This window comes from Adiantum capillus-veneris, chromosome 10 (genome assembly GCF_014529385.1).
Source record: "Adiantum capillus-veneris isolate H3 chromosome 10, ASM1452938v2, whole genome shotgun sequence".
Lineage (NCBI taxonomy): Eukaryota > Viridiplantae > Streptophyta > Polypodiopsida > Polypodiales > Pteridaceae > Adiantum > Adiantum capillus-veneris.
In genome coordinates, this window is record NC_140940.1 from 65,178,257 (window position 1) to 65,250,345 (window position 72,089).

Below are 72,089 nucleotides of genomic sequence, written 5' to 3' on the forward strand. Positions count from 1 at the left end.
CATACAGAACCCTAACCTAAATATTTGCACTCCCCCTAGAGAGTCAAGGGAACAGGATATTGTAAAGACTGGGAGGTAACCCTAAGGTTAAACCCCTATACTCACCATCGTGGAGAAAAACGAAGTCATCATCCGTGAGACTATGCGTGCCATCCGTGTAATCATGTAAATCTTCTTCATCATTAGAGGCACCAATGTTTACTAAAAAGATCACTAGACGTCTATAGTCATATTGGTCAAAAGGGTAGGCTTGTGCAATGGGAGAGACGCTCTCTACTAAGTATAGATCAGTCGTGGTCAAGAGACATATCAGCCATTCCACTCTTTGAAATTCCTCTCACATGCTAGTGTACCTACCAAATCTCATTCATAGGCAAGCACCAAATCTCATTCACAAGCAAGCACCAGAAAGACTCTGTGAAACACTTGTGAAAAATAAGAAAGGTAGCTCTCACCCAAGGTAGGAGTGGATGACTCTAGCATACTAGCCATATCTATACACACAGATAGATGATGGTTGAAAATATTATAAGGGTCGTGTCAAAAGGTTGTGTTATTGTGCATAATGTGTATTTATGATTTTGTATCATATATAGAACTTGTAAGTTTCCAGATTATTGTTTGGTGGCTCTTGCTTTTTTACTTTTTCATCTTGTTTTTGTGAGTATAAGGCTTTATATATACATTCCCTAAGATTGGGGGATTGGGAGGTAAGGGAGGAAGGTTAAGAGAGGAGCAAGTGAATGATGGATGTCAGCAAACACTCCCCCCTTCCTTGGGCAGATCATTCCTTTTGGAATGATGTCGTCACCTTTTGAAACCAATTGGTCCAAGTTGTCATGGGTGAAGACTTTGACCAATAATTGTTAACCGCCCTAGGCATTTCATCTAGTTGCAAGGGTGGTATTTTACTCTCCCATGATTTTATTTGCCACATTGTTGTAGGTGGTGAACTTAATACGGGAGGTGCAAAATCTTTCTTGTTTGTATGGATATGTACAATGGTAGGTGGAGGTTGTGTCGAAGCTTCTATTTTTGTATATGAACCACATGAAGAGCAAGAAGCTTCATTCATTTTTTCTATGGTTGAGTTGAGCGAAACAAGCCTTTCTCGCTTGGGAACCCATACTAGCTCTGTATCCGGTGTATAGTGTTCTGTGATATTTTCTTTCCCACGATCTTCAATTGGCTTTATCGTCACAGGATTTGACTCACATGGGTCAGGTGACAAGTAAGAACACAATTTATCTTTTGGCACTCAGATTTGATCATTTCCTTGATAGCAGCCTTGGGCTTCCAATAGTCATTTAGGAATCCATTTTTACATTTTTGGGAGCGAGTGGGACGTTTCTTACGAGGCTCCTATTTTTTAGCATCAGCCATGGTCGTTAAAGAAGCTTTAGGGACCCACTTGTATGTGTTCTTAGTTATATTGCGATGGGTCTTGTGTGTCTCAATCTTTGTTTCAACTACACAAGTTGAAGCTCTCGGGAGTTGGGCTATAGGAAAATATGGTTTAACCTCCTGGACATGCACTGTTTTGGATTTTATATCCTCGAGAGGTAATAGCTCAGGGACTATGGCTTGAGCGGCAAGGCTATGAGTTAGTTTCTATGTTGTGACACTCCCAGTTCCCCAATCAATAGTGCATTTGGTCGTTATCATCCACGTGCATCCTAGGTTTATATTGCCTTCCATAGTTCCAACAGGCATGACCAAAAATTTTTGAGCTACAACCCCTTTGTCATAGCTGGCAGAAGTGTGCCAGATTCCAAAAACCACAGTAAAACCATAGTTTTTTTTCTTGTTGACACTCTTGACTTGGATAGTACTTGTGCGCGTATGTCACACGTGTCAATGCAAGGAACTTGCCGATACACCGTGTGCGAGCCACAAATGGCTCCAAGCACACAACAAGCCTAAACTAGTAAGCTCAAAGATGGCGATGGTGTGCCACTCACCGCTCTACACTTGCTTCGTGGAGGATTCCTCGCCACGAAGAAGAGGGAGATGCCGCTACGCCGCGCTCAACCGCTTCGCCACCGCCGTCATGCCTTCGTAATGCTCGATCGCCCACACACTCCTTCTCTCTCCCTCTCTCACTCTCTCTCTCTCTCACACACACACAAAGAGATGAAGAAGAAGAAGAAGGAGATGGAGCAAGAGCACTCTTCAATTGCACAAATGAGAGAATGAGTGAATTTTAGGTTTAGTTGACTTTTATATGAGCTCACCCCATTCACACTTGGGTGCTCATGCTTAGCTAACTAATCCCTTGAATGTTCCAGTTAGAGTGCGCCTCTCATCGGCGATCACTCTTACCCTTTTCCTATTGGACCGACAAGCCCGGTACGTGACTCTACCAAATAAATAATACAATGTCCGCCGTAGGTTACAACGTCCGTCGTAGGTGATAGGGTGTCCGTGAGCCGTGAGGGTTAACATGCCCCCCTTCCTGATGTAGATTCCGTCCTTGGAAGCTACTGGTTTGAAGCTCGTTCGTCGAGGTGGAAGAGCATTTGAGATGAATGTCCTTAGCCTTCTTCAGTCACTGCAAAATCAAACAACATTGGGACAGTAATTGCATTCTTATAAGTGATTAAAAAGCATATGCAGTTTCAGGCAGACAAATTGATTGGTAACAGAATTTTAAACAATTTGTCAGCACAATAAACATTAAATTTCAATATAATCAAATGCATAAACAGATGTAAAGGTAAAAAATTAAACAAGTTTGGGGTCGCTAATTTAACGATCGAAAGGCACTAGAGATCGACTATTAATACCATGGGTAAGCTTCTTAATTTTCTCTGGTCAATTAAGTTGTTTAATCGCGAGAGCCAAGTATTTCATGTTCGAGGGCTGACTAGAGGCTACTGACTAGAGGCTATACCTAGAAGACCTTGTAGTTAAGCTACAATAAAAGTAATTTCTCATGAAATCATCGCCTGATTGATTACCTTTCTTTGACCCCCCAAAGTCTTTTCACAGTGATTCAATTTTGATGTGTGTGCTTATTTTGTAAGCCTTGGGTTTTTTGCTTTTCAAGGAAAAGCGCCCACACTGGGAACCTCTAGGGCTCTAGTAGCATAGGCGATACATGTGAGTGAAGTACCAAATCAAGCTGAGATTTCTCTTCCAGCTTAAGATTTTACAATGTGGCACTTTGATTTTTTGTTTGTTCATTTTCAGCATTTTAATTTTGTAACTTTGGGGGGTCATATAACACTGATACACCTCCCCAGGCTCATCACACAAGTAAACTCCCTTTATAATACTTAAGCTAAAGGTCAATAGGGTCAAGCCCACTAGAAATCCCTAGTACATTTCACACAATGCTGCCTAAATCAGATTAAGAACCTAAGGAACCATTAATTATTAGGAAGGCATTCCCCATGGTATTAAGAGAAGACCTATAACACCTAGCTTGGTCAAACTAGCTTAGTCGGACTGCTTAATTTTTAAACCTAGACAAGTGATTATGAAAAAATTACATTGAATTTAATGTTTGATACTAAGCAAAAATGCACTGAATATTATGCTACCAATCAATTAAAGCAGGCAAACATAGATGCAAAAAAGATAAGGGGAAATGCTAATGGACAAGAAACACCTGTTTGTGTTGATGATCACGCTTGATTTGAAAAGTGGATGAGAGAAAGATTCTATGAAGGTCCAAATCCTAACCATAGCAACACGTTCTTGTACACACAAGGAAACACAAAGAATACCTCTAGGAGGCACATCAGTGGGAAGAAAGAACTTTGCTAATCACTCAACTCTAAAACAGAAACACTCCTATTGTACTAATCCTACCTATCCTCCATCACTCGAGTGATGAGGATCAAAGGTGTTTTATGGCATAGGTTTCTGTTTCAGTGTACCGGATGCGAATGTGTAGGTCCGGGTCAATTTTTTGACTTTTATTGTGCATACTCGTTTGCTAATTGCTCTCGCTCTTTATTATTTTTGTTTTTTGTGAGTATAAGGCTTTATATATACATTCCCTAAGATTGGAGATTAAGAGGTCAGGGAGGAAGGTTGAGAGGGGAGTGAGTGAATGATGACTGTCAGCAAACACTCCCCCCTTCCTTGGGTAGATCATATCATTTGAAATGAGCTTGTCACCCTTTGAAACCAATTGTTCCAGTTGGTAATAGGTAAGGATTTTTTCCAGTAGTTTTCTATTACCCTAGGTGCCTCGTCGAGTTGCAAGGGTGGTAAGGTACTCTCCCAGGATCGGACTTGAAGTGGTTCATCAGGTGATTCTTGAACACTGGGAGGTGTGGATTCCTTTGTAGCTTTATGGAGGTCCACTATTGTAGGTGGAGGCTGTGGAGAAGCTTTTACCTCTATAAATTCATTACATGAGGAGCTCGAAGCTTTATTCGTTTTTTCTATGGTTGAGTTGAGCAAAACAAGCCTTTCTCGCTTGGGAACCCATACTAGCTCCAGATCCGGTGTATAGTGTTCTGTGATTTTCCCTTTCCCACGATCTTTCATCGGCTTTGTCGTTCACAGGGTTTGACTCACATGGGTCAGGTGACAGGTAAGAACACAATCTACGTTTTGGCACCCAAATTTGATCATTTCCTTGATAGTAGCCTTGGGCTTCCAATAGTCGTTTAGGAATCCAACACAACGTTTCTTTACATTTCTTGGAGCGAGTGGGACGTTTCTTACAAGGCTTTTGTTTTTTAGCACTAGCTATGGTTGCTAAAGAAGCTTTAGGAACCAACTTGTATGTTTTCTTCGTTACATTAGGATGAGTCTTGTCAGAAGCTATATGATTGCTTGTAGCATATTTAAGGGTACGGGCATTTCATCCCCCTCGGGTGTTACCCAGGTCATCCCCTGTTTCCCCAAGTGTCTATGGTTGCTGCTAGGTGGACCCAATCCACATTTTCCGACTCAGTCATCCCAGGTAGTACATCCATATAAGGAGAACCTTCCCCAACATCAGTGTCGTAACAATACTGCAATGGGGCCGAGTGAATTGTGGTGTCAGATCTATGATCAATTATAAACATGTTTCCTAGAGGATGTGCTCAACCCGTCACAAGATCCACTCGAATGACAGAATCTTGGAACTGCAAGTAGACATGGTTTTTAGACCAGTCATGCACCATCTTTGCTTCCCTCATGAAAGGACGTCCTAAGATCATCTCAGATGCCATAGTGTGTTTGGAGAAATCCATAACAATGAAGGTAATCCTTATTTTATGTCCAAAGACTTGATCTTGAGATCTTCTAGCATCCCAATAGGTTTAACAATAGACCCATTGGCCATCTTCACTACTATGGTTGTGGTCGCAAGGTGAGGTCTTCCCATAGTTTCCCAGCAATTTTTAGTCACAATGCTAACCCCAGCGCCACCATCAAGGATTCCCTTCACAGTTAATCCCTTAGTAGTGATTGATATGGTCGCATTGGATTCATCACCCTCAAAGTATTGTCCCAACTTGTTAGCAGGTATTTCTATAACAAGGTTCTCATCTAGGTTGGGTTGTGGATCTAAGTGTTCCTCCTCTGTTGGCATCTCCCCAGCTCCATCCATCTTCGCAAATTGTGGTAGCCAAAACTTTAGTTCTCCATTGAAGAAGGCTCGAAGAGCTGAGACTAGCTCAGGGTCTTTATATAGTTTGGACATGATGGTGGTTCTAACTTCTGAAGACATGAAATCCATCAATTTCGCAATGTTTAACGGCACCTTTTGGACTTCAGTCCCTTGACATGGGGAAGATGGGATCTCCATTTCTTCGATAGGATCAGGTAGTCCCTCTGTAAACATTCTTTCCATCAAGAAGTGAGTACGCCCACTTTCCCATGACTTTAAGTCACTTTCTTCTTGGATGACACTAGGTATGTCTAAGGGTCTATGGTCTTGGTGAGGTTGTTGTTGCGTAGGGAACACGGTGTCTGTAATCTCTGTAGGGTTTGGATAAGTTCCTATCTTCTTCTTGGATCCTGGCCATTGTGGCTCATGAAGATCTTCCTTGTTGGTTTCTATCTTAGTGGTCTTTTTGGTCTCCATGGTTTCACCTGAATCAAAATCTTCTTCAGTGTCGTTCATATATACGGGGTCGTCACCAGTCCCTATGTTGGTCTTTGAATTGGGGTCTGACTTCGTTGCTTTGTGCGATCTCTTTCTTCGTGTTTTTTTCTTTTTCTGAGATTGGGCAATTGATGCCGTGTCTCTTGTCTCAAGAATATAATTTCTTTTTTGGAGCATCGATCGTGTGAGTACGTTTACTGGTACCACGGGTGTACTTGGTGATGGCTCCTTGGTAACTTCAATCAAATTTAATGGCGTGATCTTCGGTGCATTTGGATTATTTGGACATTGGGCGATCAAATGATCTATGCCACATCGATTACACATGAGTATTGGCATTGTAGACGTGCTCGCTTGATTGGTTTGCATTAGTGTGGCGTTCTTTTGTAACCTAATAGGACACTAGGCTACACGATGTGGACCTCCACACTCATAGCATTGAAGAGGTGGTCTCTTAGCAGTGTAATTGATATTTTGGCCTCTTGCAGCATGAGCAGCTACTTGATATACATGTTTGACTTGTCCCCAATAGTCCTCCATGTAGTATTGTGGACTTTCTTCAAGTACATCCAGACCATATGCAATATTAGGATCTATATCTTCCTCACAACCTTCCAAACAAGAAATAGATGACTCACAACCCACTTGATTCATAGAAGTGATTCTCGGATGTGGTGGTTGCGGTCCTAGCACTGGAGGTGGTAAGGATGTTGTTTGAACAACATTTTGGGCCCTAGGGACCATGTGTTGTGTTGTTTGTTCAAGAGGTGGGGCCGGCATCAATGCAGGCACTCGAGGTGTGTCTGTCCATGCTAAGGTTGGTCTATTGGCCATCGCGCGCTTAAATACTATGCAATCCTTAGCTTGATGACCATACCTTCCACATGCATTGCAATTCCCATTGAATTTTACTTTAAAAGTAGGGCATTCACTGGTACTATGCGGTCCATAGCATATTGAGCACCATTGTTGCTCCCTTCTTGGATACATATGATTTTTCTGTGGAGCACGATTGTCTCTAAGACTCTCTTGAATAGCCTTGGTGAGATCTGCTAAAGTCATCTCAGATATCTTTGGCTCCTTAGCAATAGGCTTTAGGGTCATTGGCTGATGCCTCGATGCTTGTGAGCTAATAGATTTAGACTCAACAGACACTCTTTCTCCTTGAATCATTAAATTATCCTCCAATTGGATCGCATTGGTGGTGACTGCTTCCCAAGTGGCCATACCTCTAATGACTAGGCCATTGTAGATATCCTCATGTCGTAATTTCCTAATGAATCTATCAAGCAATTGGTTATTGTTGAAGCACACATTTGGATTACAACGAGAATTCAAATGCTTTAAGCGACTTATAAAGTCTCTCACCGACTCTCCTTCCTCGCGTTGGGCTTTCTGGAGCTTAGAGGCTACACCCCAAAGCACTCCCTCTCGTATGTTATTTTTTAAGAACAGCCTCCTAAGAGTAGGGTAAATCGTTTTTTCTTCCCCCCTTAGGGTTCTATACCAATCCCCTGCCTTCCCACTTAAGGTTAGGCTTAAAGCATTACTCTTATGTAGGTCATTGTGTTCTCCTAGAGAATCGATATTTGTTCAAACACTTCGATATGCTTTCTCACATCCCCGTCTCCACTAAATTTTTGTGTGAGCTTGGCTATTTGCAATGCCTTACTTCTAGGTTCTCGATCAAATGTGTTATACATATTCTCAGCAATAGATCGACCGATAGCTTGAGCAAATGTTGCCAAGTCACCTAAGTGAGCAGGCACCGTGGGTGAAGGCGCTCCAGAGACTACATGTGGAGTAGGTATTGGCATCGGGCTTGGCGCATAGGAAGCCCTTGGGTTCCACGTTGGGTATGATGTTGTGCCATGTGGTGTTCCATAGTTCATATGGGTGGCCCTAGGCATAGCAGACGTCGGATATGACATGCTAATGCTAGCCGGTATAGTTCCATGGAAATAAGAACTTGTGTATTGTAGTTGTGGAGCATAGGTAGTTGAAACAATGGGAGGGGTAGGGAGTACATGAGTACGAGGAACCATGGGTGTATACGATTGGTACACACTTGTAGGTACTGTTTGCAGGCATTGAGCTACCATGTATCGGTGCTTTACTAAACAAATGAGGTCCATGGCATGTTTCTCGGCATGCCCATCATTGGGGTAGGCATGGTAGCCGTGGTGTCATCAAGGGAAAGATGAGCTAGACTTGGAAAGGTGAAGCTATCACTTGTGGGCTCAGATTTCACTGAGACCCCTGGAGAAACAACATATGGAGGATCCATCGGACTTACCGAGGGAGTCTCCATTTGCGATAAGGTCGGTTGTTTAGCCTTTTCTGTATCTAAGAGTCTCATGAGACCTGTTGAAGGCATGTTGATCCTCTTGTTCTGTCTCTCTAACTCAATGACCCTATGGATGACCTCACAAACTCTTTGTTGTTGATCTTCCACACTAGTAGCACCCATTGTGGATTGTAGGACATTTAACCAACCCACGTGATAGGTGTGACCTGTGTATAGGTCGGTCAGAGTCTCTATTTGTAATTCGTACTCCCAGTTCTCATTTAAGAGCACTCCATCTAGGATTGAGGTGCTAGGGGTGTCCTTTGAGCTAGATGCAATGTTGCTTTCTAGAGGTTTCCCTTTAGCAGTTGCTAAGTCAGGAGCACTCGATTTCTCTCTTAGCAAGGATATTGACATAGGGGCTTTCACTTTTAACTCTCTTCGTTGCTTCACCTTGAGTAAGCTCTCGACTTCCGTTTCCCTCGCTGCAAGGATATATCGCTCAACCTCTTGCACTTCGGCAAGGCTTCTACCATCAGGTAATATGACCTCGGAGGGAAATAACTCTGAAGAGTCAAGAGGTGCAATGAATGAAGTATTCACGTGCACATTCGCTAACGGTATAGGGTCTGCGTTGGTCACGAATGGAGAATTTACTTCCCCAACCCCCTCATTTACATCATTAGCTCCATGTTCGGAGCGAGTGGCTCTACTGAAGGTTTCCTTTAGGCGGCTAAGCAGGCTCGGCCCGGACCGAGGACCCATGGCATGCATGTCTTGGCTCGAGCTATCGGGATTAGGCATTGGGAAACCCTCCATGACGTCGTAGTCAGAGGAAGAGTCACTAGCCGCTATGTTCGGGTCTTGGTTTGTACTACCTTGGATCCCCGCCGAGGGTCCAAAACCTAAAGTAGGTGGATATTGAGAACTCACGTAAGTCAAAATTATCTCTAGTTGCTCCGTGTCTAGCACACGACCAGAGCGCAGATGCATGTGCCTTTGGCACCCTACAAGCGTCGACGAATAACCTCGAAGGTTAACCGCTTACCTTTTTTAAGCGTTCGTTTTCACTCGTGTTTTTTACGTTTTTAATGTTTGATTTTTTTTATTTTTTTAAAAGGATAAGGTCGCCGCGGCCTGCGCGAGAGCACACACACACACTCTATCTACCTACTTCTAATTAGTACACCTATTGTTACACACTAACACACTCTATTAACTCTCACAGATCTACTTCCTACTTACTGTACACAAAAAACTAACTACCTTAATACACAGAGAATAAACACAGTACCTTTGAAACCTCCATTAACAAAGAAAACTAACAACCTTAATACACAGAGAATAAACACAGTACCTTTGAAAACTCCATTAACAAAAAAAACACACAGTATAACACCAAATCCCTCTTCTCAACACACACACCCTCCTTCCTTACCTTTCCTACAATAGAAATTGCACCACGGAGAAGCACAGAGTGCTACTCAAGCTTAGTGTATGGCATTCCCCAGCAGCGGCACCAAAAATGTGCACGTATGTCGCACGTGTCAATGCAAGGAACTTGCCGATACACCGTGTGCGAGCCACAAATGGCTCCAAGCACACAACAAGCCTAAACTAGTAAGCTCAAAGATGGCGATGGTGTGCCACTCACCGCTCTACGCTTGCTTCGTGGAGGATTCCTCACCGCGAAGAAGAGGGAGACGCCACTACGCTGCGCTCAACCGCTTTACCGTCGTCGTGCCTTCGTAATGCTCAATCACCCACACACTCCCTCTCTCTCCCTCTCTCGCTCTCTCTCTCTCTCACACACACACACAAAGAGATGAAGAAAAAGAAGAAGGAGATGGAGCAAGAGCACTCTTCAATTGCACAAATGAGAGAATGAGTGACTTTTAGGTTTAGTTGACTTTTATATGAGCTCACCCCATTCACACTTGGGCGCCCATGCTTAGCCAACTAATCCCTTGAATGTTCCAGTTAGAGTGCGCCTCTCATCGACGATCACTCTTACCCTTTTCCTATTGGACCAACAAGCCCGGTACCTGACTCTACCAAATAAATAATACAATGTCCACCGTAGGTTACAACGTCCGTCGTAGGTGATAGGGTGTCCGTGAGCCGTGAGGGTTAACAGTACTCTCAGATAGAGATGGATTTCCTAACTGACACCACACTCCATATGACAACAAATTATATTTAGCAGTTGTGTCTAACAAGGCATTGTATAGCACTTTCCCATAAGAGCTATTTAGTTTAGTAGTGTATCATAGAGGTGTATCAGAGTCCAACCAATCATCCTCTGTTTCAACATGAAGTGCATGTGTGACTCCAAGGTTGGCATCTTATTGGCACCTTATACCTTGTTGTCGCTCCCTAGACTCAGTTTGAACTTGTATCTTTTTTAATTCTGCTTGTGCCTTGGCTGCCTTTTTTTTTTGGATGGCACGTAGCTCCTCCTGGCTTAAAGGATCATAGTATCTTTTAAATTTGATCCCATTGAGGAATCCAATGGTTTCAACTCCATCAAGAGTCTCCACACGAATGGTACCTTGTGGGGTGATTTCGCATACTCTATATGGTCCTTTTCCCGCATATTTCAACTTTTTCTTCTCGTTTCGCACTCATACATAAGGACTTTATCACCAACATTGATATCTTTGTTCTTTAGATGACGGTCAGCCCGTTTCTTCCTCCTATCTTTCTCTACAAGTGCATTTTGCACAGCCAATTGTCTTTCTTCATCTAACCTCTCAAGGATATATAAGCACTCAATTAAAGAGTTACCATCCCAATCTTTTTGTGAAGCTACATGCAGACTAGAAATTACAAACTCCCATGGCTTCTTGTCCATATACCATTTTGAATGGTGTACAATTAATAGCCACTTTGTAAGAAGTACAGTAAGCCCATAGAGCTGATGTCAGCTTCAAATCCCAATCTGTGCGATGAGCTTCCATTGTTTTGGTCAAGATAGAAATTAAGGTTTTGTTAGTGCTCTTAGCTTGGCCATTTTCTTGTGGGTAATACGGTGTAGAATTATGGTGAGCTATCATGAAGTTTGTTGTAAGTTTCTTTATTACTCCATTTATAAAATGAGTACCATTTTCACTCACAATTTCAAAGGGACAACCAAATCTTGTAATAATGTTCTCAAAGAGAAACTTGGCAGTTGAACTTCCATCAGCCTTACGTTGGTAGTTGACCTTGCATCAGCCTTACGTGTTGCCATGGCTTCCACCCACTTTGTCACATAGTCAGTGGCAACGATAATATATCGAGATTGAGTGTTACAAGCTGTCGGACTAATTGAGCCTACAAAGTCCAAACCCCATTTTTCAAATGGTTGAGTCACTTTAATAGAATGTAAGGGCATCTTATCCTTTCATTGTGTGATCTTGTAACTTTGGCATTCATCACGTGTGTAACAATAGTGCAATGGGGCCGAGTGAACTGTGGTGTCAGATCTATGATCAATTATTAATCTATTTCCTAGAGGATGTGCTCGACCAGTTACAAGATCCACTCGAATGACCGAGTCTTGGAACTGCAAGTAGACATGGTTTTTAAACTAGTCATGCACCATTTTTGCTTCCCTCATGAAAGGACGTCCTGAGATCATCTCAAATAACATAGTGTGCTTGGAAAAATCCATAACAATGAAGGTATTCCTTATTTTGTGTCCAAAGACCTTGATCTTGAGATCTTCTAGCATCCTAATAGGCTTAACAATAGCCCCATTGGCCATCTTTACCACTATGTTTGTGGTCCCAAGGTGAGGTCTTCCCATAGTTTCCCAGCAATTTTTAGTCACAATGCTCACCCCAACGCCACCATCAAGGATTCCCTTCACAGTTAATCCCTTAGTAGTGGTTGGTATGGTCGCATTGGATTCATCGCCTTCAAAGTGTTGTCCCAACTTTTTAACAGGTATTTCAACAACAAAGTTTTCATATAGGTTGGGTTGTGGATCTAAGTGTTCCTCCTCTATTGGCATCTCCCCAGCTCCATCCATCTGTGAAAATTATGGTAGCCCGACTTTCAGTTCTCCATTGAGGAAAGCTCGAAGAGCTAAGAATAGATCGGGGTCTCCATATAGTTTGGACATGATGGTGGGTCTAGCTTTTGAAGCCATAAAATCCATCAATTTGGCAATATTTAATGACACCTTTTGGGCTTCAATCCCTTGACGTGGGGAAGATGGGATCTCCATTTCTTGATAGGGTCAGGTAGTCCCTCTGTAAACATTCTCTCCAACAAGAAAGTGTGTACGCCCACTTTCCCATGACTTAAGTCACTTTCTTCTTGAATGACACTAGGTATGGCTACGGGTCTATGGACTTTGTGAGATTGTTGTTGCGTATGGAACACTCTGTCTGTAATCTGGATCCGCCTATGTGTTGGCTCTAGATCCCTCTGGGACTCTTCTACCAACTTCCTTAACTGATTGACTCTCTCAATCTCCTCTGTAGGGTTTGGGTAAGTTCCTATCTTCTTCTTGGGTTCTGGCCATTGTGGTTCATGATGATCTTCCTCATTGGTTTCTTTCCTAGTGGTCATTTTTGTCTCTATGGTTTCACCTAAATCAAAATCCTCTTCAGTGTCATTCATATATATGAGGTCATCACCAGGTCCCTATGTTGGTCTTTGAACCGGGGTATGATTTCGCTACTTTTTACAATCTCTTCCTTCATGTTTTCTTCTTCTTTTGAGATTGGGCAATTGATGCCATGTCTCTTTCTTCAAGAATATAATTTTGTTTTTGGAGCATGGATCATGTGAGTACATTTTCTGGTGCCACACGTGTACTTGTGATGGCTCAATCAAGTTTAATGGCATGATCTTTGAGGAATTTGGATTATTTGGACATTGGGCAATTCAATGGTCTATGCCACATCAATTACACATGAGTATCGGCATTGTAGACATGTTCACTTAATTGGTTTGCATTAGTGTAGCATTCTTTTGTAGCCTAATAGGATATTCGGCTACATGATGTGGACCCCCATACTCATAGCATTGAAGACGTGGTCTCTTGGTAGTGTAACTGATATTTTGGCCTCTTTCTCCAAGAGCAGCTACTTGATAGACAGGTTTGACTTGTCCCCAATAGTCCTTTATGTAATATTGTGGACTTTCTTCAAGTGCATCAATCCCATAGGAAATATTAGGGTCTATATCTTCCTCACAGCCTTCCAAACAAGCAATAGATGACTCAAAACCCACTTGATTTACAGAAGTGATTCTCGGATGTGGTGGTTGTTGTCCTAGCACTGCAGGTGATAAGGGTGTTGTTTAAAAAACATTTTGGGCCCTAGGGACCAGGTGTTGTGACATTTGTTCGAGAGGTGGGGCCGGCATCAGTGCAGGCACTCGAGGTGTGTCTGCCTATGCTAAGGTTTGCTAGCCATTTAACGCTTAAATACTATGCAATCCTTGGCTTGATGACCATGCATTTCAATTCCCATTAAATTTTATTCGAAAAGTAGGGCATTCACTGGTGCTATGCGAACCATAGCAAATTGAGCACCATTGTTCCTCCCTTCTTGGGTACATATGATTGTTTTGTGGAGCACGATTGTCTCTAAGACTCTCTTTAATGACCTTGGTGAGATCTGCTAAAGTCATCTCAGATATCAGTTGATGCCCCGATGCTTGCAAGCTAGTAGATTTAGGCTCAACGGACACTCTTTCTCCTTGAATTATTAAATTATCCTCCAATTGGATCGCATTGGTGGTGACTGCTTCCCAAGTGGTGATAGGCTATTGTAGATATCCTCACCTTGTAATCCCTTGATGAATATATCAAGAAATTGGTTATTATTGATGCACTCATTTGGATTACAAAATGAGAGTTCAAATGCTTGAAGTGACTAATAAAGTCTCTCACGGACTCTCCTTTCTTCCTTTGTTTCCTCTCTTCCCTTTTGAAGTGATGAGGAGAAGGACTGTGGGTTGCTTGTTTCCTCGTGGGAGGGGTTGGAAATCGTCTAGACCGTCGTCTTTGTGGAGCCACATCTTTAGAGGAACTTAAAGATTCATTGCTTTCTTGCTCTTTGGATTCCTCCTCTTGTTTGAGAGAAAGTCTTCTTTTGGGGGTCTCTTCAAGAGGCCTCCTAAGCTCTCTCTCCTCTTGGAGAGGAAGGGAAATCCCATAAGCGCAAAGTCATTGAGTAACTTTGGCTTGCAAAGCACGATTTTCCATAGCTTATTGCAACCTAGTAACAAGATAATTGACAAACATGGGGGCATCATCATTAGCACCTTCATGTCCAAAATCAAAGTTATCAATTTTCATTCTACTCTCTTGGTTATTATCAACCATGTTAATTAAACTTATGTGTTTACTTAGCGTATTATTTGGCACTTCAAAACCTTAGTCGCTACTCCTCTTCGCCTTTGAAAATCAGCACTTAAATATCTACACCCACGGCTCGAATCAGCACTTAAGTATCTACACTCACGGCTCGAATCAGCACTTAAGTATCTACACTCACGGCTCGAATTAGTTAATTATAGAGAGTAGTGGAGTGGGTCTAATATTGCAAAGCTGCCAAGGGATAGATCCTTTCAGACTTCTTATGGCTCAATAATGGTAAAGCCGTAGGCAAGTCTAAAAAGACTCCATTATAAAGACCAAAGCTCCTGAGGTGTGCACCATATCTCACATAGTGGGCTCAACAAAATTGATAATAGATCCCAGTCCCACTTACCCAGCTAATATAATTAACAGAATCAACCATTAATAGTCTTAGTCTACTTAAGGACGTCTCTTCTTTAACAAGAAAAGAGAAACCAAATCTGATACCAATGTAATAGAAATGGCCTATGTACTTTGAGAGTAGCGGAATTAGGAAACTTCGAAAAACCATTTTTGTGAGATTACTTTGAGAGCATAGAGGGTGAACTTAATTTATGGTAGCAACATAAACATAGTACCTAATTAACTTGGCACGAACAATACTTTTTCAATAGAGAGAGTTTAGAGAACATGACAATAGCTGAGGACCGGATTTATGTGGAGCCGGTCTCCCTCCAATAGGCATTTGTATTAAGAGAGACTTGGTACAATACAATCTTTGTGTTCCTTGTGACCTAGGTGATGCAATGAATATGGAAAGCTTCATGCATCACGAGCATAACATAAACTTTGTAGAAAGCATTAACTATCCCAAGCCTCAGTCCCAAGGCCCCAAACACCTTTGAAGGTGGAGATAGCTAGCAAGGAATGAGGGTACGGAAGAGGAAGAAGGAACATTACATAGGAGAAAGAAGTAGTTCCTCACTTACCATCGCTCTTCTTGCTAGCATACATAATAGCATAGTTATGAAGATGGAGAAGATGGCAAGCTTAAGCATTGAAGCATGACTCTTGGTTGGATTTGCATTCCATAGCCAAGAGTGTTGGTGTAGGCTATTAACTTCTCTACTAGCTTGGAGAAGGAGATGGAGCTCTTGCACTTTGCACTTCACACAATTAGAGTGTGTGTGAGTGCATGTGTGAGAGTATATCCCCCAAGAAGACCCCCTTCTTGCTTTGATCGACCCCCCCCCCCCCCCCCCCCCCCTTGTAGCTCATGCTTGAAGTTCATTGGACCCCTTCAAGCCTGGCCAATCACATGCAGATGCATAACAAGCAACAAGGGTAGTCTTGGGACAAGTGTCCCCCTTTGAGAGAGAGGACTTGATAAATGCAAAAACAATTAATTAAATTAACTAATTTATCATTGGGCCCCTGGGAGGCCAACCAATGGACTTTAGGCAGACCATGAGAGCAACATGAGGAGGAGCTTGACAAGTGTTCTATTTTCTTTCTTTGTACCAAGCTTGCCTTGTGTGAGGGTGTGTGTGTTCTCTCTCTAGCCCCTTCTTGTATGGCTCGCCCCCTCCTTGTAGGGATCTTTGTTGACTTTTGTGGAACACCTTACCCTCAAGCACCTTAGTCCGCAAGCATGACAAAAGCACCTCAAGCTTGGGTAGTGTTCCCACAAGCATATCAAGCTCCCTAGTCGGCAAGCACTACAAGCACCTCAAGCACCTTAGTCATCAAGCACGACAAGCACCTTAGTCAGCAAGCACGACAAACACCTCAAGCTTGGGCTGGGTTCCCACCTCAAGCTCAACCCTAGCTTACCTAAGGTCAAAGGAATTTTAACACTAACCTTTGGAGGTCTTTAATGAAGCTAATCCTAAGGTCTTTAAGCTCCATTAGCTAACCTTGCTCTTTGATAGAACATCTCTCATTTGTGCCCCTTTACCATTGGCCCCATGTCGAGATAGACCCAAAAAGCACATGTCTATATTCTAACCCTTGTTCCTGCCTATTCTTCCACATTAAATAATCAGTTTCATATGAGAAAATCATTGGGTTGGTTAGATATGAGATTTTTATGACACGATTTGATATGTAATGTAAAGAATTACAAATATACTTGATGAGTTTAAATGTAAACAATGATAAGTAAGACTATTAAAGGTGTCTACATGCATGCAACACATTCTTCACAAAAAGAGAAGGAGGGGAAATTCAATCTACAATTTTTCCAAACTCAAGAGAAAGCACAAGCATGGGAAATTTTGGAGAAACATAAAGGGCAAGTGTGTTGAGAGTTTTGAGGACTTGCCTCTTATAGACATGTAAATGCATTGCAACAATATATATGAGTAACCAAACGTAGGAAAGATGTCCTCCGATTGTTCTCTTTAATGTATGCCTACCTTCTTTATCATAGAAGATGTATGTAGAAGGTGTAAGAAAGTAGCCACTCATAAAGCAAGAGATCTTCAAGGTATCAAGCTTGGAATATTGAAATGGATAAGCGAGGAAATGCATTGTTAGATACGTGATATGTTTAACCTTGCACTTTAGCATGGCATGCTACATGATTGGAGTACAAATTGGATCAGATCTTTGCATAAAGGGGGAGATGTGAACATGTAAACAAATACTGATGGTCGGTTCTCTCATGGTGAAATTATTTTGATGTGTTATGGAATGAAGATAAGTGAGTGGGTTGAAAAGAATGGAAAATGTTTATATGGACAAAGCGGGTTTCCAAAAACATCATAGCACTATTGATCACCTTGTCACTATTTGAGTTCTCATGGAGAAAAACTGATTCAGAGGTAAAAGATTGCGGTGTTGCTTTGTGGACTTCAAGAAATCCTTTGATGTAGTTTTCTGAGAAAATATTTGGAAACATATGGAGAAACTCGAAGTGCCAAGTGAATATATATATATATATATATATATATATATATATATATATATATATATATATATATATATATATATATATGCATGCAATTTCTTGTATTTACAAAAAAGGTGATATATCGAGTGCATATGGGAGGGGGAATTTCAAAAATTTCACAAATCTATAGGTGTCAACCAAGCGTGCCCACTTTTATCATGCTTTTGTTATATGTGGATGATGTAGTTCTTTTGGCCCATACTTTAGTATTTGCACAAAAGCTTATGGTTGTCTTGGAAAACACTTACTTGCATAGTGGATTGATAATGAATGGCTCCAAAACTAAGGTCATGATTGTGAAAACTCTCAACAAGGAGAAGACATGCATTATATACAGGAAATAGCCCCTCAAAGGGGTAGAGAGCTTCAAGTATCTTGGCCTACAAGGTCCGACCAATCATAGATGAAAAGATTGCACTACATGATGCTTGGAAGTTGAGAAAAGGGCCTACTATGAATTTGAGAATATGTGCCATGCGGAAGACATTAAGTTTTGAGTTCTCAAGAAGTACCTCTTTGACATCGTGGTGACACTTGTTCTTTTTTATGGGGTGATAGCATCTCCAAGTCTACTTGAGAAGAGTTTGATAATGTCCAAACATGCTTCCTTATGAACTTTCTCCAAGTCAACACACACGCACACACGCACACACACACCATACATGCTCTCACATCTTGAGTCTCTATCACTTCCCATTGAGATTATGGCTATGGAGAGAGTCATGGAGTACATGGTTAAGATGTGGCAAAATGTTTCACATCGACTTCCAAGAATTGCATGGGAAGCAAGTAAAAAGGTCCAAAAGACATACAAAAGCAAAATCTTAAGTTCTAGGTGGATGCAAGACATCAAGACATTCTTTGGAAGATGGGATGCATTATACTTGCTTCATGATGCCTCAATAGACTTCAAAGTGAATGAGGCTTTTTAACAACGCCAATGTATCACGACTTGGGAGAAATCTGAGGGTTCATGCTTCATACATTATATAAGATATGTTGCCTCTAACTACAAAACCATCCTCTTCTTTGAATGAGGGAGACACACCCACCCTTACATACTTGAGCCCATTCCCTTGAGTGTCTTTTGCACTATTGCCTCCATCTGGTTTAGCTCTCAAGCTCAACAATGTAATATCTTTGTATTTAGCTATAGGAGGTTGAGGTGTAACCATAGGACCAACTTGCGTAGCCACTACATCTATTGTCCTAACACTCTTTGCATCATTGTTGATCTCTCTCTTATCATAGATTTCATAGTTATCACCCAAATCAATGGCATTTAGTATGCAAGATTCAATTGTTGTGTGCTTCATGTATCAAGTTTGCATGGATTTCTTATACAAAAGTCTTTCCAAAAAGAATGATATTAAACTTTCTTCCTTTAGCTTTTCTCGCTCAGGAAATCTTGTGATATACGGCCTCATCCGCCGGCAAGCACACTCTCTAACCATCTCACCTTGTCTTTGTTCAAAACTATAGATTTTTCCTATAGTATTGTGCTTGATTCTAGTCTTCAAGAAGGCAACAACAAATCTTCTAATGAGGTCAGATCCTATCCTCAAGGGTCATTTCAAAACCTTTGTATTGCAAGTGGAAATCATAGACTTTCTCAACCTGCAATGATTAGTTAAGACTCGCCAAATCATCCTAAGGTACTTTGCACCCATTATATTTTCTTTATCCACTTTGGAAATCCTCTAGTCTTACTCTCCTTGAGTCTACTCTTGCTCTTCTAGGAATTGAAGGCCTTGGTCCCATTAGTCCCATTGGTCTCAAGTCTTGAAATAATTTATTATTCCATTGTGACTCCTTACCCTGGTTGAAAAACACTTCATCTTGACTATATGCATGCAAGACCGTGCTCCAATATTTCTCATGTTGGGATTCATTCTTTGTGACTCTTATGAACACCCCTTGTGCTAAGGGTTCTTTAAAGCTTTTCTTAAATGCACAAAACACAGTACGATCAAACACAATCTCTACATCTAGGTTTCCAAACCTAGATCTCCAATAATTTTCCACTACATCCACTTGCTTAAGAATCTTCTTAGGATGGACTCCAGTATCCTACTCTTTGGTAACAACCAGTTTTGGTCTACAATTGCTTCCTTTGATTGGTGTAGTGCCAAAAACTTCATGCTTCCTTCCTGCAATTGTATATCCGGTGGATCCACCTTGTTGTGATCAGTGAGAATGAGACCCATGATTTCAAGAGAGTTGTCACTATCGTTCGTTGTCGTAGATTCCTCCTCTAATGTTGTACTAGATTTTCTAGAGAGTGCACTAGTCTCTAGGTCCATCCCTTGTTTCTTATTGGCCTTCATTTTGTATGGGATCTTGTTGCCCTTTCTAGCTTGCAAATTGAGAATTCATGTGTCCAATTGATTTTCTCTCATGGCCATGAGCCATGATTTCTCTAAGATAATTGGGTAGCGCCCTCATGGCATGCACTACTACTCTTTGTTGACTAAAGGTCTTTGCAAAACCCTCCTCCATGGGGGCACCAAATGGTAGTCGAAAGTGCAAAACAGACCCAATGGCCTCTACACCAAGATTATACACACAATAGGGGCACCACCTAGCTTGGAATGCGGCTAGGACGCATGGTAGGGGGGTTGGCACATAGCACAAGGAAGATGTGAGAGAAGGAGGGAGAGGTAGAGGAAGAGATCATTAGAGCTTCATTTATATAGGCTTCATAGACACCATACAGACATTTACGAGAGGAATTGCGCATAATCAACATCTCACAAACTCATGTGTGCATGGTAACTCAAACCTCTGGTCATTAAGAAACCAGCACGAATAACCATTGCCAATACTATGCCATAGTAGAACTTTGTGTGCGTAGAGGTGCATACATAAGGATGTACATATGAGCATGAGTGTTAGAGCTTGATTGTGTGTGTGTGTCAAAGCTTGATCATGTCAAAGCTTTGACCCCCCCGTTTACAAAAGAGAAGGCCTCGTTTTATAGGCCAAGAGAGTGATTAGGGAAGAGATTATAAGCAAGAGGATTTATTACAAAGTAATCTCAATTAGAGGCATTCCCCCAGTGAGAGAGATCCATGTCTCCTGCTTATTGACCAACTTCCTCCTAATCGCCTTCATCATGGCAAGCTTTGTCTCCATGCCTCCTTCCATAGCTTGAGTCCAAGAGGTTCCTTATAATATTTGAGAGAGTGTTGATAAAATAAGAGAAAATCAAGCAATAATGGAGAGAAACCTATAAGAAATTATGTGTATGGAGTTGGATAACCATGACTTCTTCCCATGTGAACAAATAGGCTCCACCATTTCAGCCATATCTCCCAAACCGTAGCTCCAAAAATTATTTAAAAAATAGGGGCAAAAAGATCAGCTCTACGCCTACAACTTTTTTTGTTGAAAACTTTTTCCAATTTGGAATGGAAAAAATAAAGAAAAATCTCACAAAAATATGTGTCCGTCTTTTCCCTTTGAATAGTCTTCCACGCGGTCCCCTCTTGACTCCATGTGCAAGCCTTGTGTCCACAAGTAAATTATGATTGAATTTGATAATATTTTGTTGACTCTAACTCCATAATGAATAAGATTCTCCTCCCTTTCACTATTGATTCTTATTCTTCACCTATAGCAACCCTCAGGTAGTGACCATCAGGTAGAATCAGCATCCATTGATTTTTTTTGTTTTCATAGGGTTTGTTCTTACCTCTCCTTATTTTTGAGATCCAAATGTGTCAAAACCATAGCTATGTACAAAATAAATACATAGAGTAGCCTTGCAGCCTTGAAGCCTTGCCATCAAGTACATATGAAGAGAGAGGCAGTCCAAAGTTTGAAAAGCGGCCCTCACGGTATATGAGAGTTGGCACATAGAGTATAGGGAAGTGCCATTCCTTGACGACAGGATCAGTCCACAAAGGGGAGTAAGCCCAAAGCTTTGAAAAAGCTTTGAACTTCTCATGAGACGATGCCTTTGTGAAAAGGTCTGCAAGGTTGTCCTGTGTTGTCCCATAAGCCAAGCTGATCTCTCCTACTAAAAGCCTCTCCTTGAAATAGTGGTAATGCACCTCAATGTGCTCTGTGCAAGCATAAAAAATTGGGTTCCTTGCAATTGTCAATGCACTTTGACTAACAGTGTAAATAGTGTTGGCAGTGTCTAGTCCAACACCCAAATCAGTCATAAGGCATCTGAGCCATACACACTCAACCGCAGTTGTAAAGACAGCCCTGTACTTAGCCAAAAAAATGGAAGTGGCCACATTAGGTTGCTTCTTGCTTAACCATGATATGCATAAAGTGTCGAGCATGAAACATAAACCACTCATAGACACTCATGTGTCAAAACAAACATCCCAATTTGAGTCTAAAAAAGCATGTAACTCTGGTGGCAATCATCGCCCTTGGGATAAAACAACCCAAGATATAAAGTGCCACTTAAGTAGCGAAATATCCGCTTGATAGCCTGCCAATGCTTAGACCCTGGGCTATGCATAAATTTGTTGACTTATGAGATTGCAAACTGAATATTTGGCCTTGTGTTGCATACATAAATAAGGCAACCAACAATTTTTTGGTAAGGAGTGACATCAAAAGGATCACAAACATCATGAAGAATCAATTTCAAACCTGTTTCCGTAGGAGTGGCAATAGGTTTGCAATCCTCAAGTCCAAACTTACATAGCAATGTCTCTATGTAACTTGTGTGACACAAGGCACTACCACCATCACACTGCTTAAAAAATATACTCAAGTAATGATGCAACAATCCCAAATCTTTCATCTTGAAAGTAGCATTCAAATCATCCTTGAATTCCGCAATATGTCTCTCATTCATCAAATCATCCACATAGAGAACCACAATGAGAAGTACATCACCCTCATGCTTTACATGAAATGTGCTTTTTGTTGGATTGTTACAAAAGCCTCGTTTGACCAAATGAGTGTCAGCCTTCTCATACCAAGCACAGGAGATTGCTTCAACCCATATAAAGCTTTGTTACATTTGCACACTTTATCCTCTTGTCCTTTCTTAACAAAATCACGAGGTTGTGTTACATAAACTTCCTCAAATATGTCACCATTCAAGAAAGCAGTTAACAGTGTTTGACTGATGTACATCCCAACCAAAATGAGCTGTGAATGCACATAGAAAACGCACAGGAGTCATACAACAAGTGGGAGCAAAAGTCTCTTCATAATCTATTCCTTTTTTTTGTGCATAACCCTTTGCAAAAAGTTGAGCCTTATAGCGATCAATCTCACCATCCGACTTGCATTTCAACTTGTAAACCCACTTTGTACCAATGGCCTTTTTGCTAGGAGGCAAATCACATAAAGTCTATGTGTCATTTTCTATAAGTGCATCGTATTCTGATTGCATGGCAATCATCCATTTTTTTGTATTTTGTGCTTCATCAAAAGATAGGGGTTCCTCAACATCACATAAGCTAGACACATCCAAAGCATAACACTCTAATGCATAAGATGCATGGCGAGAACCTGAACAAGTACGACTAGATAAAGGTGCATCCAATTAACTGTCACGAAAAGTATGCACCATCCATTTTGGCATACCTCTAGTTTGCTCATTCTCAGCCCTTTCCTCATCAAGTACATCATGTACATCTACATTAGTAATAGACTGATCCGTAACATTTTCACAAACCCCATAGATTGTACATTTGCCTCATTGGAATTAACATTTGAACTTCCACCACTGAAAAGAGGCAACAAAGTGTCATAAATGTGTTGTGAGCTTGCATTATTGTCTCTAGTACATGATAGCAAGGGCTGAACAACATCTTCCACAAACACGACATCCCGTGAGACCAACATACGCTTTGTTTGTAGATGATACAAACTGTAACCATTTGCTTTGTTTGTAGACCAACATACGCTTTGTTTGTAGATGATACAAACTGTAACCATTTGCTTTCAGCACTATAATCAACAAAAATACATTTGATAGCCTTAACATCCAATTTTTTGCATTGTGTTTGTGGCACCAAAGCATATGATACAACCTGTAATCATTTTCTTTCAGCACTATAACCAACCAAAATACATTTGACAGCCTTAACATCCAATTTTTTGCATTGTGTTTGTGGCACCAAAGCATATGCCAAACAGCCATGTTGAGCCAGCAGAGGATCACACCCACATTTTTGTAACCATTGATTGTAATAAATGTCTTTCCGACATTGATTTTGAATTGAGCCATTCATTAAGTAACGGGAATCAATTGAGTTTCCAGCTTGTAATTCCGAAGTAATTTCACTTGCTGATGTAATTAGTTAGAGATGTTCTCACCTCCAAGGCTAAGGTATATAAGCCAAAGTTTTTGTAACCTAAGGGGATTCAGATTATTAATCAAAGTGAGTTTTTGAGCGCCGTGACTGTGTCTGAGAGAGAGAGTGAGAGAGAGAGAGAGAGAGTCTTATCTACTTGCTACGCGAGCTACGGAGCCACCATTGGAGAAGCGACACCGCCATTGTGTTAGCAACGGCGAGAGCTACGCACTGATACCAAGAGTGCGCGCTATCGGCTTCTATGTGTGGTAAGTTCCTACGAGCTTCGGTGTGAGTTTTCTTCCAACTCGTGTGTCAGAATAGAGCGTGCAGCATATCTATAGAACCACAACGAGTAGAGCTACACATTAGTACCATCGGGGTCAAGTTTCGGTCACCTGTATTTTTCGGCCTGTCTTCATACGCGTTTACCGCACGCAGTGGTTATAGGTTGATTTTGCAGTTCAAGTCTTAAGGGTGTTGTTCTTACCTAGTGTATAGACTTCCCCTTGAGTTTGAGATCGATTCAATGATTCTAGATCCTGTTTCGTATAGCATTCGTTCGTAGTACGGATTTCAGTCACTTGCGTATTTTAGAACTTAGATTTGATTTCCTTAGTAGTGATTGTCATTAGAAGGTCGAGTAGGTGATTTGACACCCACCTAGTTGTTTCCATGCGCCTGCGGGTCAAGCTTCGTCCTCGTCTGACAAATTCTGTTGTTGGTTGAGTTCTCGCTATTTAGCTTCCGCTAGCGGCGTAACCGCCTTAACATTTGGTGCCGCTGCCGGGGACGAGAGCCCTAAGTAGGTGACCTTAGACTAATCCTACGAGGTGAGTCGTATAAACTACTTTGTATACTTTAGTTAGAAAAGATCTAGGAGTGGTGGACTCCGAAGATCTCGAGAGATACTAGGAAGTGGGGTATTCCTAGGTCTTCCCTGTTGACAGTATTTTTAGTTTAGCTTAGATTTGTTTGTTGTTTTGTTGGTGTTGAGTAGTTGTTGATAGAAGAAGAATTTGCTAGTCCGTGAGTGACAGTGGATATCTTTAAAGTCACAATTACCAAACCCATTTTATGATTAGGAATAGCTTAGGTAGGACTTCATTAGATCCTGATCTAGAGCTAATAATCATTGGAGTATTTGCTTGATATGGTTGATTGCATGTTAGATCACTAAACCGTCGAGTTAGTAGTGAAACTTGCAATAAACAAAAGTCAGAGAAATTTTCTGTGTATCTGGGAGTTGCTGAGCACTTGAGGAAGCTTTAGGAAGGATTCTGTGCCAAAAAACTGGAAATCTTCAACTTTAGACATCATACGCGTATGATGTCTAAATGACCAAACAGAGACCAAAACAGAAATTTTGACTTTACCAGAGTGTTCAAAAGGGGGGTTATACCCTAATTTCAACTTAAAACAAGAGCATTAACACTCAAAGAAACCCGAAAAGACAAGTCGGAGTCCAAGAAACGCAAAGAATAGGAAATTTTGAATTCAGATCTTGTTTTTACATTCAAACCTGACAAAAACACTTGAAACTCAATTATAAACATTGGAGAAGGCTTAAAACCAAGAATAGTCAAAATCTGGGACAAAAGACATCATACGCGTATAATGTCTTTTGGCACATCCACTGCTTATTTTTGATATCTGACCTGACAAGATTGTTACAAGCACTGTAGAAAGCATAAATATCAAGTTTTGACCCAAATTGATGAAAAAGACATCATACGCGTATGATGTCTTTGACCTAATTTTGGACATATTTTGATACTTTGCTAACACAGATCCATTGTAATAGCTGTCTAGAGGTTATATTTCAAGTTTCATCCCATTTGGATCACAATTGACCCAAAAAACAAGTCAAAAGCGGAAAATTGCCAAGAAAAGCCTAAATTAGCCATAACTTGCTCAAACAGAGTTCAAACTGAATTTTGTAAGTGGAAAGAGCATAAGGGGGCTACTGGGAGTGAGCATAACCAAAATAGTCTAAATCTGTGAAAAAGACATCATACACGTATAATGTCTTTTTCAGCATAACTGCAACAAAATTCTCACTTGATGAAACAGAAGTTGTCCAACTGACAAGATTAAACAATTGACCAAGTATCAATCAGTTTGGATCAATTCTGACCACAAAAACTTGGGGAAATCAAATTGCCGAGACGGAAAAGTTAAAGTCCTTTAGGGGAATTGATGAATTTGAGATCGGGCAGGAACCTCCAGAATAACCAACCAAAACAAGGGGAACCAGCAAGTGTCATATCAACCGAGGGAAGTGTAAACCAAAGTTGGGTGCAACCATTAGAGCCGATCTTTGAAGGAAGTGTCTCTGATACTTCTTCGGAGAGATCTTACGAGATTTTCACCGAACACTTGGAACACTTGATCCTGAACAACAGAGAAAATATGGCAGCAGGATCATCAAACCCTTCCGCCACAATGAAGCTATTGTTCACAAAATACCATTACGACAATGAGCAAGGTGCCAAGATCTACAAAGATGGAATGGACCGCTATTGTGTAAAGATAGAGGAGAGACCTAGTGAGTTCAAGGACTTAGTGCCTGTGAGCTATAGCGGAGATAGATATCTAGATGATGAGGGTACCATGTACTTGGTAGTCCTAAACCCTAACATTGTGCACAAGTGGGGATTGATGGGCACCAAAGCCAAAGTAGATGAAGAACTTGAGGAGAAAGCACCAATAATGAACTTCCCTGATGCGAGGTTAAGAAGAGAGAATGAAACTACAAGGATCAACACTGATAACATCTATGTGGGGCTATACAAATATAATAATGGGGAGCAGGATCTCTATTATAGATGTGAAGAACCCTACACTGGAGAGTTGACAGACCAAAAAAGACTTTATGTCTTTACCTACACAGAGGGATCGGAAGTGAAAATTGCCGCTTACGACAAGTATGGCAGGCAATACTCAACAATGGGCAAGAAAGAATTAGAAGGATATACATACTTTGGGGGACCACTACATCAGCATTATGTTACTTCTAGCTCACAAAGACCAGCACCAGCAAATGGAGGGCAAAACCCAATGACGACAGGAGGACAAAGAACTCAGGCTGCTGACTCTTTCAGTCAACCTCAGTACTCGAAGCCCGGACCAATGGCATCATTACATTCCAGAGAGTCAATGGATATGAATCGAGGTAGTGCAGTTCCAATCCCCACGTATACCACTCCAGGTCCAAGGTTCGAAGCGGAACCATCACATTTACCTCCTAGTAGTAGATTCAGGGCAGGGGAACCGACAAGGGTAACCCATGAAGTCCATGATGCTAGAGAAAGCTTTAGCCGGGACACAGGAGCAATGAGATTGGTAGCAGACCATAGACGTATGAGACCATCTCAAGTAGCGAAGTGTATGCCAAAGAAGTATGGTGGTTCAGGAGATCCGTATGCACATGTGTCACTCTTTAAGCAAGTCTTAAGAGCTGAGCAGATAACAGATTTCCATACACAATACGAGGGATTTGGTCTTACTCTAGAAGGTACGGCATTGACATGGTTTCAACCACTAAACATAGGGGGATTCCATGACATTGACCATTTGCTAAGAGAGTTTGCTGAGGAATTCTCAAAACGAGGGATTAAGCACAATACGGTCTCACAAATATATGCTTTTAAACAGAGAGAACACAAAAAAGTGAAGGAAGCTTCACTTCGCTTCAAACAATACATTGAGAGATGTCCAGTACGTGAACGACCACAAGATGACAGACTAGCTGTTCTCTTTATTGAGGGACTGAGAAACGACACTCTCAAGAAGGACTTGCACTTGAAAGCTTGTACAAGTTTCGAGCAAGTAACGAGAGAAGCATTGTACTTAGTGGATAACTGTACGGTTTATGGAGAGGTGTCAGCGGATACAGATTTTGCATCCAGTAGCTCCTCCTCCGTAGCGAGCGAGACTACCACTAAAAAGAATGTTCAAACAACAACCATGCCAAATGTAGAGCAAATGATAGAAGATGCTCTACAAAGGATGGCACCATACCAAAAACCATTGCCAAAAACACTGAAATGGTGTGCTATTGAACAAAAATGGACAAACCATCCAACAGAGGAGTGCTATTACAACAAAGGGTATGTAAGGGAGCGTCAGTATGCACCTCCTGCTCAATTAGCACCACCTCAAGTACATCCAGTACCTCGATACCCAACGGGAAATGTGCCAGGACCTATGGGGATAGAAAGACCGCAACCGGTATTGGGACAACAACCACCTTTACCAGGAGCAAGACCAGTAGGCATTAGATATGCAACAACCTTAGAGAATCAGGAAGAACAAGCCTTAGTGCCTGTTCAAGCCTATTATGAAGAATCTGGTGCACACATGTCTCCAACAGTGTATTACCCACCAGAAGAACCCAAACAACCAGAACCATGGGGCATGATTGGGAATGTTGGAATACCAACAATTACAAGTGCTTCTGATGAAGAGAGATACAATTTGGACGCAAGAACATTGATGTTCATAGCTCATGGAGGGTTAACAGGACAAAGACCATCCTATCCACAAAGGACGAATCAAATGGGACCAAGACCAGCACTAGGACCCTGTTACAAGTGTGGAGGTGACCATCTGATGAATGTTTGCCCACATACGGAAATCATTAGAATTAACGCTTATTGCACTAAGTGTGGGGTTACTCACTTCATTGAGGATTGTTCAAAGAATCCAAACAAAGTGCAAAAGACGACATTGAATATGCTATAAACTATGTACGTCCATGTGTTGAGAGGCACATGTTAGAAACTGACTCTGAATAGCTAAGTCGGATTTTGACTTATCGGATATTTACTGAGCTGTATTTTGCCAAGTCGGATGTAACTGTCTTTCAGTTGCAGTCTGCTGAATGTCTTATGACTGGGTAGTTAAGTCGGATTTATCTATATAAGTGGGGAATGTATTTGCGCACGATCTATCTGTTCTCTGATATGAATGTGATGATGATGGTGCGGTGCAGCAACTATTCAGTGTATTGTCTCTGCTTACTCTGATATTCTCTTGCAGTGGGTCTGAAAATGAAACTCTGATACCAACGCAAGTTGTTACTAGAGCTCAAGCTAAGAAAACCACTAGAGAACCTGAGAATGGAAAGTTAGCGACTGAAATCGTTAGTCAAGGACCGCGGAGTCAAAAAAACACATGGAAAGCTAGAAAAGCACGCATGAAGTTGAGAAAAGAACGTGAAGACGCTATTCTAGCTGAGGAACTAAAGCAAACGAAAGATAGATTAGAAAAACTTGAGAGTCAAAACGGGAAACGAGAGATGAGCCCGGAAAGAACGAAACAAAAGAGTATCAAAGAAACAACGGGCTTAAGCTCAGGGGGATCAGTGCTAGTCGACAAAGTACACGAACCATTGGACGCACTGATGAGAGCTTACGAAGCTAGGTTAAAGAACAACCAAACACAAGAACAGAGGTGGATGACATACCCAAACGCGGAATTGGAAAAGCAGAGACTTGAAATGTGCCAGAGAATGATCGAAACTGCACAAGCCTTATTAGAACCACCAAAAGAAACAATGAATTGTGGAACGGAAAACCCAATTCAGCAAGAGACTATTGTTTCACGGGTAGCTGAAAAGACTCCCAGTGCACAAAAGCCTGAAAATACACACAAGGATGACCGCATAGTGTTGAACACAACCGATCAGGAGATAGAGAGTTTTCATCCAGTCATACAGAGGTCTTACGGAAGAGATGAGGATTACAATGAATTTTGGAAACAAGTGAGAGAGGCAAACTTTGCAAACGAGCTAAGTTGCCAAGCTAATCAGACAAATTGGGAAAAGGACATCAGGAATCCTCCCATAGTGGAATTTGAGGCAGGATCTCAAGTGGACTTGGATCTGCAATCTTACTGGGGAGATGGGGGCTCTGTTAGAACAATGGAGAGCAAACCTCACTCACTGAATACCTTACCTTCATACTTAGGAGAGTATGAAGCAAAATCCGAGACTAGAGCACTTCCCTCACGAAGAATCTCATCAGAAAAAGTCATGGACTCGCAAGGATTGATAGAGATCTTGTCAACACCAGTGACATGCACTATCACTCTAGCTGAGCTTTTGAGGCTAAGACCACATATGTGGACCACTGTAGGAAAATGCTTGGAGAAATTCGGGATAAAAGACCCAACATCGAGACTGAAAGAGGGTATACAAGAGCTGAGTAAACCACAAAAGAACGCTAAGCCTGTACCCTTAAACAAGGTCGGAGAATATTGCGAAGGTGAAGAGGGGAATACAACCTTACCAGTTGAATTCCAAGGAGTAAACACGATGGCAATACTAGACAGCGGAGCTGGGGTAGCCATTGCTACAAAAGAAATCTGGAAAAAATGGGGGAAACCAGCAATAAGGAAGACTAGGTTGAAACTCCAATTAGCAGATGGACACATGGAGAAACCTATGGGGTTATTAGAGAAAGTTGTAGTGACTTCTTGCGGCATTGAATACGAACATACTTTTGCTATTGTCGATTTTGGCAAGGAGAATAAATATGATATCATATTGGGAAGACCATTCATGAGACAATTGAAAATGGTCCAGGATTGGGGCTACGATCACATATACCTGAGAAATATGAAAACCACTACACGTGTGAACCTGAAAGACCATAGCTACAAAGATGTGAACCGAACACCGGTAGAGGAGTTTGATTCAGCTACTTCGGCGGGATCCGAATTTCCAGCTTGGTTAGGTAAACCCAAGGAGTTATGGATGTGTGGAGCCTCGAAATGTGGAAGTCTGAAACGAGAAGAATATGTTTTAGAAAGGGCTATCGAAGACGAAACTTATATAGAACCCTTTCCAGAGGACACGCTTGAACCATTAGAATGGACACACATTCTAGCAACCCTAGATGTTTGTGCAATTCCGGATGGTCCCACAATGAAATTTTGCGACAAGGACGGGTACGACGTGGTTCCGTATTTCATGTTGATAACTGTACTCGAAAAAGAAACTGAAAAGAACGATACACTGGAAAAGGAAGATGAAGAGGAGGTATTTCACGACATTCCCGATCATCCTGAGTGGGGAAATGAAGCAGACAACGAGTCAACGGACAATTCAAGCGGAAACGAAGAAACTATAACGGATGTCCGATTTTATGATTTTCCGAACAAAACTAAACAACGCCAGAAACGCTATAGAGCAAAGAGAAAAACAAAGGGGGTTAGAACCAATCCGATGCCTAGAATAAGAGGAAAAAATCAATTCCTAATGCTAGTAAAGGCGGAAGATTGTGTTAAGGACAAGGTTTCTGGAAGAATGAGAGGCAATGATCAAAAGAGCTTACGAAAAAACAAAAGAGGCTCAATAAATCGAGTTCAAAGGAATGGAACGAAAACAGAAACAGAAAAATCAGAAAAGAACAAGCGCAACAGAGAACACACGGAGTCCAAGCTAGAACGTAGAAACAAGTACAGAGAGCTCAAGAAAACTCTGAAAGAAGTTTGGACGACAGAAATTGAGAGTGGAGAGGACAAAAACGCCAAAATCAAGGAAAACATGGATGTTCCCTCTCACTATAGGAAATTCACAATAGAGGATAGGAAGGTGGTATTAACCCCACCTATTCGAGAGAGAAAGGAGAACGAATCTTATGACGGACCGGAGGATGCAAAAAAAGTTGATTTAGCAGCTCCAGGTGAGCCACCTAGACCGGTGTACATAGCCACAGATTTGTCTCCAGGCGAGGAAGAGAGACTTTTGAGTCTTCTCAGAGAGTATAGGGATGTGTTTGCATGGTCTTATAAGGACTTAAAGGGAGTTGACCCATCGATATGCCAACACACAATCCCACTGAAACAAGACGCAAAGCCTAGCAGACAGAGACCATACACATATAATGATACGTTTGCTAAGCGAATCAAAGAAGAGATAGATAAGCTAATGGAAGCTGAATTCATATACGAGATTGAACACACCGATTGGGTATCTCCAATTGTGGTAGTACCCAAGAAGAACGGAAAACTCCGAGTGTGTGTCAACTTAAAGAAAGTGAATGCTGCAACAATCAGGGACAATTATCCCCTGCCGATAACTGATCATGTTCTAGAGCATGTATCAGGAAAAACAGCATACTCCTTTCTTGATGGTTTTTCAGGATATAACCAGCTAGCCATAGCACCGGAAGATCAACATAAAACAGCTTTTGCAACGGAGTGGGGAATTTATGCTTATCGGGTTATGCCTTTTGGTCTAACCAATGCTCCCGCAACCTTCCAGAGGCTGATGACGCATGCTTTCAAAGAATACTTAAGGTTGTTTCTAGAAATATACATGGATGACTTATGTGTACATTCTCTTCTGAGAGATGAGCATCTAGAACACCTAAGAAAAGTATTTGAGAAATGTAGGACATATCGCATTTGTCTCAATCCTGAGAAATGTGTGTTTATGGTCCGACAGGGCAGAATTCTGGGACATATTGTCTCACAAAACGGAATATCCACGGATTTAGAGAAGATAAAGGTTATAGTGGATATGCCTAGACCAACCAATGCGAAACAAGTACAGAGCTTTATGGGACATTGCGGATATTATAGACGATTCATTTACATGTACGCTATAATAGGCCAACCACTTTACAGGCTAATAGTGAACTTTGAATGGACAGAGGAGTGTGAGGAATCGTTCAAGAAATTGAAAGAGGCACTCATTACTGCTCCAGTCTTGAAATCACCAGATTGGGAGAAGATATTCCATGTGCATATAGATGCTTCGGCATATGCAATAGGATGCATTCTGGCTCAGCCAGAAGAAGGAAACATGGATTTTCCTATCTGTTACGCCAGTCGACAGCTCAACAATGCAGAGAAGAATTACACCACAACAGAGCGAGAGGGATTAGGAATGATATATGCTGTGAAGAAATTTCGGCATTATCTTCTAGCCAACAAGTTTGTGTTTTTTACGGATCACCAAGCCTTGCTCTACCTAGTGAATAAACCATGCAATACCGGGAGAATAGTGAGATGGTTCATTATCTTACTGGAATTCGACTTCACGGTAGTAGTAAAGAAAGGAAAAACACATCTTAGAGCTGATCATCTTTCGCGATTGACGAATGGAGAAGACCCTATAGGAGTAGATGACGACATGCCAGACGCGTACTTGTTCAACATAGAAATGATACCGAAGTGGTCTCAAAATGTCGTTAACCTATTAACCTATGGAGGAGAGTTCGATAGAAGAGAATACAACCAGAAACATATTGCTATTCAGCAATCCAAGAATCTTCAATTGGTTGCAGGAAGGTTGTATCAATTGGGAAATGATCATGTTTTACGACTATGCATCAATCCTGAGGAATATAATATATATCTGCGCGAAGCACATGTTCAGGAATGTGCATTTCATTGTTCAAGAAGGAACACATATAGGAATTTGTTACAATTGGGAGTCTATTGGCCAGGAATGAAAGAAAGCGTACATGAATATGTCACTGTATGTATTGTATGTTCATCAAAACCGCCAGCAGAGTATTCGACATTATATCAGATAATGATCGCTCCAGAATGGAGTCAGTATATTGTTGAATATCTCACAAATAGAACTTTCCCAGAAGGAACGTCAAAAGCTCGTCAGAAATCTGTAGAGACAGAAGCTAGAGATTACGCTTTAATAGGAGATCAACTCTATAAGAGAGGTAAAGACAACCAGCTTAGGATTTGCGCATCAGAGTCTGAGTATGTGATAATCCTGGAGCAAGCTCATGGAGGAGTAGGTGGAGGCCATTTCTCAGGTGATAAGACAGCAAAACTTGTCTTAGCCGCAGGAATATGGTGGCCAACATTACATATGGACGCTGAGGAATACGTTAAACGGTGTGATGACTGTCAGCGGACCAAAGTACCACTTAAAAGAGATGATATGCCGCTTAGACCAATGATGGGGGCAAGAGCTTTTGCAAAATGGGGGATTGATTATGTCGGACCCATTTCACCTCCTGCATATAAGACTCATGCACAATACATCATTGTGGCTACAGACTATCTAACAAAGTGGGTCGAAGCAAAGGCAACTCAAAAAGCAGATGCCAGGACCACGGCACAATTTCTATATGAATACGTCTTTGTACGATATGGATTGCCAATAGAAATTGTGAGTGATCGAGGCACACATTTTATAAATGAAGTGATAAAGATCCTTCTAGATGAATTCATGGTAATCCATAGGAAATCAGCCCCGTATCATCCACAAGCAAACGGACAAGCTGAAGCAACAAACAAAACCATATGCACGGTCCTCACGAAGATTGTATCTGAGTCGAGAACTGACTGGGACCAGAAGTTGCATTCAACATTATGGGCATATAGGGTAGCATATAAAACATCAATAGGAACGACCCCATATAACATGGTTTTTGGGCTAAATGCTATCTTACCAATAGAATTCTTGATTTCAACCTTAAGGGTGGCTAAGGATCTAGAGTGGACAGGGCACGAGCTTTCTGATAGAATAGATGACCTGGAAAAGCTAGATGAGCTTCGCCTAAAAGCAGTAGCTTCTATCTACGCTCAAAAAAGGCGACAAAAGAAATTTTTTGATAAGCATGTGCGGACTAAAGAGTTTAAGGTTGGGGACTATGTCCTAGTTTACACTCTGAAACAGTATGCTAAGAAGCTTAAAAAGCGAGGGATGGGACCTCTGGTGATTAAAGATCTATCACCAAGTGGAGCCGTCAAGCTTGCTACATTAGACGGAGAAGAAATGCCCAATTGGATTAGTGGATGCAGAGTGAAAAAGTATCTTTTGCCGCTAACCCAAGACATGCTTCTCAAAATACATCAAGAAAAGCTGCGTGTCCAGAAAAAGAAAAAGATTGAGGAGGAAGCGCAAGCCGAGGCGAAGGAAAGAATGGAGAAAAGAAGACTACTGCGTCAGAAACAGCGCAATGAAGGAGCAATACGAATAAACGCAGTCAGTATAACAAAAATGGATAATGACAAAGAAGAACCCATCATTGAATGCAAAGTAGGAACCAACCAAATCAAAGCCAGAGCACTATTGGATTCAGGAGCTCAAGCTAACCTACTTTCACTCAGTTTGTATAGACAATTGACAAATGACACTAAACTACAAACTGCCAAGCAAGAGTTAAAGAGTTACTCTGAGAATTCAATCAAAACTGTCGGATGCACAGTTTTACATATACAGATTAACCAGTATGTGTATCCTCATATGTTTTACGTGGTTGAAGACCAAGCTACACAACATCCATTATTGCTAGGACAACCATGGCAGAAGCAATACAATGCAATGATTGACTGGAGTTCTAAATCAGTGCTTATCAAATACGAAGGTGAAAGTCAATCAGTTAAGTTCACCAAAGGAGAGAGCCAACTCCAAAGGAAGAATCCAAGAACAAAGGTAAACAACAACCAGAGAAAAAGAAGAAGCAATGGCAACCAAAAGTTTCTATACAACCGGATTACTCTTCGACGAGGAATTCTCAACAGTGGATAAGGAAGACAAGCAATAATATAACAGCTCAACCTTGGGAAAAAACGGAGTCAAAGTTGGTATGGAGACCAAAAAAGGTTGTGCCAGAGAACACAAAGGTGGAAAACAGAGTCTTCAATACCAGACAACAGAGTGATTCCAGACAATCAAGGACAGTGAAACAGATCTGGATTCCAAAGAAGTTCATGACGGCACAAAGCTATAGCAAGCAAATTTGGATCCCAAAGATTTGTAAACAGGAACTCCCTTCAGTACAATCAACGGAAACTCCTAGGTATTTCAAGGCGAGGAAATCAACACAAAGAACAAAGCAGGTTTGGGTCGCAAAGAGTTTGTGGCAAGCACAAGTGAAGCGGAAGCAGATTTGGATTGTAAAAAAGAACAACAAGTAAAGAAGAATCCATCTACTGATTCTACTACCGAAGTGCCAAAACCAACCCAAAACCCGACCACCAATCCTTCAATCAAACAAAGAGCAGCTTTATTGGAAAGACTGTTGTATCATCGCTCTACAATTGCATTGGGAACTTATGACCAAAACAACTACAATGCTTCGCCCACAGACACTTCATAGTCGTCCGGGAGGACTCAGACTAGGAGGGGGGGAGGTATATAGGTATACAGGAGTTACAAAGCAGCTACAAGCGCCAAAAACAAAGAAAAACAAAAATTATATTACAAGGGCAGTGTCTTACATGATTTTGCAATTTTTATGTTTGATTGCGGATATTGATAATATTTATGCCCTTATATACCTTGTTTTGCAACAAGAAGAGATCAAATGATGAATTTGGGTCTCTAGACGTGTAAATATCACTAAATAAGAGTGTTTTTGGAGCAAAAAAGTAAAAAAAGTGATAATCCAAGTCCAAAAATCACAAATAAGTGTATATTCATATACACATGGTTACCAGCTATTTATTGTGTATGTTTGGAATTTTTTAGCTTCAATTTGCTATTTTCCTTTATTTTTATGATTTTCTTAATAAAAGTAAAAGAAAAATAAAAAAGCAGGTGAAATGAGATCGGAAAAAAGAAAAGAATAGACGGTGATGGTCCTAATGACAAGGGCAACCCATGGTAAAAATTGGGTACAATTCTGAAAAAGTTGCGGAAAGCCCGAAATGACAGAATTTTGGCAAAGTGGACAGATTTCTCAGAAACAGGTCAAACGGAGTCCAAATTGAGAAATTTCAAATCCTAAAGTGCATTTCACGACGAGATAGGAGCACATGTCAAATTTGGTAACAAGTGATCCGGGAAGCCCGAAGTTAAGTATTTTTCACATCACTTTCAAGCTCATTTCCACTACTACCTTCTTGGAGAGAGCAAAGAGCACACAGGAGCATCCGACCTTCCACCGCCTTCTACGACTGCTACGAGAGCTCAGAGGACACCAGACATGAGAGGTAGACTCGTTGCCATAAGCTTTTGATGCTTATCATTAACTTTTGTCGCGAAAACTGACCAAAACCAAGAAACAAGAGCAGACGGGGAATGGGGAAGAACGCTAGGTAGGGGCACAACCGCCTAACCAAACCTTGCAAGAACTTAGAGGTGGGTTACCCTAGCATAGAAGATGGGTTTCTAACACTCAAAGCTCGAGAAAGAACGACTTGAAAAACCCTAGGTCAACAGAGCCTGCAAGAGGCAAACAGAAAAAAGTTGTCGAAACGACACAAAACTTCTCAGGAAGCTTAACAACATCGAGGGCAATGCAACCATGGAGTATCTCCGGGTTTGGATCACCAAAAGTAGGTCGGAACAACCGATTCGGCTGCGGACACACAAAGCGTCATTTTGGCATAACGGCTAAAATTGACGACCAAATGACATGAAACTTCACAAGCAGCTTCAAATATACATGGATGACTTATGTTTGCAAGCAAAACCCAAAAGAAAGCTGATTCACTTACCGATGGTGAAAAAGACGCTTTCGGGCAACCAAATGGAGAAAGATGGAGAACGGGGAGCCAAAGTCAAGTTCAACCAAATAGGTGGCTTCACAACATATCCAATGAGCTGGAAATGCAACTCTCGAGAAGAAAAGTTGAAGAAATTCAACTCCAAGGCAAAAAGACGACTTCGGAGACTGAAATGCCTATAAGGGGGCTTTTTAGCTAAACTGATGACTTTTTAAGTTGAAAACTAGTTAGCAGGGCTTAGGGCACTAGCACAAAGCATTCTTTGCACAAAAAGACCAACATTTCAAGAAAAGACATCATACGCGTATGATGTCTCACAGCATGATTTTCACATCCATTTCAACATTTGAGTGCATAGCCTCATTCCACATGTTAATCACATCCTATGAACCAAGTATCATGAGAATTGGAGTTAGAAAACCCAAGGAAAACCAAAAAGACGCAAAGTAGGCCATAAAATTGATTTTTGGTCCTAATTTTGTCAAAATAACTCCAAACTCATTGAAACTTTGTAGGATTGTTGATTAACACATCTACAAGCTATCTGGAACCAAAAAGCACCATTTTGACACAAAAGACATCATACGCGTATGATGTCTATTTGCACTTACAGAGCCAAAATGCTCATTTGTCATCATACATCCATTATATATATCTAATACATGCTACATATGAAGTTTGGAACCATTTGGTCAAGTGGATCACCCCATTAGCCCAATTGAGGAAAATCCTTCATCCAAAGCCTATTTTTGGCCCAAATCCAACATACTCAAGTCCAAACCAAGATTTGAGTAGAGACAGTCCTTCACTAGTACATGGGGAGTCCACAGAACCAATCCCATGAAAAATTGATGAAAAAGACATCATACGCGTATGATGTCTCCAGAGCCATTTTTAGCCCAAAATCTATCCAAAATTCATAAATCCACTGAATAAGCCTATCTAAAGCCAATCCAAGCTTATAGAGAAATTTGGTCCAAAAATACACTAAAAACATCATACGCGTATGATGTCTCACTATGTGATTTTGGCACCTCAGGGCTTCAACCACCAAACAGAAGTGATCTACATGCCATTTGAAGGTGAACCACCAAGTTTTATCCAATTTGGATCATAAAATCCATTTCCCTTTCAAAATTTTGCCAAGAGCCTGAACTGGACTAAACTGGCCAAAACTTGACCAAATGGGATCCAAACTCAAATCCAAGCATATGATACTCATGTATACACTATCAGCTACAAGCACAACCAATATGAAGTCATTTTGACACAAAAGACATCATACGCGTATGATGTCTCCAGCATGATTTTGAGCCCAGTTTGCATATTTTTTCACCTACCCTGCATCCTTAGGCCCTGAATAGCTCATGTTTCAATTTTCAAGTCATTTGAATAGTTAAAAGCTTCATTTCGGCTTTCAGTACTAAAAAGACGCTAACTTCTGAAATTGGAGTTACAGGATCCATGGATTCCGCCAAGTTATCAGCAACAAAGAGAAAAAGACCGACAATCAAAGATGCTCTTGCAGAAGCAGAACCCTTTGACATTCCAGCAGAAACCCTCAAGCCAACCAAAACTTGGGTGTAGGAAGCAGTACTGGAACAAGAGGGAATAAAGATCTACCAGGGGACTTTCAGAGATCCTCAAGGGCAAGCGGTGGATATACCGATGATCCCACAAGAATTGGTGGATTATAGCAGGTCAGAGAACATCAGCAGGTACCTGGAAAGGGCAGACTGCACAGTTTCTTCACCTCGAGACCATCAGGTGTGGATACAAGAAGAGTGTACGAGTTGGCAACATCCATTCAGAAGGATGGGAAAGCCACATTGACAGCAATAGATGGAGAGAAAGTAGAGGTACAGATCACTCCACAGCTCATTGCAGATGCATTGAAGCTGAACAACAAAGGGAGCTCTGTCAGGGAAAGAAGGGAGGCTATAGAGGTTTATGGGTCCAAGAAACAGAATGTAACTTATGGAGATATGGCAGACCAAAGAGCGGCAACCCTTTGCCGACTGTACAACCAATTTCTCCATATTTGCAGTAAAAGACCGCAAAAGTATACGACACCGCCCCATGCCATTGCAACTACCATCACATGGGCATTGAAGAGCAATATGCCAAAAGAGGTGAATTACGCTCAACACATCCACGAGCAAGTAATTGCCATGCACAACGAGAAGCCAAAGTATATAGGAGGAGCTGAAGTTCTGACAAGAATAGCTTATGAAGCTATTGGAGCCAGAGATCAATGGCCAAAGGTTCCCTCCCAGAATGAGTGGCTTAGAGAAGCCGATGAGGAGGAAGAACAGCCTGAAGTATCCAAGAGGGCGTCCACAAGAGCACGCAGGAAACTAGAAATAGTTTCAGAACCTGAAGAGAATGTGGATGACCCATTATGAAGAAAGCAAAGAAGAAGGTTGCTCCCAAGCAAACCAAAAGTCAGAAAGCGGCACGAATGGAAAGACTAGTGGAGCAGTTTAGAGCGGAAAGAGCTCTAAAGGGGGACTTTGAAGAAAAGTGGGTGCCAGACCCCACTAAAGTCGGAACTAGCTCAACCAGGCCACATGTTGATCAATATGATCAATATATTAGAGCTTATGAGGAGTCAGAGGCAATACTGGAGCAGCAACCTGTCGAGCCATACACTGAAGAGGAAGTACAGCTTTTAAAAGCTGAGCTGCAAAAGGACGACAAGGGGAAGAAGAAAGTAGATGAGTCTACTGAACCTCAAGAGAAAGACGGGCAAGCAAACAAAGGGAAAGCCAAGATGACTGAGGACAATCAGCCCTCCTTTACTGATGTACCCAGCCCGAAGAAGACGGAAATCATTGTGGAAGAGACCACAGTAGAGATGGACACGGCTGGTATGGAAAAGCCGGAGGCCGGGACCAAGGAAAAGGAGATAGATCCAATTCAGCAAAAGAAAAACGATTATGAGGATCTGGTAGCGATAGGGTACACTGAAGAAGAGGCCCTTGAGGCGGTTTATGGGATCACCCTACAAAAACGAGATGATCGGAGAGGGACAGAGGAAAATACAAAGAGTACAAAAGAAAGTGATGAAAAACTGGAAGAGCAAAACGTACTAGAAGAGCCGAAGCCAGTGGAGGTGGTGGCCAAAAAAGCTTTAGAGTTGACAGATGAAGATGAAAAAGACATGCACATGGTGCATGAACTGCTCAACAAGATCAAAGAAAGATCCAAGGCAAAGGAAGCGGAGATTGAGATAGCCAAACAAAGGGAAGCCGAGTTGCAGAGGAAATTAGAGGATGCTATGACTGAATCTGAAAGTCATAAAGCATCACTCTAAGATGCGGAAAACGAGAGAGACGGCTTTATACTCCAGCTAGCTGAGGCCTCAAGAGAAGTAACAAGTGCACAGGAAGCAAGGGAGCGGATGGAAGATGACTTGGAGGCGGCTAAAGATGAGCTCATTGAGCTAAGGGAAAGAGTCGAGCTCCAAGAAAGAACAATCACTAGACTCAGAACTACCCCTAGAGCTAGCAGAGCAGGAACCGAACAAGAGGGAGCTCTTGTACCAGCTCTGGAAGACCAGGTCCAAAGCTTACAAAGAGAGCTAAGATTAGAGCAAGTGCAAAGGTTGCACATTGCGGAGGGATCATTGGCAGCAGAGGAGAGGCTCACTTTAGAAAATCAAACACTAAGAACAGAGAATGAGACCCTCCGCAAACAACTCCAAGATCTACAAGAGCAACAAAGAAGAGAGACAGAGACACCACAAGAAGAATCAGGTGGAGCAGCCATAGAACTACCAGAAACTGGAGAGGCAACCACAATTGAAGATCCAGCCCCAGTTCACGAGGTGACCTCAACTTCAGGAATCTCTGAAGAAGAAGAACAAAGGCTCCATGACCAAATAGAAAAGTCAGCAGAGGAGAGTGCCAAGGCGGAAATGGAATGGGAGAGGAGACTCCTAATCTCCATTAGACTTCAGGGATTAGACACAAAAGTGCTCCATGAAGAGTGGATGCAACCCAGCCTGCCTTTCCCTTTGATGAAGTTTGAAGTGATAAAAACGAAAAAGAGAATAGAGGAGGAGCAGTATGTCGCTCTTTACGAAGGCGACATCACAAAAGAGGAACAATCAAAGAAGATTGTAGATTCGCAGCCTAGATGGAGGAAAGGTTGGTTGAACAAATACCCAGCCTATCTCATCTACTTGGTGGAGGCACCAAAGGAGATTCGGGAGAATGCAACCTTCTGCCCGGTGCCAAGAGTCAGAAGCTGGAAAGAGCATGGCAGAATTGTAGAAAAGAAGCCAAATTGGCTTAATTACCCCAGGATGCCAGGACCAAAGGCAGGAGAGAGAATAGGTAAAGCCTACATGGTGAAAACCCTAACGGGCACCATCAAGCTCTTTACTGGCTCTCCTGACCTTTCGTGTAAAATGCTCAAGAAAATTTGCAGGACTCTCTTAGCTTGCATTGAAGTGTTCGCGCCAGATAAAGCCACGACCTCGAGTCTACTATCGACGGCCGACACAGTGACTGATATGATGTATGATCTTTCATTGCAGCCTTCTCCAAAAGTGTTGCACCTCCTATACCAGAGGATTATGTTTTTGCCTAGCTTCCACATGCAAACATTCGAAGAAGCTTTCTACACCGGCTTTTTCACCCACGAAAGCAAAATATTCGGCCCAACCTTGACCATCGGCAACCTGCGATACGAATCACATTTGCAGATGCTCAAGACGACAGGACTTTATTGACCAAGCATAAAGGTCATGTCAGGGACGACATGAACGCGGAGGGGGGGAGTGTTGAGCCAGCAGAGGATCACACCCACATTTTTGCTCACACTCATCATTTTTGTAACCATTGATTGTAATAAATGTCTTTCCGACATTGATTTTGAATTGAGCCATTCATTAAGTAACGGGACTCAATTGAGTTTCCAGCTTGTAATTCCGAAGTAATTTCACTTGCTGATGTAATTAGTTAGAGATGTTCTCACCTCCAAGGCTGAGGTATATAAGCCAAAGTTTTTGTAACCTAAGGGGATTCAGATTATTAATCAAAGTGAGTTTTTGAGCGCCGTGACTGTGTCTGAGAGAGAGAGAGAGAGAGAGTCTTATCTACTTGCTACGTGAGCTACGGAGCCGCCATTGGAGAAGCGACACCGCCATTGTGTTAGCAACGGCGAGAGCTACGCACTGATACCAAGAGTGCGCGCTATCGGCTTCTATGTGTGGTAAGTTCCTACGAGCTTCGGTGTGAGTTTTCTTCCAACTCGTGTGTCGGAATAGAGCGTGCAGCATATCTATAGAACCACAACGAGTAGAGCTACACATTAGTACCATCGGGGTCAAGTTTCGGTCACCTGTATTTTTCAGCCTGTCTTCATACGCGTTTACCGCACGGAGTGGTTATAGGTTGATTTTGCAGTTCAAGTCTTAAGGGTGTTGTTCTTACCTAGTGTATAGACTTCCCCTTGAGTTTGAGATCGATTCAATGATTCTAGATCCTGTTTCGTATAGCATTCGTTCGTAGTACGGATTTCAGTCACTTGCGTATTTTAGAACTTAGATTTGATTTCCTTAGTAGTGATTGTCATTAGAAGGTCGAGTAGGTGATTTGACACCCACCTAGTTGTTTCCATGCACCTGCGGGTCAAGCTTCGTCCTCGTCTGACAAATTCTGTTGTTGGTTGAGTTCTCGCTATTTAGCTTCCGCTAGCGGCGTAACCGCCTTAACAAGCCAAAAACACAAATGTGCTCAATAGAAGGTTTTCTACCATGCCATGCTTCATAAGGATTCATAGACTGCAAAGCTTTTGTAGGACACTAAGTACATAAGTGGCACACAACATGATAGCCTCGAGCCAAAATGAATGCGGCAAAGCTTGACTTTTGACCATACATCGTGAAATTCTTGTAAGTGACCTATTTTTCCTCAAAAGCATCTACTCTAATCCAAGGGTAAAAATATATACAACTTGGAAGATTTTCAAAGCCCCGAATAATATTACAAGTGAAATTGGATTCCGTCAATTGGCTTCAATTACAAATGTTTCCGTCATTAAAAAGTTCTAAAAGTTCTAAGTGTTCAGAGTTAACACTCCTCCCCTCCTAGCTCATGTCGTCCCAACATGACGTGCTGAGTCTAGCATATGTCTTTAGAAGTTGATTTTCCTCATCTTGAGGACTGCCTCGTAGCACGCATGCGGTATTGTTATTGTTGGACCAAAGATATTTGTGTCGATAGTAAAAAATCCGGTGTAGAAGGCCTCTTCAAAAGCTTGCATATGGTAAGAAAATAACATTATTCTTTGATACAATTGATGGATGACTCCTGGTCCTGGTTGTGTTGACAGATCATATGCATATCGAAAACTTGTATCTTGATTGTAGAAGAAAATGGAATTTGAAGTTCGGGAAGGTTGGAACACCACTAAGATTGCCAATAAATTTTTGCAAATATTTCTCATCATGATGCAAAAGAGGTCAGGAGAGCCAGTGTGAACAGTTTTATGGCGCCCGTTAGGGTTTGCACCATGTACTATTCACTCATTATCTCTCCTGCCTGGAAGCTTCGGGTAATTGAGCCATGTTGGATGGCTTCTACGGATGATAGAGTGCTCTTTCCAAGTTCGCATTCTTGGCAGTGGATAGAAGCTCAAGTTGTCTCTTATAGCTTTAGGGGCCTCCACTAGATGCACCAAATATTGTGGATATTTTGACACCATTTTGTTGAGGCATCGAAGGCATTGTACATTTGTGTTATATCCCACAACTAGCCAGAAATGCATTAAATTCATGAGACAGTTACTCCCCCCCTTGATCTGAATGAAGGGTGTCCATAGTACATTATTTTGAGACATTTTTAGCCATAGCCAAAAATTGTTTGAAGCACATAAACACTTCAAATTTAGCTTTAAGCGGATATACCCATGCATGCCTGGAGGAATCATCAATGAAAGTCACGGAGTACAGGTAATTTCCCAAGGACAAACTTTGCATGGGCCCACAAACATCATTATGCACAAGTTATAACCTGCACGTGGCCCTAACTGAACCATCCTTTGGAATGTTACTTCTTACCCAAAATACAGCCTCCAGAAACATGTTTGCCATGTGCTTCAAGAGGTGGCAAAGAAGCAACCATATCATATTTTTACAAACGTAGCAAACTAGCAAAATTCAGATGCCCAAAACATGCATGCCAAAGTTTTGCATCTGAAATAGCCTTAGAATCCACAACTACATTTGCAAAATTCTACCCACACTTCTCATAAAAAGTGAGTTTATATAGCCCATGACATAAAATGCAAGATGCGACAATTTCATCAAAACTGAGATCATGTATTGTACATCTATCATCCACAAATTTGACTACAAGTCGAAGTCTAGCAACTGCAGATACATACAAAAGATTCTTCTTGATCCCCAATACATACAATGCATCAAGAAGTGTGAAAAGACTGCCATTTGCAACAGTAAGCACAATCTTTCCATGAAGGAAGCTCAACGCGCACAACAAAGATCATATTACTTAGTGTGCAATGGAAAGATAAGATAGCCCTAGAGTGATGGGCGTATTTACAAAAACCTCCTAGTGAGGGGAAAAATACCTCGGCGGTCCTATATGTCCTAGATGTGTTCACACATACCACTACCACATGTATATGGTAACATCGATTTTGTGATGCTCTATGTCCAAAGGCGGAAACTCAGAGAAGATACCACTTCCTAGGTGTTATTAGCTTTTAGACAGATTGTTGGCAGTTGTTATTGGACTATTGTGGTTGATATGTATGTCATAAGCTGAGGATTCATGCCAAACATGGTGTACTTTAGAGGGAAATAAGTGCTTGACATGCATCTTGTCTGGAATGTCATCTCTTGTAGTGCATAGATAGCGGGTTATGCTGGTAGTGGCACTATGCCTAATGAGGTGGTTTGGTGATGCATGGTTGGAAATAACTGAGCACTATAGCTATGCTTTGATTAATATGCAAGTCAAATGTTATGCGTGGTAATACCTTAGTTGATATGTACGCCAAATATTGTGTTTGGAAAGGCTTTGGTACGTATAAATTTGAGCTCGACACTAGTTTGGTCAATATTTGGGCCAAATATGGTGCATTGGCAATGCCTTGATTGACATGTATAACAAATGTTGTGTTTGGCAATGCTTTGACCGATATGTACCCCAAATTTTATGTTGGGCAATGCCCTAGTTGATATGCATGCCAATTAATGTGCACTTAAGAGAGCAACAAGTGCTTGAGGAGCTCTTGATTGCAAGATTATGCCATATAGGGCAAGGGAAAGCAAAGCTATAGGAGAAAAATTATGCCACATAGGGCAAGGGAAAGCGGAGCTATAGGAGAAAAATGTTGTGCTTAAGCATTGCCTTGGTCGACATGCGATTCACTTGAGGAGCTTCCAGTCCGGGATATTTGCTCTTAGATACAATTAATGTTGTCTCTTGTAGTACATTGATTGTGGGATATGCCTAACATAGTTGTGGCATGGGGAAACTGCTATTTATTTGGACCAAATGCAAAGGGAAGGACTTTATCTAAATGTTTTTGACTATGCTTGTAAATTCAAGGCAAGAGGCCTTAGTAAAGATGTTGGTTTCGGCAAGAGAATAAACGACAGGGAGTGTAGGTCTTCATGGGGTGTTGGAGAAACATGTTGTGCTTGTCAACACTTTGGTCGATATGTATGTCAAATGTGGTTCCTTACGAAAGCACATAAAGTTCTTGATGAGCTTTCATTTCAAATTGTCGTCTCTTCGAGAACATTGGTTGCGGGGAATGCCCAACATGGTTGTGGCAAGGAAGCTATGGCTCTTTAATTGGATGTGAAGGGGAAGAAATTCTCCAAATGCTCACACTTCTACTTGCCTTGCAAAGGCCGCCCAGAAGCCCAGGGAATGACCACACCCAAGGGGTGGCCGCCCAAAAGCCCAAATTAATTTGGTTGGAAGGGGTTTTTTGATTGTGAAGGGGATATAAATAAATGCATGATGATATCTAGCAGCATAGAGTAGCGTGGAGGGAGGGGAATGGACTCACACTAAGCTGCAGAGTTCTCGGATGAGCTTGCATCAGAAGGAGAATTTTCTCAACATGCGCTAGCAATCCTTTTTGGTCCGATCCATGCAAAAAAAGGCGCACGACACTGTGCCAACTGCCATGTCATCAACAATGTGTCATGTGCCATAACAGTCATGGCATAGGGCAAGAGGCAAAAAGGGAAAAGAGGGGGAGATAAGGGGGAGGATATTGGATATGGACCAAGAGGATACAAAGCAAGGTCGCCTTTTTCCTATGGAGACTAAGCTCAAGGGCTTCCTCTCGCTCTCGACCTCGGGGATTCGGAGGTGCACAAGGGGAGGATAAGGAGATGTGAAGAAGGAGAATAATCTCTCTTGACTAAGCTCTCTATCTCAAGCTCGGTCTTGGAAAAGGAGAGGATTCTCTCTCTCTTGACCTAGCAAAGCAAAGGGGGAAGCAAGTAAGCAAGAGGCTTGGCCTCAAGCTTGTGCTCTCTCTCTTGATGGACTCAAGGAAGGAAGCAAAGAGCTCGGCCTCAAGCTCGCTTTGTCTCGCGATCAACTCAAGGAACCAAGCACACGAGTAAAATATGGCCTTCAATCTTGTCTAATCTCTCTCTTGATTGGGGGGGGGGGGGGGGGATATTTACGAGGAGAAAGCTAAAATGAAGGGCACGAAGGGCTTCAAGCTCTCTCTCTCTCTCTCTCTCTCTCTCTCTCTCTCTCTCTCTCTCTCTCTCTCTCTCTCTCTCTCTCTCTCTCTCTCTCTCTCTCTCTCTCTCTCTCTCTCTCTCTCTCTCTCTCTCTCTCTCTCTCTCTCTCTCTCTCTCTCTCCCCTCCCCTCTCTCTCCTCCCCTTAAAGAAGCAAGCATAGGAGTAAAAGCAGGGCTTCAAGATTTTTCTTGATCTCTGTCTCTACCACATTAGGGAGATACAAGGACATCAAAGTGCGGAGACCTAAACTTCATGTTCAAAGAAGTAAAAAGGATTGAAGAGCAATATTCATGGTAAGGTGCAGAAAGGCTAAATACTTGGGGTTAATATTCGATAATAATTTCCTCAGATTTGGGAATTGAAAGCAAACAAGGGGTGCTATCTGTTCAAGGACTTCTAGAAGGGTCAGCTCATCAACATATGAATGATGACCATTGTTTGAGTCCAGATCCAATATATGTTCATTGAGGAGCCCGAGTGCATGTGGCTATGAGGGCTTGTGATGGGAGCGTGGATTTGGAGGGTGTAGGCAAGTAGGAGCCATGGCAAGAGAAGAAGCGTGCAACAAAAAACAAGAGAGAGAGCTCGACACACCAATTGAAATAATGCCTTGTGAATTTGATTAAAAACTATTACATATATAGAGTTTCTTTCCATGCAAAGTCCTAAAAAGGAGTAGAGTGCATTTGCATGCTCCAAGAGAGTGTTCCCACGGGTATCAGAAAAGGGCTTGAAACAAAAAACCCACCCCCCCCCCCCCCCCCCCCCCCCAAAAGTCCGAAACATACATCGCTCTCATGATACCTCGGGTTTTTGGTGTACTCGACACCATGAGTTTTAGGTTCTCTCACAACCAAGGACTTTGGTGTATCCATAACTGGTGTTACTCCTAGGCTACCATCAAATGGAGTTTTTGGTTCACTGCCAAACCTTGGGTTTAAGGTGTACCCAGTAACCTCACAAGAAGTGGGACAAAAATAGGACTTGAACAACAACTGGTATTTTTTGGGAGATCTTACCACTGATGTGAGGTAGTGTTTATAACCTATACAATTTTTTATCATGGCATGACTGACAATAGATAAAGTAAAAGAGGCTTTGACTGAAAAAGATAATTTTCTTGACAAAAGACAAACCATAAGTCTATGACATTTAACAAGAAAAACACAATTTTGGACTTTGTATATGTTGTTGGAGCAACTGATCTGAGAAAATCGTTGAATGAGCTTTCCTTTCCTTCTGCATGAGCTTTGAATTTGAAGCTATATACCACGTGCTTGAAGCAAAACTATCAAAAAAGTCACCACATGATTTCTTACCAGATCCTTGATACTTGTTTCACCTTTACTATACGAGATTATTACAGCTCTAGCACTAATTTCACAAGCTTTCATCCGATCCACTTTGCTTTGTCACAAAAATTTTGTCGAAGCATCCAGCTGCATTTTGAGATGCTCGTCAAGGTGGAACAACCCGTTGGAGAATTTCTTTAATATGCTATTGTTAGTTGATGGCGATCTCTGCACAACAGCCTCTTGATATGCTTGGAAAATACTTTCTTTGCCACACCGCCAAGAGGGTGTGCACTCTAAGCATATCAACCCTCTATAGAAGCATTTTGATATGCTAACTAAAAAGAAACCTCCTTTTCTAGTGGCATTTTGATATGTTGGTTGAAAAGGTGATGCCTCTACTATTTCCAGATAGATAGCATCTTGATACACTGATGATTGTTGCCTACTAGAGATGTTAGCATTTTGAGAAGCAATGAGAGAAGACAACAGAACTGCTACTTGTTGGCAGCGTTTCAAAATGCTATGCAGGAGATGATGAGTTCGCATGCACCTGCTAGTCTCTGCATCGTCTTAAGGGGCATTTTGAGATGCCAACTATGAAGGTGATGACGATTGTGCCTGTTGCAAAAGCTGTCACCCACAAGCACAAGCTTTGGTTGCGTTTTGATATGCTAGCTCTTGGCTAGGAAGACAACAACACCCAACTTGGGTCTGTGAGTTCTGTTGGCCTTGGGAGGCAGCGTTTTAAAATGCATACGTGCAATCAGAGCTTGGGATACGGACCTCCTTGACTTGGCCTCACTAGCGCCACAATAGGGCAGTGTCTTGAGATGCAAACCCTGCATGATGCTCTGAATCTAGGTGATGAGAGCATAGCTATGGAGGGTGTAGGCGAGTAGGAGCCATGGTGAGAGAAGAAGGGTGCAGCAAAAAACAGAGAGAGATCTCGATACACCAATTAAAATAACACCTTGTGAGTTTGATTAAAAATTATTACATATATAGAGTTGTTTTCCACGCAAACTAGTAAAAATGAGTGGAGTGCATATGCATGCTCCAAGAGAGTGTTCCCACGGTGATGGAGCAAAAGATGTCGTGCGCACACTCACACACCCAGACAACTCAACACAACACAAGGAATTTACTTAAATTCCTCACCTCACTCACTACCACTCAAAAGTTCCCTCAAAACACTACCCACAAGCTCAATTCAAACTCCAAACGCCTCGACCTACAAGCCCTTGCCTGCCCGCAGACACTACAAGGTGAGTCGAGTTGATCGACACTTGAAATCACGCTCGATGGTGACCAAAATATACAAGAAAAACCATCAAAAACCCAAAAAATCCAGCCACAAAAGGCCACTCTCAAACCATTGCAAAGCCTTCACCAAACTCCACTCTGTTGGACTCTTTGGAGTAGCGCCAACCCTAATGGCACCGATACAGGGTCACATAGTCTTGCAGAAAGCCGCACCTTCTTCCCTCAATTCCTTGCACACACACATCCATGGAAACCTCAGAACTCCCATAGACTCTCCCAAGTGCAAAATTGAAGAGAGAAAGCTCTCATTCACTCCTCCACACACTCGAAAACAGGACGCGAACGCAACGGGACTGCACTAGACCACCTGTAGGAACCCTGCTCCCTCCCACACACAGAGGAGTAAAAGTGTTGATATTGCTCTTCAAAAGTCCTCCCTCAGCTGGAACACTCATGCCACCGTGAGTGATGTGGCAATTTGAAGCCATTTCACACCTTTTTTGACCATTTTTTGACCTTTTTTTGCCCAGTTTTGTCCAGTTTTGACCCCTGGCGGGCATTTTTCGCAGGAAAAACCCCAAACGGACTCCAAAATTCACCAAATTTTGTACGCTTGATCCTCGACACCCAAATCACATTCCCACATCCCCACATTCCATTTTTGGCCACTTCGAGGGCGATGCACGTATCACCGCAGATCAGGCGTCGCAAATAGATAGTTAACGCATGTGTCAAACTTCTCGAGCGGGATGAGAGTACCCACACTTGTCACTTGCATTATTTACATTCTAGAAAGCTCAAAAACATCATATAAAGCCAAAATAAGCCACCTCGAACCATATTCAAGGCCCCGATACCCTATCCAGGCATGTACGTATGCTCGACTGCCGACACGCAAGCACACATATTTACAATGTGCACACGTTGCACTTTTTTTCGAACTTGAAACCACTTTGCAAAGCTCCCAAATGCATGTACTTACATCTTTTTGTACATATGACCATGCATATAAACGCTACTTTGTACACGCCAAAAGCGGTCTATCATCATTGCCCACCCTCTAGGTAGAGCATTTATGCTCAACCAAGAGACTATTTGCATCTGGAACCACATCCCTCGCAAAATATTTCTTCAATCGATACCCATTTATTCTGTAGCGTAAACATTCACCAAACAATTTTTCCAACTCATAGGTGCCATTAGAAAATACATGCTTCACTCTGTATGGACCCAACCATTTGTCCCTCAATTTCTTCTGAAAGTAAAATCCAAGCGAGAATCATACTTCATCACCAAATCTCCTTCTTTGATCTCTTTCTCTGGCAGCCTCTTATTCATTTTCTCCACCCTCGTCTCTGCTTGTTGAAGATAATAATCACTGGCTTTCTCTCTATTCATTCGCAGCAACTCTAGAGAAAGAATTCTTTCTTGCAGCTTGTCATTATGTTCACTTGCATTCTGCACAAAAACTTCAAGGCATCCAACTGCAGTTGTATGGGCATAAGAGCTTCTTTTCCATAAACAAGTTCATATGGTGTAAACTGTGTTGACACTCTATACGCAGTTCTATAAGCCCACAAACACTTTTCCAAGTCCAAGTCCCACACTTTAGGATGCTCTCTAGCATACTTTGATAGCATCTTCACAATTTGACCATTGCAGTTCTCAACCAACCCATTGCATTGTGGGTAGTAAGGAGAAGAATGCCTATGCTGAATTTTCAATTTCTCCATGAGAATAGCAACAATTTTTCCCCTAAACCCTGGTCCACGATCAGAAATGATAACCATAGGAGCTCCAAATCTGCAACACACTTGTTCATATAAAAAAGAGGCCACTCTTCTTGCTTTTACATCTTTTACTGCTCTTGCCTCCACCCATTTTGTCAAATAGTCCACAGCCACAAGGATATACCTTTTACCATTGTTGGTCCTTGGCATTGGACCTACAGCATCTACTCCCCATTTTGCAAATGCATCAAAAGACATAATAGCTTTCTGAGGCTCAGCCAAAAGCTTTCGATTTGCAAACAATTGGCATTCATGGCATGACTTGCACCAAAAATAAGCATCTCTCATCATAGAGGGCCAACAGTATCCTGCTCTCAAAACACGAAAGACAACTTGATCCTTGCCTTGATGGCCTGTTTCTTCATGGTAGTGCTCCAAAATCAAGCCTATCTCTTCTTTGTACTGCACTTTTCTCAAAATGCTATCCTTTCCATAAAGCATGAGGTCCTCACCTACCAATGTGTAGTTTCTTGCTTTTGCAACTATTCTCTTACGCCGAACCTTTGACATGCCCTCTGGACATTGCCCTTTACCAAGACTTGCAATGATTACCTTCCTGCATACAAGGCTTCCTTGACCTTTAAAGGAGCTACCAATGCATCCAACTTGTCCCTAGCCAACTCATCAGCTTCTTTATTCTGCTCACGAGGAACATGCTGAAACTGTATCTTCTCAAACTCATGCAAAAGCTTCTTGATGCCATAGAACCACTTCTTCAAATTGTCTTTCTTAACATTCCACAAACCAAGCAACTGATTCATGACTAGCAATGCATCCCCTTTTGCAATGACCCTCTTCAGTCCAAACTCAACACACTGCTTCAACCCAAGGAAAAGCGTGAGGTACTCGGCCTCATTGTTACTTTCAGCTTCATCAAGATCGCAAGCTCTAGAAAAGATTACATCGCCTTTTGGGTTCTTAATGACTACCCCACCACTTGCCTTTTGAAGAAATTTCCTGTATGCACCATCAAACATCATTGTATACGCATTTGTAATATCTACTTCCTCTTCATGATCATCCTTGTCAACCCTTGGGTAAAATGGAAGCTCGCCCCCCTTATGTACGACTATGTCTGCCAAGTGAGCTTTAACAGAATGATCCACTTTAAACTCAAACTCATACTCTTGAAGCTCCAAAGTCCACTTTAAGATGCGCTTGCTAGGCTTCAAATGTTGTACTATATCCGGCAAAAGATTCGATGTGGTGAGCACATAGAACTTTTGGGGCAACAAATAGGTTTTAAACCTACGACAAGCAAGAACCAAGGCGAATACCCATTTTTCCATTTCCGTGTAGGAGAACTCGCTTACATTCTTCATCTTGCTCTCAAAATAAACTAGCTTGAAGTTCCTTCCTTGCTTTTGTAAGAGAACCAACCCAAAAGCTACTGACCCCACACTAATAGATACATAGAAAACCGACTGCAAGTCGGGAGGAGTCACTATTGGTAAAGCACACAATACCTCCTTGATGCCATTCAAAAGCATGTTGCATGTCTTCATTCCATTCAAACCCTTGAACTCTTTGACTCAATTTCTGGAGAGGATACACATACTGACATAGCATCCAGAAAAAATGTGACAAGTACCTGAGCTTATGCACAAATGATGCCAAATCCTTTGTGTTTCTAGGCGGATCCATAAGCAATAAAGCCTTAACTTTCTCTGGGTCAGCTTCTATTCCATTTTAAGAAACCACATGTCCTAGCAAATGGACTCTGGCATGAGCAAACTTACACTTCTTTGGGTTGAGTTGCCCACCCTCTTGTTGAAGCCTTTCAAAACTCAACCTCGACTTCTCCAAATGTGTGTTAAGGCGGTTACGCCGCTAGCGGAAGCTAAATAGCGAGAACTCAACCAACAACAGAATTTGTCAGACGAGGACGAAGCTTGACCCGCAGGCGCATGGAAACAACTAGGTGGGTGTCAAATCACCTACTCGACCTTCTAATGACAATCACTACTAAGGAAATCAAATCTAAGTTCTAAAATACGCAAGTGACTGAAATCCGTACTACGAACGAATGCTATACGAAACAGGATCTAGAATCATTGAATCGATCTCAAACTCAAGGGGAAGTCTATACACTAGGTAAGAACAACACCCTTAAGACTTGAACTACAAAATCAACCTATAACCACTCCGTGCGGTAAACGCGTATGAAGACAGGCCGGAAAAATACAGGTGACCGAAACTTGACCCCGATGGTACTAATGTGTAGCTCTACTCGTTGTGGTTCTATAGATATGTTGCACGCTCTATTCTGACACATGAGTTGGAAGAAAACTCACACCGAACCTCATAGGAACTTACCACACATAGAAGCCGATAGCGCGCACTCTTGGTATCAGTGCGTAGCTCTCGCCGTTGCTAACACAATGGCGGTGTCGCTTCTCCAATGGCAGCTCCGTAGCTCGCGTAGCAAGTAGATAAGACTCTCTCTCTCTCTCTCACTCTCTCTCTCAGACACAGTCACGGCGCTCAAAAACTCACTTTGATTAATAATCTGAATCCCCTTAGGTTACAAAACTTTTGCTTATATACCTCAGCCTTGGAGGTGAGAACATCTCTAACTAATTACATTAGCAAGTGAAATCTTAGGGATTACAAGTTGGAAACTCAATTGAGTCCCGTTACTTAATGAATGGCTCAATTCAAAATCAATGTCGGAAAGACATTTATTACAATCAATGGTTACAAAAATGATGAGTGTGAGCAAAAATGTGGGTGTGATCCTCTGCTGGCTCAACACTCCCCCCCTCCGCGTTCATGTCGTCCCTGACGTGACCTTTATGCTTGGTCAATAAAGTCCTGTCGTCTTGAGCATCTGCAAATGTGATTCGTATCGCAGGTTGCCGATGGTCAAGGTTGGGCCGAATATTTTGCTTTCGTGGGTGAAAAAGCCGGTGTAGAAAGCTTCTTCGAATGTTTGCATGTGGAAGCTAGGCAAAAACATAATCCTCTGGTATAGGAGGTGCAACACTTTTGGAGAAGGCTGCAATGAAAGATCATACATCATATCAGTCACTGTGTCGACCGTCGATAGTAGACTCGAGGTCGTGGCTTTATCTGGCGCGAACACTTCAATGCAAGCTAAGAGAGTCCTGCAAATTTTCTTGAGCATCTGACACGAAAGGTCAGGAGAGCCAGTAAAGAGCTTGATGGTGCCCGTTAGGGTTTTCACCATGTAGGCTTTACCTATTCTCTCTCTTGCCTTTGGTCCTGGCATCCTTGGGTAATTAAGCCAATTTGGCTTCTTTTCTGCAATCCTGCCATGCTCTTTCCAGCTTCTGACTCTTGGCACCGGGCAGAAGGTTGCATCCTCCCAAACATCCACATTCTCTTCAGGTTCTGAAACTATTTCTAGTTTCCTGCGTGCTCTTGTGGACGCCCTCTTGGATACTTCAGGCTGTTCTTCCTCCTCATCGGCTTCTCTAAGCCACTCATTCTGGGAGGGAACCTTTGGCCATTGATCTCTGGCTCCAATAGCTTCATAAGCTATTCTTGTCAGAACTTCAGCTCCTCCTATATACTTTGGCTTCTCGTTGTGCATGGCAATTACTTGCTCGTGGATGTGTTGAGCGTAATTCACCTCTTTTGGCATATTGCTCTTCAATGCCCATGTGATGGTAGTTGCAATGGCATGGGGCGGTGTCGTATACTTAGAAATTGGTTGTACAGTCGGCAAAGGGTTGCCGCTCTTTGGTCTGCCATATCTCCATAAGTTGCATTCTGTTTCTTGGACCCATAAACCTCTATAGCCTCCCTTCTTTCCCTGACAGAGCTCCCTTTGTTGTTCAGCTTCAATGCATCTGCAATGAGCTGTGGAGTGATCTGTACCTCTACTTTCTCTCCATCTATTGCTGTCAATGTGGCTTTCCCATCCTTCTGAATGGATGTTGCCAACTCGTACACTCTTCTTGTATCCACACCTGATGGTCTCGAGGTGAAGAAACTGTGCAAGTCTGCCCTTTCCAGGTACCTGCTGATGTTCTCTGACCTGCTATAATCCACCAATTCTTGTGGGATCATCGGTATATCCACCGCTTGCCCTTGAGGATCTCTGAAAGTCCCCTGGTAGATCTTTATTCCCTCTTGTTCCAGTACTGCTTCCTCCACCCAAGTTTTGGTTGGCTTGAGGGTTTCTGCTGGAATGTCAAAGGGTTCTGCTTCTGCAAGAGCATCTTTGATTGTCGGTCTTTTTCTCTTTGTTGCTGATAACTTGGCGGAATCCATGGATCCTGTAACTCCAATTTCAGAAGTTAGCGTCTTTTTAGTACTGAAAGCCGAAATGAAGCTTTTAACTATTCAAATGACTTGAAAATTGAAACATGAGCTACTCAGGGCCTAAGGATGCAGGGTAGGTGAAAAAATATGCAAACTGGGCTCAAAATCATGCTGGAGACATCATACGCGTATGATGTCTTTTGTCTCAAAATGACTTCATATTGGTTGTGCTTGTAGCTGATAGTGTATACATGAGTATCATATGCTTGGATTTGAGTTTGGATCCCATTTGGTCAAGTTTTGGCCAGTTTAGTCCAGTTCAGGCTCTTGGCAAAATTTTGAAAGGGAAATGGATTTTATGATCCAAATTGGATAAAACTTGGTGGTTCACCTTCAAATGGCATGTAGATCACTTCTGTTTGGTGGTTGAAGCCCTGAGGTGCCAAAATCACATAGTGAGACATCATACGCGTATGATGTTTTTTAGTGTATTTTTGGACCAAATTTCTCTATAAGCTTGGATATGGCTTTAGATAGGCTTATTCAGTGGATTTATGAATTTTCGATATATTTTGGGCTAAAAATGGCTCTAAAGACATCATACGCGTATGATGTCTTTTTCATCAATTTTTCATGGGATTGATTCTGTGGACTCCCCATGTACTAGTGAAGGACTGTCTCTACTCAAATCTTGGTTTGGACTTGAGTATGTTGGATTTGGGCCAAAAATAGGCTTTGGATGAAGGATTTTCCCTCAATTGGGCTAATGAGGTGATCCACTTGACCAAATGGTTCCAAACTTCATATGTAGCATGTATTAGATATATATAATGGATGTATAATGACAAATGAGCAATTTTGGCTCTGTAAGTGCAAATAGACATCATACGCGTATGATGTCTTTTGTGTCAAAATGGTGCTTTTTGGTTCCAGATAGCTTGTAGATGTGTTAATCAACAATCCTACAAAGTTTCAATGAGTTTGGAGTTATTTTGACAAAATTAGGACCAAAAATCAATTTTATGGCCTACTTTGCGTCTTTTTCGTTTTCCTTGGGTTTTCTAACTCCAATTCTCATGATACTTGGTTCATAGGATGTAATTAACATGTGGAATGAGGCTATGCACTCAAATGTTGAAATGGATGTGAAGATCATGCTGTGAGACATCATACGCGTATGATGTCTTTTCTTGAAATGTTGGTCTTTTTGTGCAAAGAATGCTTTGTGCTAGTGCCCTAAGCCCTGCTAACTAGTTTTCAACTTAAAAAGTCATTAGTTTAGCTAAAAAGCCCCCTTTAGGCATTTCAGTCTCCGAAGTCGTCTTTTTGCCTTGGAGTTGAATTTCTTCAACTTTTCTTCTCGAGAGTTGCATTTCCAGCTCATTGGATATGTTGTGAAGCCACCTATTTGGTTGAACTTGACTTTGGCTCCCCGTTCTCCATCTTTCTCCATTTGGTTGCCCGAAAGCGTCTTTTTCACCATCGGTAAGTGAATCAGCTTTCTTTTGGGTTTTGCTTGCAAACATAAGTCATCCATGTATATTTGAAGCTTCTTGTGAAGTTTCATGTCATTTGGTCGTCAATTTTAGCCGTTATGCCAAAATGACGCTTTGTGTGTCCGCAGCCGAATCGGTTGTTCCGACCTACTTTTGGTGATCCAAACCCGGAGATACTCCATGGTTGCATTGCCCTCGATGTTGTTAAGCTTCCTGAGAAGTTTTGTGTCGTTTCGACAACTTTTTTCTGTTTGCCTCTTGCAGGCTCTGTTGACCTAGGGTTTTTCAAGTCGTTCTTTCTCGAGCTTTGAGTGTTAGAAACCCATCTTCTATGTTAGGGTAACCCACCTCTAAGTTCTTGCAAGGTTTGGTTAGGCGGTTGTGTCCCTACCTAGCGTTCTTCCCCATTCCCCGTCTGCTCTTGTTTCTTGGTTTTGGTCAGATTTCGCGACAAAAGTTAATGATAAGCATCAAAAGCTTATGGCAACGAGTCTACCTCTCATGTCTGGTGTCCTCTGAGCTCTCGTAGCAGTCGTAGAAGGCGGTAGAAGGTCGGATGCTCCTGTGTGCTCTTTGCTCTCTCCAAGAAGGTAGTAGTGGAAATGAGCTTGAAAGTGATGTGAAAAATACTTAACTTCGGGCTTCCCGGATCACTTGTTACCAAATTTGACATGTGCTCCTATCTCGTCGTGAAATGCACTTTAGGATTTGAAATTTCTCAATTTGGACTCCGTTTGACCTGTTTCTGAGAAATCTGTCCACTTTGCCAAAATTCTGTCATTTCGGGCTTTCCGCAACTTTTTCAGAATTGTGCCCAATTTTTACCATGGGTTGCCCTTGTCATTAGGACCATCACCGTCTATTCTTTTCTTTTTTCCGATCTCATTTCACCTGCTTTTTTTATTTTTCTTTTACTTTTATTAAAAAAATCATAAAAATAAAGGAAAATAGCAAATTGAAGCCAAAAAATTCCAAACATACACAATAAATAGCTGGTAACCATGTGTATATGAATATACACTTATTTGTGATTTCTGGACTTGGATTACCACTTTTTTTACTTTTTTGCTCCAAAAACACTCTTATTTAGTGATATTTACACGTCTAGAGACCCAAATTCATCATTTGATCTCTTCTTGTTGCAAAACAAGGTATATAAGGGCATAAATATTATCAATATCCGCAATCAAACATAAAAATTGCAAAATCATGTAAGACACTGCCCTTGTAATATAATTTTTGTTTTTCTTTGTTTTTGGCGCTTGTAGCTGCTTTGTAACTCCTGTATACCTATATACCTCCCCCCCTCCTAGTCTGAGTCCTCCCGGACGACTATGAAGTGTCTGTGGGCGAAGCATTGTAGTTGTTTTGGTCATAAGTTCCCAATGCAATTGCAGAGCGATGATACAACAGTCTTTCCAATAAAGCTGCTCTTTGTTTGATTGAAGGATTGGTGGTCGGGTTTTGGGTTGGTTTTGGCACTTCGGTAGTAGAATCAGTAGATGGATTCTTCTTTACTTTGTTGTTCTTTTTTACAATCCAAATCTGCTTCTGCTTCACTTGTGCTTGCCACAAACTCTTTGCGACCCAAACCTGCTTTGTTCTTTGTGTTGATTTCCTCGACTTGAAATACCTAGGAGTTTCCGTTGATTGTAGTGAAGGGAGTTCCTGTTTACAAATCTTTGGGATCCAAATTTGCTTGCTATAGCTTTGTGCCGTCATGAACTTCTTTGGAATCCAGATCTGTGTCACTGTCCTTGATTGTCTGGAATCACTCTGTTGTCTGGTATTGAAGACTCTGTTTTCTACCTTTGTGTTCTCTGGCACAACCTTTTTTGGTCTCCATACCAACTTTGACTCCGTTTTTTCCCAAGGTTGAGCTGTTATATTATTGCTTGTCTTCCTTATCCACTGTTGAGAATTCCTCGTCGAAGAGTAATCCGGTTGTATAGAAACTTTTGGTTGCCATTGCTTCTTCTTTTTCTCTGGTTGCTGTTTACCTTTGTTCTTGGATTCTTCCTTTGGAGTTGTCTCTGATCCTTTGGTGAACTTAACTGATTGACTTTCACCTTCGTATTTGATAAGCACTGATTTAGAACTCCAGTCAATCATTGCATTGTATTGCTTCTGCCATGGTTGTCCTAGCAATAATGGATGTTGTGTAGCTTGGTCTTCAACCACGTAAAACATATGAGGATACACATAATGGTTAATCTGTATATGTAAAACTATGCATCCGACAGTTTTGATTGAATTCTCAGAGTAACTCTTTAACTCTTGCTTGGCAGTTTGTAGTTTAGTGTCATTTGTCAATTGTCTATACAAACTGAGTGAAAGTAGGTTAGCTTGAGCTCCTGAATCCAATAGTGCTCTGGCTTTGATTTGGTTGGTTCCTACTTTGCATTCAATGATGGGTTCTTCTTTGTCATTATCCATTTTTGTTATACTGACTGCGTTTATTCGTATTGCTCCTTCATTGCGCTGTTTCTGACGCAGTAGTCTTCTTTTCTCCATTCTTTCCTTCGCCTCGGCTTGCGCTTCCTCCACAATCTTTTTCTTTTTCTGGACACGCAGCTTTTCTTGATGTATTTTGAGAAGCATGTCTTGGGTTAGCGGCAAAAGATACTTTTTCACTCTGCATCCACTAATCCAATTGGGCATTTCTTCTCCGTCTAATGTAGCAAGCTTGACGGCTCCACTTGGTGATAGATCTTTAATCACCAGAGGTCCCATCCCTCGCTTTTTAAGCTTCTTAGCATGTTGTTTCAGAGTGTAAACGAGGACATAGTCCCCAACCTTAAACTCTTTAGTCCGCACATGCTTATCAAAAAATTCCTTTTGTCGCCTTTTTTGAGCGTAGATAGAAGCTACTGCTTTTAGGCGAAGCTCATCTGCTTTTCCAGGTCATCTATTCTATCAGAAAGCTCGTGCCCTGTCCACTCTAGATCCTTAGCCACCCTTAAGGTTGAAATCAAGAATTCTATTGGTAAGATAGCATTTAGCCCAAAAACCATGTTATATGGGGTCGTTCCTATTGATGTTTTATATGCTACCCTATATGCCCATAATGTTGAATGCAACTTCTGGTCCCAGTCAGTTCTCGACTCAGATACAATCTTCGTGAGGACCGTGCATATGGTTTTGTTTGTTGCTTCAGCTTGTCCGTTTGCTTGTGGATGATACGGGGCTGATTTCCTATGGATTACAATGAATTCATCTAGAAGGATCTTTATCACTTCATTTATAAAATGTGTGCCTCGATCACTCACAATTTCTATTGGCAATCCATATCGTACAAAGACGTATTCATACAGAAATTGTGCCGTGGTCCTGGCATCTGCTTTTTGAGTTGCCTTTGCTTCGACCCACTTTGTTAGATAGTCTGTAGCCACAATGATGTATTGTGCATGAGTCTTATATGCAGGAGGTGAAATGGGTCCGACATAATCAATCCCCCATTTTGCAAAAGCTCTTGCCCCCATCATTGGTCTAAGCGGCATATCATCTCTTTTAAGTGGTACTTTGGTCCGCTGACAGTCATCACACCGTTTAACGTATTCCTCAGCGTCCATATGTAATGTTGGCCACCATATTCCTGCGGCTAAGACAAGTTTTGTTGTCTTATCACCTGAGAAATGGCCTCCACCTACTCCTCCATGAGCTTGCTCCAGGATTATCACATACTCAGACTCTGATGCGCAAATCCTAAGTTGGTTGTCTTTACCTCTCTTATAGAGTTGATCTACTATGAAAGTGTAATCTCTAGCTTCTGTCTCTATAGATTTCTGACGAGCTTTTGACGTTCCTTCTGGGAAAGTTCTATTTGTGAGATTTTCAATAATATACTGACTCCATTCTGGAGCGATCATTATCTGATATAATGTCGAATACTCTGCTGGCGGTTTTGATGAACATACAATACATACAGTGACATATTCATGTACGCTTTCTTTCATTCCTGGCGAATAGACTCCCAATTGTAACAAATTCATATATGTGTTCCTTCTTGAACAATGAAATGCACATTCCTGAACATGTGCTTCGCGCAGATATATATTATATTCCTCAGGATTGATGCATAGTCATAAAATATGATCATTTCCCAATTGATACAACCTTCCTGCAACCAATTGAAGATTCTTGGATTGCTGAATAGCAATATGTTTCTGGTTGTATTCTCTTCTATCGAACTCTCCTCCATAGGTTAATAGGTTAACGACATTTTGAGACCACTTCGGTATCATTTCTATGTTGAACAAGTACGCGTCTGGCATGTCGTCATCTACTCCTATAGGGTCTTCTCCATTCGTCAATCGCGAAAGATGATCAGCTCTAAGATGTGTTTTTCCTTTCTTTACTACTACCGTGAATTCGAATTCCAGTAAGATAATGAACCATCTCACTATTCTCCCGGTATTGCATGGTTTATTCACTAGGTAGAGCAAGGCTTGGTGATCCGTAAAAAACACAAACTTGTTGGCTAGAAGATAATGCCAAAATTTCTTCACAGCATATATCATTCTTAATCCCTCTCGCTCTGTTGTGGTGTAATTCTTTTCTGCATTGTTGAGCTGTCGACTGGCGTAACAGATAGGAAAATCCATGTTTCCTTCTTCTGGCTGAGCTAGAATGCATCCTATTGCATATGCCGAAGCATCTATATGCACATGGAATATCTTCTCCCAATCTGGTGAGTTCAAGACTGGAGCAGTATCGAGTGCCTCTTTCAATTTCTTGAACGATTCCTCACACTCCTCTGTCCATTCAAACTTCACTATTAGCCTGTAAAGTGGTTGGCCTATTATAGCGTACATGTAAATGAATCGTCTATAATATCCGCAATGTCCCATAAAGCTCTGTACTTGTTTCGCATTGGTTGGTCTAGGCATATCCACTATAACTTTTATCTTCTCTAAATCCGTGGATCTTCCTTTTTGTGAGACAATATGTCCCAGAATTCTGCCATGTCGGACCATAAACACACATTTCTCAGGATTGAGACAAATGCGATATGTCCTACATTTCTCAAATACTTTTCTTAGGTGTTCTAGATGCTCATCTCTGAGAAGAGAATGTACACACAAGTCATCCATGTATATTTCTAGAAACAACCTTAAGTATTCTTTGAAAGCATGCGTCATCAGCCTCTGGAAGGTTGCGGGAGCATTGGTTAGACCAAAAGGCATAACCCTATAAGCATAAATTCCCCACTCCGTTGCAAAAGCTGTTTTATGTTGATCTTCCAGTGCTATGGCTAGCTGGTTATATCCTGAAAAACCATCAAGAAAAGAGTATGTTGTTTTCCCTGATACACGCTCTAGAACATGATCAGTTATCGGCAAGGGATAATTGTCCCTGATTGTTGCAGCATTCACTTTCTTTAAGTTGACACACACTCGGAGTTTTCCGTTCTTCTTGGGTACTACCACAATTGGAGATACCCAATCGGTGTGTTCAATTTCGTATATGAATTCAGCTTCCATTAGCTTATCTATCTCTTCTTTGATTCGCTTAGCAAACGTATCATTATATGTGTATGGTCTCTGTCTGCTAGGCTTTGCGTCTTGTTTGAGTGGGATTGTGTGTTGGCATATCGATGGGTCAACTCCCTTTAAGTCTTTATAAGACCATGCAAACACATCCCTATACTCTCTGAGAAGACTCAAAAGTCTCTCTTCCTCGCCTGGAGACAAATCTGTGGCTATGTACACCGGTCTAGGTGGCTCACCTGGAGCTGCTACATCAACTTTTTTTGCATCCTCCGGTCCGTCATAAGATTCGTTCTCCTTCCTCTCTCGAATAGGTGGGGTTAATACCACCTTCCTATCCTCTATTGTGAATTTCCTATAGTGAGAGGGAACATCCATGTTTTCCTTGATTTTGGCGTTTTTGTCCTCTCCACTCTCAATTTCTGTCGTCCAAACTTCTTTCAGAGTTTTCTTGAGCTCTCTGTACTTGTTTCTACGTTCTAGCTTGGACTCCGTGTGTTCTCTGTTGCGCTTGTTCTTTTCTGATATTTCTGTTTCTGTTTTTGTTCCATTCCTTTGAACTTGATTTCTTGAGCCTTTTTTGTCTTTTCGTAAGCTCTTTTGATCATTGCCTCTCATTCTTCCAGAAATCTTGTCCTTAACACAATCTTCCGCCTTTACTAGCATTAGGAATTGATTTTTTCCTCTTATTCTAGGCATCGGATTGGTTCTAACCCCCTTTGTTTTTCTCTTTGCTCTATAGCGTTTGTGGCGTTGTTTAGTTTGGTTCGGAAAATCATAAAATCGGACATCCGTTATAGTTTCTTCGTTTCCGCTTGAAATGTCCGTTGACTCGTTGTCTGCTTCATTTCCCCACTCAGGATGATCGGGAATGTCGTGAAATACCTCCTCTTCATCTTCCTTTTCCAGTGTATCGTTCTTTTCAGTTTCTCTTTCGAGTACAGTTCTCAACATGAAATACGGAACCACGTCGTACTCGTCCTTGTCGCAAAATTTCGTTGTGGGACCATCCGGAATTGCACAAACATCTAGGGTTGCTAGAATGTGTGTCCATTCTAATGGTTCAAGCGTGTCCTCTGGAAAGGGTTCTCCTATATAAGTTTCGTCTTCGATAGCCCTTTCTAAAACATATTCTTCTCGTTTCAGACTTCCACATTTCGAGGCTCCACACATCCATAACTCCTTGGGTTTACCTAACCAAGCTGGAAATTCGGATCCCGCCAAAGTAGCTGAATCAAACTCCTCTACCGGTGTTCGGTTCACATCTTTGTAGCTATGGTCTTTCAGGTTCACACGTGTAGTGGTTTCCATATTTCTCAGGTATATGTGATCGTAGCCCCAATCCTGGACCATTTTCAACTGTCTCATGAATGGTCTTCCCAATATGATATCATAGTTATTCTCCTTGCCAAAATCGACAATAGCAAAAGTATGTTCGTATTCAATGCTACAAGAAGTCACTACAACTTTCTCTAATAACCCCATAGGTTTCTCCATGTGTCCATCTGCTAATTGGAGTTTCAACCTAGTCTTCCTTATTGCTGGTTTCCCCCATTTTTTCCAGATTTCTTTTGTAGCAATGGCTACCCCAGCTCCGCTGTCTAGTATTGCCATCGTGTTCACGCCTTGGAATTCAACTGGTAAGGGTGTATTCCCCTCTTCACCTTCGCAATACTCTCCGACCTTGTTTAAGGGTACAGGCTTAGCGTTCTTTTGTGGTTTGCGCAGCTCTTGTATACCCTCTTGCAGTCTCGATGTTGGGTCTTTTATCCCAAATTTCTCCAAGCATTTTCCTACAGTGGTCCACATATTTGGTCTTAGCCTCAAAAGCTCAGCTAGAGTGATAGTGCATGTTACTGGTGTTGACAAGATCTCTATCAATCCTTGCGAGTCCATGACTTTTTCTGATGAGATTCTTCGTGAGGGAAGTGCTCTAATCTCGGATTTTGCTTCATACTCTCCTAAGTATGAAGGTAAGGTATTCAGTGAGTGAGGTTTGCTTTCCATTGTTCTAACAGAGCCCCCATCTCCACAGTAAGATTGCAGATCCAAGTCCACTTGAGATCCTGCCTCAAATTCCACTATGGGAGGATTCCTGATGTCCTTTTTCCAATTTGTCTGATTAGCTTGGCAACTTAGCTCGTTTGCAAAGTTTGCCTCTCTCACTTGTTTCCAAAATTCATTGTAATCCTCATCTCTTCCGTAAGACCTCTGTATGACTGGATGAAAACTCTCTATCTCCTGATCGGTTGTGTTCAACACTATGCGGTCATCCTTGTGTGTATTTTCAGGCTTTTGTGCACTGGGAGTCTTTTCAGCTACTCGTGAAACAATAGTCTCTTGCTGAATTGGGTTTTCCGTTCCACAATTCATTGTTTCTTTTGGTGGTTCTAATAAGGCTTGTGCAGTCTCGATCATTCTCTGGCACATTTCAAGTCTCTGCTTTTCCAATTCCGCGTTTGGGTATGTCATCCACCTCTGTTCTTGTGTTTGGTTGTTCTTTAACCTAGCTTCGTAAGCTCTCATCAGTGCGTCCAATGGTTCGTGTACTTTGTCGACTAGCACTGATCCCCCTGAGCTTAAGCTCGTTGTTTCTTTGATACTCTTTTGTTTCGTTCTTTCCGGGCTCATCTCTCGTTTCCCGTTTTGACTCTCAAGTTTTTCTAATCTATCTTTAGTTCGCATTAGTTCCTCAGCTAGAATAGCGTCTTCACGTTCTTTTCTCAACTTCATGCGTGCTTTTCTAGCTTTCCATGGTATTTTCTGACTCCGCGGTCCTGGACTAACCATTTCAGTCGCTAACTTTCCATTCTCAGGTTCTCTAGTGGTTTTCTTAGCTTGAGCTCTAGTAACAACTTGCGTTGGTATCAGAGTTTCATTTTCAGACCCACTACTGGTAGGAATAGTTTCTAGCATATTCAATGTCGTCTTTTGCACTTTGTTTGGATTCTTTGAACAATCCTCAATGAAGTGAGTAACCCCACACTCAGTGCAATAAGCGTTAATTCTAATGATTTCCGTATGTCGGCAAACATTCATCAGATGGTCACCTCCACACTTGTAACAGGGTCCTAGTGCTGGTCTTGGTCCCACTTGATTCGTCCTTTGTGGATAGGATGGTCTTTGTCCTGTTAACCCTCCATGAGCTATGAACATCAATGTTCTTGCGTCCAAATTGTACCTCTCTTCATCAGAAGCACTTGTAACTGTTCGTATTCCAACATTCCCAATCATGCCCCATGGTTCTGGTTGTTTGGGTTCTTCTGGTGGGTAATACACAGTTGGAGACATGTGTGCACCAGATTCTTCATAATAGGTTTGAACAGGCACTAGGGCTTGTTCTTCCTGATTCTCTAAGGTTGGTGCATATCTAATGCCTACTGGTCTTGCTCCTGGTAAAGGTGGTTGTTGTCCCAATACCGGTTGCGGTCTTTCTATCCCCATAGGTCCTGGCACATTTCCCGTTGGGTATCGAGGTACTGGATGTACTTGAGGTGGTGCTAATTGAGCAAGAGGTGCATACTGATGCTCCCTTACATACCCTTTGTTGTAATAGCACTCCTCTGTTGGGTGGTTTGTCCATTTTTGTTCAATAGCACACCACTTCAGTGTTTTTGGCAATGGTTTTTGGTATGGTGCCATCCTTTTTAGAGCCTCTTCTATCATTTGCTCTACATTTGGCATGGTTGTTGTTTGAACATTCTTTTTAGTGGTAGTCTCGCTCGCTACGGAGGAGGAGCTACTGGATGCAAAATCTGTATCCGCTGACACCTCTCCATAAATCGTACAGTTATCCACTAAGTACAATGCTTCTCTCGTTACTTGCTCGAAACTTGTACAAGCTTTCAAGTGCAAGTCCTTCTTGAGAGTGTCGTTTCTCAGTCCCTCAATAAAGAGAACAGATAGTCTGTCATCTTGTGGTCGTTCACGTACTGGACATCTCTCAATGTATTGTTTGAAGCGAAGTGAAGCTTCCTTCACTTTTTCGTGTTCTCTCTGTTTAAAAGCATATATTTGTGAGACCGTATTGTGCTTAATCCCTCGTTTTGAGAATTCCTCAGCAAACTCTCTTAGCAAATGGTCAATGTCATGGAATCCCCCTATGTTCAGTGGTTGAAACCATGTCAATGCCGTACCTTCTAGAGTAAGACCAAATCCCTCGTATTGTGTATGGAAATCTGTTATCTGCTCAGCTCTTAAGACTTGCTTAAAGAGTGACACATGTGCATACGGATCTCCTGAACCACCATACTTCTTTGGCATACACTTGGCTACTTGAGATGGTCTCATGCGTCTATGGTCGGCTACCAATCTCATTGCTCCTGTGTCCCGGCTAAAGCTTTCTCTAGCATCATGGACTTCATGGGTTACCCTTGTCGGTTCCCCTGCCCTGAATCTACTACTAGGAGGTAAATGTGATGGTTCCGCTTCGAACCTTGGACCTGGAGTGGTATATGTGTGGATTGGAACTGCACTACCTCGATCCGTATCCATTGACTCTCTGGAATGTAATGATCCCATTGGTCCGGGCTTCGAGTACTGAGGTTGACTGAAAGAGTCAGCAGCCTGAGTTCTTTGTCCTCCTGTGGTCATTGGGTTTTGCCCTCCATTTGTTGGTGCTGGTCTTTGTGAGCTAGAAGTAACATAATACTGATGTAGTGGTACCCCAAAGTATGTATATCCTTCTAATTCTTTCTTGCCCATTGTTGAGTATTGCCTGCCATACTTGTCGTAAGCGGCAATTTTCACTTCCGATCCCTCTGTGTAGGTAAAGACATAAAGTCTTTTTTGGTCTGTCAACTCTCCGGTGTAGGGTTCTTCAAATCTATAATAGAGATCTTACTCCCCATTATTATATTTTTATAGCCCCACATAGATGTTATCAGTGTTGATCCTTGTCGTTTCATTCTCTCTTCTTAACCTCGCATCAGGGAAGTTCATTATTGGTGCTTTCTCCTCAAGTTCTTCATCTACTTTGGCTTTGGTGCCCATCAATCCCCACTTGTCCACAATGTTAGGGTTTAGGACTACCAAGTACATGGTACCCTCGTCATCTAGATATCTATCTCCGCTATAGCTCACAGGCACTAAGTCCTTGAACTCACTAGGTCTCTGCTCTATCTTTACACAATAGCGGTCCATTCCATCTTTGTAGATCTTGGCACCTTGCTCATTGTCGTACTGGTATTTTATGAACAATAGCTTCATGGTGGCGGAAGGGTTTGATGATCCTGCTGCCATATTTTCTCTGTTGTTCAGGTTCAAGTGTTCCAAGTGTTCGGTGAAAATCTCGTAAGATCTCTCCGAAGAAGTATCAGAGACACTTCCTTCAAAGATCGGCTCTAATGGTTGCACCCAACTTTGGTCTACACTTCCCTCGGTTGATATGACACTTGCTGGTTCCCCTTGTTTTGGTTGGTTATTCTGGAGGTTCCTGCCCGATCTCAAATTCATCAATTCCCCTAAAGGACTTTAACTTTTCCATCTCGGCAATTTGTTTTCCCCAAGTTTTTGTGGTCAGAATTGATCCAAACTGATTGATACTTGGTCAATTGTTTAATCTTGTCAGTTGGACAACTTCTGTTTCATCAAGTGAGAATTTTGTTGCAGTTATGCTGAAAAAGACATTATACGCGTATGATGTCTTTTTTCACAGATTTAGACTATTTTGGTTATGCTCACTCTCAGTAGCCCCCTTATCCTCTTTCCACTCACAAAATTCAGTTTGAACTCTGTTTGAGAAAGTTATGGCTAATTTAGGCTTTTCTTGGCAATTTTCCGCTTTTGACTTGTTTTTTGGGTCAATTGTGATCCAAATGGGATGAAACTTGAAATATAACCTCTAGACAGCTATTACAATGGATCTGTGTTGGCAAAGTATCAAAATATGTCCAAAATTAGGTCAAAGACATCATACGCGTATGATGTCTTTTTCATCAATTTGGGTCAAAACTTGATATTTATGCTTCCTACAGTGCTTGTAACAATCTTGTCAGGTCAGATATCAAAAATAAGCAGTGGATGTGCCAAAAGACATTATACGCGTATGATGTCTTTTGTCCCAGATTTTGACTATTCTTGGTTTTAAGCCTTCTCCAATGTTTATAATTGAGTTTCAAGTGTTTTTGTCAGGTTTGAATGTAAAAACAAAATCTGAATCCAAAATTTCCTATTCTTTGCGTTTCTTGGACTTCGACTTGTCTTTTTGGGTTTCTTTGAGTGTTAATGCTCTTGTTTTAAGTTGAAATTAGGGTATAACCCCCCTTTTGAACACTCTGGTAAAGTCAAAATTTCTGTTTTGGTCTCTGTTTGGTCATTTAGACATCATACGCGTATGATGTCTAAAGTTGCAGATTTCCAGTTTTTTGGCACAGAATCCTTCCTAAAGCTTCCTCAAGTGCTCAGCAACTCCCAGATACACAGAAATTTCTCTGACTTTTTTTTATTGCAAGTTTCACTACTAACTCGACGGTTTAGTGATCTAACATGCAATCAACCATATCAAGTAAATACTCCAATGATTATTAGCTCTAGATCAGGATCAAATGAAGTCCTACCTAAGCTATTCCTAATCATAAAATGGGTTTGATAATTGTGATTTTAAAGAGATCCACTGCCACTCACGGACTAGCAAATTCTTCTTCTATCAACAACTACTCAACACCAACAAAACAACAAACCAATCTAAGCTAAACTAAAAATACTGTCAACACGGAAGACCCAGGAATACCCCACTTCCTAGTATCTCTCGAGATCTTCGGAGTCCACCACTCCTAGATCTTTTCTAACTAAAGTATACAAAGTAGTTTATACGACTCACCTCGTAGGATTAGTCTAAGGTCACCTACTTAGGGCTCTCGTCCCCGGCAGCGGCGCCAAATGTTAAGGCGGTTACGCCGCTAGCGGAAGCTAAATAGCGAGAACTCAACCAACAACAGAATTTGTCAGATGAGGACGAAGCTTGACCCGCAGGCGCATGGAAACAACTAGGTGGGTGTCAAATCACCTACTCGACCTTCTAATGACAATCACTACTAAGGAAATCAAATCTAAGTTCTAAAATACACAAGTGACTGAAATCCGTACTTCTCATGAATGACCCCCAATCTCCTAAGCTTTTGAACCTTTGGCTTGGAACCTTCTTTTAGATTGATTCTATGCTCGACTCCTTTAGCTCCTTGCAACTCTGTATATTCAGTGGCAAATAGCTTTGGAAATTCCTTGAACGTGTCTTCATACTCCTTTTTTTCTTTTTGTGTCAAGTCCTCTCCTAGCATGCTCCTTACATTCACTTTGGCAGGCTCTACAATTGCTTTTGGACTATCCTTCGCCTCCTTGACCTTCACATCATGCATCGATGCTTCCTTTTCAACACTATCCCAAAAAGATCAAGACATAATTGCATCAAGCCTTCCTCTACACTTTCTTCTGATGATGTAGACGAAGCACCACTATCGTATGATGTGGTTTCCGTCGAATCCGTATCTTGCATCTCCACTAGGGGCTGTGTACGGCTCTCGTGTGTCTTCATGTTGTAGACAATGGTCCTTCCTTTCTCTTTGTCGGGGATGGTGATCAAGCCCGTGCCCCAATCCTGCTTAGCACCAAGGTTTATAAGCCATGGCCTCCCTAAAATGATTGGATACGCATTCTCACCCGCTTGCATCATGTAGCATCAACCAAGCACTCAATCCCCAAGACTTTTATCTTCACATCTTCAGCTATTCCAAGACACCTTGCCTTTTTGTGGTTGGCCATCCTCATACGGATCGAAGCATTCACTGACATCTTAACGCCTGCTTCCTTCATGATAGCCTCGGTCATGACACACACCTGGGCACCACCATCCACATATGCTTACACTTCCGTCTTCTTTCCCAGCATAGCTTCAACTATTGGCACCATATCCACTGGGTGACCAACCCTCAAAGATGACACCATGCTTTGATGCTTTTCCTTCTTGGAAGGAAGCCGCGTACTCACACACTTGGTCCACTGCCTCCTCAATTTAGCATTCAAAGGCACTAATTGACCAAAAGATATATTTGCCTTTTGATTTCGTATGTCGTCGACAATATCATAGTCTTCAACACCTTGGCCAAGGAGGTAGTCCTTTGGACCAATTTTCCTTCTTCGCCGCCTCTTGCTACTTTCTGGTTTGTCTTCTACCTTAGCCTTTCCTTTCCTTGCTCTTGTTTCCCTCTCTTCTTCTGTCTCTTTCTCCCTATCATTCCTAGCTCTCTTATTGGCCAAACATCCACATCTTGATGCTCAAGGGTAATGATGTTAAAAGCCCTACCTTCTCCATTTGCAAGGCAACGGTTGCGGTTGTTGTTGCGGCGGCGGTGCTTCTAGTGCCCGTTGTTGATGATTTTCTTCTATTCTTCCTCGACCACATCCATATAGGGGGTATATCCCTCCACTCTCTCTTGGTGGTTCAAGAAAATCAGGGGCGTAATGACCCTCTTCATCACAATTGTAGCATCTTCCTTGTAGCCTTCGTCCCCTACCTCTCCTAGCTGGCCGCTCTTCTCTTTGGTTTCTATTCATTATGTTAATTCTTAATTCTTGCAACTGACCAGAAAGATCATGCAAAACCCAAAAACCCAAAAAATCCAGCCACAAAAGGCCACTCTCAAACCATTGCAAAGCCTTCACCAAAATCCACTCTGTTGGACTCTTTGGAGTAGCGCCAACCCTAATGGCACCGATACAGGGTCACATAGTCTTGCAGAAAGCCTCACCTTCTTCCCTCAATTCCTTGCACACACACATCCATGGAAACCTCAGAACTCCCATAGAATCTCCCAAGTGCAAAATTGAAGAGAGAAAGCTCTCATTCACTCCTCCACACACTCGAAAACAGGACGCGAACGCAACGGGATTACACTAGACCACCTGTAGGAACCCTGCTCCCTCCCACACACAGAGGGGTAAAAGTGTTGATATTTCTCTTCAAAAGTACTCCCTCAGCTGGAACACTCATGCCACCCTGAGTCATGTGGCAATTTGAAGCCATTTCACACCTTTTCTGACTATTTTTTGACCTTTTTTGGCCCTGTTTTGACCCTTGGTGGGCATTTTTCGCAGGAAAAACCCCAAACGGACTCCAAAATTCACCAAATTTTGTACGCTTGATCCTTGATACCCAAATCACATTCCAACATCCCCACATTCCATTTTTGGCCACTTCTAGGGCGATGCACGTATCACCGCAGATCATGCACCGTAAATAGACAGTTAACGCATGTGTCAAACTTCTCGAGCGGGATGAGAGTACCCACACTTGTCACTTGCATTATTTACATTCTAGAAAGCTCAAACACATTATCTAGAGCCAAAATAATCCACCTAGAATCATATTCAAGGCCCCGATACCCTATTCAGGCATGTACATATGCTCGACTGCCGACACGCAAGCACGCATATTTACAATGTGCACACGTTGCACCTTCTTTTGAACTTGAAA